Genomic DNA, 72,089 nt, shown 5'->3' on the forward strand with positions numbered 1-72,089 from the left:
TACCCAGAATTTGCATTGACTTTTTCTGTAGTCTTTTCTTCAAGAACGTGCAGTCAGGGGAGGCAGTGCATCCCCTGTGATTAATTATTAAAGTAATACAAAGAAGATAATTATGACACATATTCTGTGCATAAGTAGAGATGAGCGGGTTCGGTTCGTCGAGATTTGAACCCCCCCAAACTTCACGTGGTTTATATGGGTCGGAGGCAGCCTCGGTTCTTCCCGCCTAAGAAACAAAACCCGAACGGGGAAAACGTCATCATCCCGCTGTCGGATTCTCGCGAGATTCGGGTTCCATATAAAGAGCCGCGCGTTGTCGCCATTTTCACTCATGCATTGTCGATTGAATGGAGAGGACGTGGTTACGTTCTCTGCCTGAAAAGCTCAATATCTGTGCTCAGTGTGCTGCATTGTGGGGACCAGTATATAGTAGTATAGTGCTGCATTGTGATGACCACTGTTAGGTGCCGCGGTCCGCGGCGCCGCTCAGTCTGCTTCCGAGCGACGCTCACGGCCGCCGCACCTCTCTCCCTGCCCGCCCGGCACCTAGCAACGCCAGGACGCCGTGCATACTGTAGCCACCGGGTCCCTGGCAACGCTAGGACGCCGGGGGTCCACAGCCGCTGGGTCCATAGCAACGGGGACGCCATTGGCGGACCGCGTTCCCCGTTGCTAGATAAAGATTGATTAGTTGCTCGTGCAGCAGGGCAGCTGCACGGCAACTAGTAATTAGGGTCTGGGGGCTGGTCTTGCTGGCCCTCCTGTCATTGGCCAGCAGGGCCTTTTTATGGGAGCCAGCACACTACAGCCTCGCCGGTGATAGCTTCCTGTATGCTGTTCCTGCCTTGCAACGTCTGTTCCTGGTCAGCTGTATCTGGTCGATCCTGCTCCCTGCGCTCCTGAGTCCTGGAGTTCTGAAGCCGGTCCTTGGAATCCTTCCTGTCCAAGTGAACCTGTTGCAGTCATCTGGGGGTTCTCGCTTGTTGGGGTTCTCTCCTGGTTTCGTGAGTAGCGGCTTCTGCCGCGGGTTGCGGCCTAGGCTGCTTAAGTCCTTGTGTTAATTTTGTATTGGTGGTTTTTACGGAGGTTTCCGCTTTTCACTGTCCTCCCCGGTACACGGCGGTGACATGTGGGGGTGTGGACAGTGGTGTCTTTTGTTGTTGTTTTCCTTTGGCGGCGTGCCACACATATATTTAGTTTTAGGGCAGTGTTAGGGTCTCCTGCTCTGTGCTGCCACGTCGTCATGGCAACCGGGAGACAAGTGCTAGCGGAGTAACCTGAGCGTAGCTGATACTCCGGTTCGGGTCTTTTGCTGTGCAATGGTTACAGGCTCTGTGCACGGCAGGGGATCCGGTGCTGGTTTTTGTGCTCACAGTCTGTGAGGTCTGAGTTGGGCGTGGACAGCACCTGCTATATAAACCCTCTTCTCAGGTTAGGCAGATGCTGCTGAATCTTTGTTGGTTAGTCAGTTCCTGAAAGCTAGCTAGTACTGTGTAAACTTTGTATTTGTTTGTTGCTTACTGCAAATAGGCCTTGGGATTTGGTATTACACTCTGCCAATCCAGACCTAGCAGTAAGACTGGAGTCAGTCGTTTAACCTGCTGGGGTTCTTTTGCTACTCTGTGAACCTAGCAAGTTTGCGACTGTATTCTCAGACTTGCCTGCCAAAATCCTTTCTCACTGTGCAAGGTGTTCAGGTGTCAGTTTAGTGGCAGTAAGCTGAACCAGTGCACTGCAAGTGAGGACTAGGATTGTGGAGACTCTCCTTGTGTCTATTATTCCATCTCTGACCAAGGAGTTTACTGCCACACCCGTTGGTAGCCCTTTAGGGTTTTGCTGTTGCCTTTAGCAACAGCATTTCGGGTTCTCTACGTATTAAAACACAACATCTTGCTTTTCCCATCTGAGCAGTTCTAATACAAGGGAGATACCCAGTTCCTTAGCCTCTGGGCTTCTCTGTTCACCTTGTGTGTATTTTGTTACCCTATCACCTTCTGTGTACGTTATGTCATATTCCCCAGTCTGTCTGTGAGTCCATTTGTTTTGCATAACAGTTCTGACACCAGTACTTTCCTGCAGGCACTGGTGTGCATAACATATTCAGCAGCCTAATACTCCTGTTGAAATTTTGTGGGAATATGGAGCATACCCCTCAAAATACGTTGCAACAGGTGGTCGATCAGGTGCAGGTCCTGACTCGACAATTTAATGATTTGTCTATTAAAATGCACACCTCGCAGGCCGCTGGCGGAGCTCCCGCAGCAGCAGTACCTTCAGGGGTTAAGGAGCCGAAAGTAAATCTCCCGGATCGTTTTTCTGGAGATCGCTCGCAGTTCTTTTGTTTCAAGGAGAGCTGCAAGCTATATTTCCAGCTTAGGCCTCAGTCTTCTGGGTCGGAGATTCAGCGGGTGGGCATAGTGATTTCCTTGCTACAAGGAGACCCACAGGTCTGGGCATTTGGGTTGCAGCCTGACTGTCCGTCGCTTAAAAGTGTTGATGTTTTTTTTACGGCACTGGGCATGTTGTATGATGACCCTGACAAGACGGCCTCAGCCGAGGCTCAGATTTCGATCCTTAAGCAAGGGCGAAGGCCAGTTGAGGTTTATTGTACGGAGTTTCGGAGGTTGGCCCATGATACCCAGTGGAATGACCCAGCCCTGAGACACCAGTACCGAAGAGGTCTTTCTAACCAGTTAAAAGACCAACTGGTACAATATCCCTTGCCTGATAGCTTGGATCAGCTCATGCAGTTATCCATTCGGGTGGATAGACGGCTGAGAGAGCGCAGGCTTGAAAGGGAGACCGAGGTTTCCTTCTTTCCCAAGGGAACCTCAGACTCTGAGGAATTTTCCGAGGAGCCTATGCAGATTGGGGCTACCCGCCTCTCCTCGCGTGAGAAGACACGGAGGAGACAGCAGGGGTTATGTTTGTACTGTGGGAATAAAGGTCATGTGGTAGTATCATGCCCAGAAAGAAAACTTCAGGGCCTGAGGGTGATGGGAAATATCCTGTCAGGCCAGAAGTCAGAATTTCCCAAGAAGACTTTTATCATTCCGGTGACCTTGAAGATCCTCGGTCAAACTGTCAAGACTGAGGCCTTTGTGGACAGTGGGGCCGACGGGGTTTTTATGGACCGCCAATTCGCCCTGAAACACTCTGTTCCCTTAGTACCCTTGGCATCGGAAATTGAGATTTGTGGGTTAAACGGGGAACCATTATCCCAGGGTAAAATTACCTCTTGCACTAGCCAGATTTCTTTGTTTATTGGAGCCACACACTCTGAAAAATTGTCCTTTTATGTGACTGTCTGTACTTTTGCCCCATTGGTGTTGGGGTTACCATGGTTAAGGGCTCACAATCCTCAATTTGACTGGGTCTCTGGGGAGATTCTTAGTTGGGGTACTGATTGTTTCCGGAGTTGCTTGAGCCTTCCAGTCAGGCTTTCGCAGCTAAGTTTGCCAGGATTGCCAGGATGTTATGCAGATTTTGCGGACGTGTTCTCCAAAAGAGTTGCAGAGGTACTACCTCCCCATCGCCCCTATGACTGTGCCATTAATTTGTTGCCGAATGCTAAGCTTCCCAAGAGCAGGTTGTACTCCCTGTCACGTCCTGAGACTCAGGCTATGGCAGAGTACATTCAGGAGAACTTGGCTAAGGGATTTATCAGACCTTCACAGTCTCCTGTTGGGTCGGGGTTCTTCTTCGTGGGTAAAAAGGACGGTTCGTTGCGACCCTGCATCGACTTCAGGGAATTGAACCGTATCACGATTAAAAACTCATACCCACTGCCTCTCATTTCGGTCTTGTTTGACCAGCTTCGTACTGCCACCATTTTTTCTAAGATTGACCTACGCGGTGCGTACAATCTAATCCGAATAAGAGAGGGGGATGAATGGAAGACTGCCTTTAATACCCACTCAGGGCATTATGAATATTTGGTGATGCCTTTTGGGCTCTGTAATGCCCCGGCAGTCTTCCAGGACTTCATGAACGATGTGCTCAGGGAATATTTGGATAGATTCTTAGTTGTATACTTAGATGACATCCTAATCTTCTCCCATTCCCTGGAGGAACATCGGAAGCATGTACGCTTAGTCCTCCAGAAACTCAGAGACCACCGGCTTGGAGCGAAGCTGGAGAAGTGCGAATTTGAAGTTCAGAAAATCGCATTTCTAGGATATATTATCTCCCCAGAAGGGTTCCAAATGGAGGGTTCCAAGGTACAGGCAGTCCTGGATTGGGTGCAGCCCACTAGTTTGAAGGCGCTTTAGCGTTTTCTGGGATTTGCGAATTTTTATAGACGATTTATCGCTGGATTTTCGTCTATAGTGGCGCCCTTGGTGGCACTCACTAAGAAAGGGGCGGATGTTGCTCACTGGTCTTGTGAGGCCAAAGCGGCTTTTGCCCGTCTCAAAAGGGCATTTGTCTCGGCCAAGGTGCTGTGACACCCAGATCCAGAGCGTCCTTTTATGGTGGAGGTGGATACCTCTGAGATGGGTATTGGGGTAGTGCTCTCTCAGATGGGGGTGTCTGATAATCGCCTTCATCCCTGTGCTTACTTTTCCCGTAAATTTTCGCCTGCCGAGATGAATTATGACGTGGGTAACCGGGAATTGTTGGCTATTAAGGATGCGCTCGAGGAGTGGAGACACTGGCTTGAGGGGGCTAAGTTTGTGGTCTCAATTCTCACCGACCATAAGAATTTGGCATATTTAGAGTCAGCGAAGCGCCTCAATGCCAGGCAGGCACGATGGGCTTTGTTTTTTGCTCGCTTTAATTTTTTGATAACATATCGCCCTGGGTCAAAAAACATCAAGGCTGATGCGCTCTCGCTGAGTTTTGCTCCAATCCAGGAGACCACCGAGGAGCCATTGCCCATTGTGTCCCCATCATGTATTAAAGTGGGCATTACCCAGGACCTCTTGTCATTAGTCCTTAGAGCACAGGAGCAGGCTCCTCCAGACCTTCCGGTAGGTCTTTTGTTTGTGCCTCCTAGGTTAAGACAGCGAGTGTTCCTGGAATTCCATACCAAGAAGTCGGCAGGTCACCCGGGTATTGCCAGAACTCGGGAGTTGCTATCTAGGGCGGTGTGGTGGCCCTCGGTGGCTAGGGATGTGGATCAGTGGGTTCGGGCATGTGACATCTGTGCCCGAAATAAGACTCCTAGAGGGGTTCCTGTTGGCCCATTACATCCACTCTCTATTCCATCTAAGCCATGGACCCACATTTCAATGGATTTTGTGGTGTACTTGCCCAAATCCTCGGGGATGACAGCCATCTGGGTTGTCGTTGACAGGTTTTCGAAGATGGCGCACTTCGTTCCATTGGTTGGGCTGCCATCGGCCAGACGCCTGTCTAAATTATTTATGCTGCATGTTGTGCGCCTCCACAGGTTGCCACTTGATGTGGTCTCTGACCGCGAATCCCAGTTTGTGGCCAAATTCTGGAGGGCATTTTGTTCCGATCTCCAGATTTCTGTCAGCTTGTCGTCAGGCTACCATCCGCAGTCTAATGGGCAGACTGAAAGGGTGAACCAGTCCTTGGAGCAGTTCCTCAGGTGTTATGTCTCCAAGTGTCAGACTGACTGGGTTGCTCATCTGTCCATGGCAGAGTTTGCCTATAACAACGCGGCTCACTCTGCTACAGGGATCTCTCCCTTCCTTTGTGTGTATGGGCATCATCCTAAGGCCAATTCTTTTGACCCCCTGGACTCCACGCCTGGTGGTTCCTCTGTGGTTTCGGTCCTTAGAGGTATTTGGAGGAAAGTGAAGAAAGCCTTTGTGTCTGTGTCATTAGTGACCAAAAGGGTTTTTGATAAGCGGAAACGACCCTGCAGCTTCAAATTAGGAGACTTCGTCTGGTTGTCTACCAAGAATTTGAAGTTGAGACAGCCATCTCATAAGTTAGGCCCCCGGTTCATCGGTCCTTATAAGATCACTAGGGTTATCAATCCGGTGGCATTTCAGTTAGATCTACCCCGTTCTTTGGGTATCAATAAAACATTTCGTTGTTCCCTTTTAAAACGGGCGATTAGTAATCCTTCTTCCAGTGGAAGACCTTCCCCTCTTCTGATACGTGGCCAGAGGGAGTTTGTTGTTGAAAGGATTCTTGACTCCAAGATGGTTCGGGGTCGGCTGTCATTTTTGGTGCACTGGAAGGGGTATGGCCCGGAGGAGCGGTCGTGGGTGCGCAGTTGTGATCTTCATGCCCCCAGACTGCTCTTTCTTCTCGCAGTTCCCTGATAAACCCGGTGGTAGGGGTTCTTTGACCCCTCGTCAGAGGGTGGGTACTGTTAGGGTCTCCTGCTATGTGCTGCCACGTCGTCATGGCAACCGGGAGACAAGTGCTAGCGGAGTAACCTGAGCGTGGCTGATACTCCGGTTCGGGTCTTTTGCTGTGCAGTGGTTACAGGCTCTGTGCACGGCAGGGGATCCGGTGCTGGTTTTTGTGCTCACAGTCTGTGAGGTCTGAGTGGGGCGTGGACAGCACCTGCTATATAAACCCTCTTCTCAGGTTAGGCAGATGCTGCTGAATCTTTGTTGGTTAGTCAGTTCCTGAAAGCTAGCTAGTACTGTGTATACTTTGTATTTGTTTGTTGCTTACTGCAAATAGGCCTTGGGATTTGGTATTACACTCTGCCAATCCAGACCTAGCAGTAAGACTGGAGTCAGTCGTTTAACCTGCTGGGGTTCTTTTGCTACTCTGTGAACCTAGCAAGTTTGCGGCTGTATACTAAGACTTGCCTGCCAAAATCCTTTCTCACTGTGCAAGGTGTTCAGGTGTCAGTTTAGTGGCAGTAAGCTGAACCAGTGCACTGCAAGTGAGGACTAGGATTGTGGAGACTCTCCTTGTGTCTATTATTCCATCTCTGACCAAGGAGTTTACTGCCACACCCGTTGGTAACCCTTTAGGGTTTTGCTGTTGCCCTTAGCAACAGCATTTCGGGTTCTCTACTTATTAAATCACAACATCTCGCTACTTTCCATCTGAGCATTCCTAATACTAGGGAGACACCCAGTTTCTTAGCCTTTGAGCTTCTCTGTTCACTTTGTGTTTATTTTGTTACCCTATCACCTTCTGTGTATGTAATGTCATATTCCCCAGTCTGTCTGTGAGTTCATTTGTTTTGCATCCCTCTCCGTTCAGACACCAGTACATTCCTGCTGGCACTGGTGTGCATAACACTATGTCATAGGTGGATGTATAGGCTTTAATGGCCTTTTGCTGCTCCTCTCTCCTCTGAAGCATATAGAGGGATGAATTCCACCTCATTACCACCTCTTACTTCAGGTGATGGCAGGACAGGTTCAAGAGTGTTTGCTGGCGCTCCTGTCTTCGGCAAGCATTCGCTGAATGTCAAAAGTGGCCTGCAATTTTTCAGGCCACCGACTGCATCTCCTGCATGCCCCTGTAATTTTTCAAAATCTTCTGCACCATCAAATGAATTGTGTGATCAAAACATGGGACGTACTGGAATTTGCCCAGATGTAATGCTTGCACAATATTGGTGGCGGTGTCCGATATCACAAATCCCCAGGAGAGTCTAAGTGGGGTAAGCCATTGTCCGATGATGTCCCTCAGATTCTGTAACATGTTCTCAGCGGTGTGCCTCTTACAGAAACAGGTAATACACAGCGTAGCCTGCCTAGGAACGAGATGCTGCTGCTGGTGCCACTGCTGTTGTTGCTGCGGAAGGCAATATATCTACCTAGTGGGCTTTTACAGTCATGTAGTCCTTAGTTTGCCCTGCTCCACTGGTCCACATGTCTGTGGTTAAGTGGGCAGTGGATACAACTGCATTTTTGAGGACACTGAGGGCACTTTTCTTAATGTCCGGGAATTGCTTGCCTAGTGAAGTGGAATCTCATGGTATTTGATACCGGGACACAGTAAGTCCATCAACTGATTAAATCCCACTGCACTAATGGCAGATACCGGATGCACATCTAACACCAGCAGAATTGTTATGGCCTCAGTAATCTGCTTTGCAATAGCGTGACTGCTGTCATATTTCATCTTCCTCGCAAAGGACTGTTGGACAGTCAATTGCTTAGTTAAAGTAGTACAAGGGATCGTCCAACTTCCTCTCTGCAGCTACGGCAGCAGTAGGAATACCACTCAAAGGTCCTCTGGAGGAATCCCGGATAGGAGAGGAGTCGTCTGTCATGCCACTGACATGGCTTGCAGGACTGCTTCCGATCCTGACTAAGGAGGAAATTGACGATGAGGGAGTTAGTGGTGTGGATTGCAGGAGCTTGGATACAGCAGGAAAAAGGGATTTAGGTGTCAGAGGACTGCTTATGCTCTTACCCAAAATTTCTGAACTTGACAATGACTTATGATGAATGCGCTGCAGGTGACCTATAAGGGAGTGTGTTCCTAGGTGGTTAATGTACTTACCCCTACCTATTATGGATTGAAAAAGGCAATTTATGGCTTGACACCTCGAAGAGGTGTTTATTTTTAGTATTTTGCCCAGGCATGACAATGGGCTTTTTCATCTCATGGACAACAACTGTCTCCACTGGTGCCTTATTCAAACAAACCAAATTACCATCAGAATCCTCATCATCAACTTCCTTCTCAGTGCCAGCTGCGCCAATATCCTCCTCATCCTGGTGTACTTCTACGGTGACATCCTCAATCTCAATATCAGGAACTGGACCGGCGATGCTCCTCCCAGCACTTGCAGAGTGCATGCAAATGGTGGAAGGAGCCTCCGCTTCCCATATAGACTTGAGAAGGTCAGGCCTAGGCATCGCAACTGCGGACACTCTTGGACTCTCCTTGGGTATTTGTGATATGAACGCACAGTTGTTTGTTCCTGTTCTTTAACATGCTTTATTTTTATTTATTTTTTTGAGAGGGAAGAGGGCTTCCATCTTCATGAGAGACTGAACCACCAGTCATGAATAAAGGCCAAGGCCTTGGCCTTTCCTTGTCACTTCATGTTATGAATGGCATATTGCCAATTTTATGTTTCTCATCATAAAATTTCTTTTTTTTGTGTTATTAATTTTTGCTTCTTGGATTTTACATGCCCTCTATGACATTGGGCATCGGCCTTAGCAGACAATGTTGATGGAATTGCATTGTCAATGTCATGACTGGTGGCAGCAGCAGCTTCAGCACTAGTACTGGTACAAGGAACGGTAAGTGGTTCCTGATCTTTCACTATTTTTACTCCAAATTTTTGTTCTTCATTTCACTGGACAGCACCTCTTTATTATTACAGCACACAGAACAGTACCCCTTTATATTTACAGCTCCCCTGTATTTTTACAGCATACAGGACAGGGCCAAAGTGCTCCTTTATTTTTACAACACCCGACAGGGCCACAGCGTTCCTTTATTTTTATAGCACCCCTGTATTTTTACAGCACCCCTGTATTTTTACAGCATACAGGATAGGGCCACAGCAGCTGAGTATTTTTACAGCATACAGGACAGGGCCACAGTGTTCCTTTAATTTTACAGCACTCAACAGTGCCACAGTACCCCTTTATTTTTACAGCACACAGAACAGTGCCCCTGTACAGCATAGGACTGTAGCACTCCTGCACAGCACCCCAAACAGCACAGGACACCACAGAACAGCAACCCTGTACAGCAAAGGACAGCAGCAACCCTAACAGCCAAGTCCACCAGCAACCCTAACAGCCAAGTCCACCGGCACAGGACACCAGCCCAGAAGAGCACAGGACAGCAGCACCCCTAACAGCACAGGACACCACCCCAGAATGACACAGGACAGCAGCACCCCTAACAGCACAGTACACCAGCACAGGACACCACCCCAGAATAGCACAGGACAGCAGCACCCCTGTACGCCACCACCCACAGACAGACAGAGTTCTGTCTCCCTCGCTCTCCAAGTCCGGAGTAAAAATGGTGACAACACACGGCTCCTTATATAGAATCCAAAACATGCAAGATCCGACAGCAAGATGATGATGTTTTTCCTCGTTCTGGGTTCCGAGTCTGGCGGGAAAGTTCCGAGCCGGAATCGGATCCGAGCCTGGATCATGAAGTCCGGGTGGGGGGGTGGGGTTCAGAACTCTGAGATCCAAACCTGCTCATCCCTACTACAAACACAAGGTAATGTTACATACAGTATGTTACTAATGTCCTAAATTGTAAAGCATGAACAGTTTGAATGATGCACTTACAACATAAGCTAAACAAAGGAATAAATCTGAAATTCAAAATGCATAAGGGTCAAAAACCTGCAGCTAAAATGGTGAGGCAGCACAAAAGCTGTGTGTGATTTTACTAAATAATATCAGCTTTGAGCGAATACCTGTATTTGCTAATTGGACAGCAACTTCATCAACCATCAATGTTACTGCTGCCAAAACAGTGACCTGCAGAGTGTACGTAGCTCTATACCTACCCAGAATTTGCATTGACTTTTTCTGTAGTCTTTTCTTCAAGAACGTGCAGTCAGGGGAGGCAGTGCATCCCCTGTGATTAATTATTAAAGTAATACAAAGAAGATAATTATGACACATATTCTGTGCATAAGTAGAGATGAGCGGGTTCGGTTCGTCGAGATTTGAACCCCCCCAAACTTCACGTGGTTTATATGGGTCGGAGGCAGCCTCGGTTCTTCCCGCCTAAGAAACAAAACCCGAACGGGGAAAACGTCATCATCCCGCTGTCGGATTCTCGCGAGATTCGGTTTCCATATAAAGAGCCGCGCGTTGCCGCCATTTTCACTCATGCATTGTCGATTGAATGGAGAGGACGTGGTTACGTTCTCTGCCTGAAAAGCTCAATATCTGTGCTCAGTGTGCTGCATTGTGGGGACCAGTATATAGTAGTATAGTGCTGCATTGTGGTGACCACTGTTAGGTGCCGCGGTCCGCGGCGCCGCTCAGTCTGCTTCCGAGCGACGCTCACGGCCGCCGCACCTCTCTCCCTGCCCGCCCGGCACCTAGCAACGCCAGGACGCCGTGCATACTGTAGCCACCGGGTCCCTGGCAACGCTAGGACGCCGGGGGTCCACAGCCGCTGGGTCCATAGCAACGGGGACGCCATTGGCGGACCGCGTTCCCCGTTGCTAGATAAAGATTGATTAGTTGCTCGTGCAGCAGGGCAGCTGCACGGCAACTAGTAATTAGGGTCTGGGGGCTGGTCTTGCTGGCCCTCCTGTCATTGGCCAGCAGGGCCTTTTTATGGGAGCCAGCACACTACAGCCTCGCCGGTGATAGCTTCCTGTATGCTGTTCCTGCCTTGCAACGTCTGTTCCTGGTCAGCTGTATCTGGTCGATCCTGCTCCCTGCGCTCCTGAGTCCTGGAGTTCTGAAGCCGGTCCTTGGAATCCTTCCTGTCCAAGTAAACCTGTTGCAGTCATCTGGGGGTTCTCGCTTGTTGGGGTTCTCTCCTGGTTTCGTGAGTAGCGGCTTCTGCCGCGGGTTGCGGCCTAGGCTGCTTAAGTCCTTGTGTTAATTTTGTATTGGTGGTTTTTGCGGAGGTTTCCGCTTTTCACTGTCCTCCCCGGTACACGGCGGTGACATGTGGGGGTGTGGACAGTGGTGTCTTTTGTTGTTGTTTTCCTTTGGCGGCGTGCCACACATATATTTAGTTTTAGGGCAGTGTTAGGGTCTCCTGCTCTGTGCTGCCACGTCGTCATGGCAACCGGGAGACAAGTGCTAGCGGAGTAACCTGAGCGTAGCTGATACTCCGGTTCGGGTCTTTTGCTGTGCAATGGTTACAGGCTCTGTGCACGGCAGGGGATCCGGTGCTGGTTTTTGTGCTCACAGTCTGTGAGGTCTGAGTTGGGCGTGGACAGCACCTGCTATATAAACCCTCTTCTCAGGTTAGGCAGATGCTGCTGAATCTTTGTTGGTTAGTCAGTTCCTGAAAGCTAGCTAGTACTGTGTAAACTTTGTATTTGTTTGTTGCTTACTGCAAATAGGCCTTGGGATTTGGTATTACACTCTGCCAATCCAGACCTAGCAGTAAGACTGGAGTCAGTCGTTTAACCTGCTGGGGTTCTTTTGCTACTCTGTGAACCTAGCAAGTTTGCGGCTGTATTCTCAGACTTGCCTGCCAAAATCCTTTCTCACTGTGCAAGGTGTTCAGGTGTCAGTTTAGTGGCAGTAAGCTGAACCAGTGCACTGCAAGTGAGGACTAGGATTGTGGAGACTCTCCTTGTGTCTATTATTCCATCTCTGACCAAGGAGTTTACTGCCACACCCGTTGGTAGCCCTTTAGGGTTTTGCTGTTGCCTTTAGCAACAGCATTTCGGGTTCTCTACGTATTAAAACACAACATCTTGCTTTTACCATCTGAGCAGTTCTAATACAAGGGAGATACCCAGTTCCTTAGCCTCTGGGCTTCTCTGTTCACCTTGTGTGTATTTTGTTACCCTATCACCTTCTGTGTACGTTATGTCATATTCCCCAGTCTGTCTGTGAGTCCATTTGTTTTGCATAACAGTTCTGACACCAGTACTTTCCTGCAGGCACTGGTGTGCATAACATATTCAGCAGCCTAATACTCCTGTTGAAATTTTGTGGGAATATGGAGCATACCCCTCAAAATACGTTGCAACAGGTGGTCGATCAGGTGCAGGTCCTGACTCGACAATTTAATGATTTGTCTATTAAAATGCACACCTCGCAGGCCGCTGGCGGAGCTCCCGCAGCAGCAGTACCTTCAGGGGTTAAGGAGCCGAAAGTAAATCTCCCGGATCGTTTTTCTGGAGATCGCTCGCAGTTCTTTTGTTTCAAGGAGAGCTGCAAGCTATATTTCCAGCTTAGGCCTCAGTCTTCTGGGTCGGAGATTCAGCGGGTGGGCATAGTGATTTCCTTGCTACAAGGAGACCCACAGGTCTGGGCATATGGGTTGCAGCCTGACTGTCCGTCGCTTAAAAGTGTTGATGTTTTTTTTACGGCACTGGGCATGTTGTATGATGACCCTGACAAGACGGCCTCAGCCGAGGCTCAGATTTCGATCCTTAAGCAAGGGCGAAGGCCAGTTGAGGTTTATTGTACGGAGTTTCGGAGGTTGGCCCATGATACCCAGTGGAATGACCCAGCCCTGAGACACCAGTACCGAAGAGGTCTTTCTAACCAGTTAAAAGACCAACTGGTACAATATCCCTTGCCTGATAGCTTGGATCAGCTCATGCAGTTATCCATTCGGGTGGATAGACGGCTGAGAGAGCGCAGGCTTGAAAGGGAGACCGAGGTTTCCTTCTTTCCCAAGGGAACCTCAGACTCTGAGGAATTTTCCGAGGAGCCTATGCAGATTGGGGCTACCCGCCTCTCCTCGCGTGAGAAGACACGGAGGAGACAGCAGGGGTTATGTTTGTACTGTGGGAATAAAGGTCATGTGGTAGTATCATGCCCAGAAAAGCCGGAAAACTTCAGGGCCTGAGGGTGATGGGAAATATCCTGTCAGGCCAGAAGTCAGAATTTCCCAAGAAGACTTTTATCATTCTGGTGACCTTGAAGATCCTCGGTCAAACTGTCAAGACTGAGGCCTTTGTGGACAGTGGGGCCGACGGGGTTTTTATGGACCGCCAATTCGCCCTGAAACACTCTGTTCCCTTAGTACCCTTGGCATCGGAAATTGAGATTTGTGGGTTAAACGGGGAACCATTATCCCAGGGTAAAATTACCTCTTGCACTAGCCAGATTTCTTTGTTTATTGGAGCCACACACTCTGAAAAATTGTCCTTTTATGTGACTGTCTGTACTTTTGCCCCATTGGTGTTGGGGTTACCATGGTTAAGGGCCCACAATCCTCAATTTGACTGGGTCTCTGGGGAGATTCTTAGTTGGGGTACTGATTGTTTCAGGAGTTGCTTGAGCCTTCCAGTCAGGCTTTCGCAGCTAAGTTTGCCAGGATTGCCAGGATGTTATGCAGATTTTGCGGACGTGTTCTCCAAAAGAGTTGCAGAGGTACTACCTCCCCATCGCCCCTATGACTGTGCCATTAATTTGTTGCCGAATGCTAAGCTTCCCAAGAGCAGGTTGTACTCCCTGTCACGTCCTGAGACTCAGGCTATGGCAGAGTACATTCAGGAGAACTTGGCTAAGGGATTTATCAGACCTTCACAGTCTCCAGTTGGGTCGGGGTTCTTCTTCGTGGGTAAAAAGGACGGTTCGTTGCGACCCTGCATCGACTTCAGGGAATTGAACCGTATCACGATTAAAAACTCATACCCACTGCCTCTCATTTCGGTCTTGTTTGACCAGCTTCGTACTGCCACCATTTTTTCTAAGATTGACCTACGCGGTGCGTACAATCTAATCCGAATAAGAGAGGGGGATGAATGGAAGACTGCCTTTAATACCCACTCAGGGCATTATGAATATTTGGTGATGCCTTTTGGGCTCTGTAATGCCCCGGCAGTCTTCCAGGACTTCATGAACGATGTGCTCAGGGAATATTTGGATAGATTCTTAGTTGTATACTTAGATGACATCCTAATCTTCTCCCATTCCCTGGAGGAACATCGGAAGCATGTAATCTTAGTCCTCCAGAAACTCAGAGACCACCGGCTTGGAGCGAAGCTGGAGAAGTGCGAATTTGAAGTTCAGAAAATCGCATTTCTAGGATATATTATCTCCCCAGAAGGGTTCCAAATGGAGGGTTCCAAGGTACAGGCAGTCCTGGATTGGGTGCAGCCCACTAGTTTGAAGGCGCTTCAGCGTTTTCTGGGATTTGCGAATTTTTATAGACGATTTATCGCTGGATTTTCGTCTATAGTGGCGCCCTTGGTGGCACTCACTAAGAAAGGGGCGGATGTTGCTCACTGGTCTTGTGAGGCCAAAGCGGCTTTTGCCCGTCTCAAAAGGGCATTTGTCTCGGCCAAGGTGCTGTGACACCCAGATCCAGAGCGTCCTTTTATGGTGGAGGTGGATGCCTCTGAGATGGGTATTGGGGTAGTGCTCTCTCAGATGGGGGTGTCTGATAATCGCCTTCATCCCTGTGCTTACTTTTCCCGTAAATTTTCGCCTGCCGAGATGAATTATGACATGGGTAACCGGGAATTGTTGGCTATTAAGGATGCGCTCGAGGAGTGGAGACACTGGCTTGAGGGGGCTAAGTTTGTGGTCTCAATTCTCACCGACCATAAGAATTTGGCATATTTAGAGTCAGCGAAGCGCCTCAATGCCAGGCAGGCACGATGGGCTTTGTTTTTTGCTCGCTTAAATTTTTTGATAACATATCGCCCTGGGTCAAAAAACATCAAGGCTGATGCGCTCTCGCTGAGTTTTGCTCCAATCCAGGAGACCACCGAGGAGCCATTGCCCATTGTGTCCCCATCATGTATTAAAGTGGGCATTACCCAGGACCTCTTGTCATTAGTCCTTAGAGCACAGGAGCAGGCTCCTCCAGACCTTCCGGTAGGTCTTTTGTTTGTGCCTCCTAGGTTAAGACAGCGAGTGTTCCTGGAATTCCATACCAAGAAGTCGGCAGGTCACCCGGGTATTGCCAGAACTCGGGAGTTGCTATCTAGGGCGGTGTGGTGGCCCTCGGTGGCTAGGGATGTGGATCAGTGGGTTCGGGCATGTGACATCTGTGCCCGAAATAAGACTCCTAGAGGGGTTCCTGTTGGCCCATTACATCCACTCTCTATTCCATCTAAGCCATGGACCCACATTTCAATGGATTTTGTGGTGTACTTGCCCAAATCCTCGGTGATGACAGCCATCTGGGTTGTCGTTGACAGGTTTTCGAAGATGGCGCACTTCGTTCCATTGGTTGGGCTGCCATCGGCCAGACGCCTGTCTAAATTATTTATGCTGCATGTTGTGCGCCTCCACAGGTTGCCACTTGATGTGGTCTCTGACCGCGAATCCCAGTTTGTGGCCAAATTCTGGAGGGCATTTTGTTCCGATCTCCAGATTTCTGTCAGCTTGTCGTCAGGCTACCATCCGCAGTCTAATGGGCAGACTGAAAGGGTGAACCAGTCCTTGGAGCAGTTCCTCAGGTGTTATGTCTCCAAGTGTCAGACTGACTGGGTTGCTCATCTGTCCATGGCGGAGTTTGCCTATAACAACGCGGCTCACTCTGCTACAGGGATCTCTCCCTTCCTTTGTGTGTATGGGCATCATCCTAAGGCCAATTCTTTTGACCCCCTGGACTCCACGCCTGGTGGTTCCTCTGTGGTTTCGGTCCTTAGAGGTATTTGGAGGAAAGTGAAGAAAGCCTTTGTGTCTGTGTCATTAGTGACCAAAAGGGTTTTTGATAAGCGGAAAAGACCCTGCAGCTTCAAATTAGGAGACTTCGTCTGGTTGTCTACCAAGAATTTGAAGTTGAGACAGCCATCTCATAAGTTAGGCCCCCGGTTCATCGGTCCTTATAAGATCACTAGGGTTATCAATCCGGTGGCATTTCAGTTAGATCTACCCCGTTCTTTGGGTATCAATAAAACATTTCGTTGTTCCCTTTTAAAACGGGCGATTAGTAATCCTTCTTCCAGTGGAAGACCTTCCCCTCTTCTGATACGTGGCCAGAGGGAGTTTGTTGTTGAAAGGATTCTTGACTCCAAGATGGTTCGGGGTCGGCTGTCATTTTTGGTGCACTGGAAGGGGTATGGCCCGGAGGAGCGGTCGTGGGTGCGCAGTTGTGATCTTCATGCCCCCAGACTGTTACGCTCTTTCTTCTCGCAGTTCCCTGATAAACCCGGTGGTAGGGGTTCTTTGACCCCTCGTCAGAGGGTGGGTACTGTTAGGGTCTCCTGCTCTGTGCTGCCACGTCGTCATGGCAACCGGGAGACAAGTGCTAGCGGAATAACCTGAGCGTAGCTGATACTCCGGTTCGGGTCTTTTGCTGTGCAGTGGTTACAGGCTCTGTGCACGGCAGGGGATCCGGTGCTGGTTTTTGTGCTCACAGTCTGTGAGGTCTGAGTGGGGCGTGGACAGCACCTGCTATATAAACCCTCTTCTCAGGTTAGGCAGATGCTGCTGAATCTTTGTTGGTTAGTCAGTTCCTGAAAGCTAGCTAGTACTGTGTAAACTTTGTATTTGTTTGTTGCTTACTGCAAATAGGCCTTGGGATTTGGTATTACACTCTGCCAATCCAGACCTAGCAGTAAGACTGGAGTCAGTCGTTTAACCTGCTGGGGTTCTTTTGCTACTCTGTGAACCTAGCAAGTTTGCGGCTGTATACTAAGACTTGCCTGCCAAAATCCTTTCTCACTGTGCAAGGTGTTCAGGTGTCAGTTTAGTGGCAGTAAGCTGAACCAGTGCACTGCAAGTGAGGACTAGGATTGTGGAGACTCTCCTTGTGTCTATTATTCCATCTCTGACCAAGGAGTTTACTGCCACACCCGTTGGTAACCCTTTAGGGTTTTGCTGTTGCCCTTAGCAACAGCATTTCGGGTTCTCTACTTATTAAATCACAACATCTCGCTACTTTCCATCTGAGCATTCCTAATACTAGGGAGACACCCAGTTTCTTAGCCTTTGAGCTTCTCTGTTCACTTTGTGTTTATTTTGTTACCCTATCACCTTCTGTGTATGTAATGTCATATTCCCCAGTCTGTCTGTGAGTTCATTTGTTTTGCATCCCTCTCCGTTCAGACACCAGTACATTCCTGCTGGCACTGGTGTGCATAACACTATGTCATAGGTGGATGTATAGGCTTTAATGGCCTTTTGCTGCTCCTCTCTCCTCTGAAGCATATAGAGGGATGAATTCCACCTCATTACCACCTCTTACTTCAGGTGATGGCAGGACAGGTTCAAGAGTGTTTGCTGGCGCTCCTGTCTTCGGCAAGCATTCGCTGAATGTCAAAAGTGGCCTGCAATTTTTCAGGCCACCGACTGCATCTCCTGCATGCCCCTGTAATTTTTCAAAATCTTCTGCACCATCAAATGAATTGTGTGATCAAAACATGGGACGTACTGGAATTTGCCCAGATGTAATGCTTGCACAATATTGGTGGCGGTGTCCGATATCACAAATCCCCAGGAGAGTCTAAGTGGGGTAAGCCATTGTCCGATGATGTCCCTCAGATTCTGTAACATGTTCTCAGCGGTGTGCCTCTTACAGAAACAGGTAATACACAGCGTAGCCTGCCTAGGAACGAGATGCTGCTGCTGGTGCCACTGCTGTTGTTGCTGCGGAAGGCAATATATCTACCTAGTGGGCTTTTACAGTCATGTAGTCCTTAGTTTGCCCTGCTCCACTGGTCCACATGTCTGTGGTTAAGTGGGCAGTGGATACAACTGCATTTTTGAGGACACTGAGGGCACTTTTCTTAATGTCCGGGAATTGCTTGCCTAGTGAAGTGGAATCTCATGGTATTTGATACCGGGACACAGTAAGTCCATCAACTGATTAAATCCCACTGCACTAATGGCAGATACCGGATGCACATCTAACACCAGCAGAATTGTTATGGCCTCAGTAATCTGCTTTGCAATAGCGTGACTGCTGTCATATTTCATCTTCCTCGCAAAGGACTGTTGGACAGTCAATTGCTTAGTTAAAGTAGTACAAGGGATCGTCCAACTTCCTCTCTGCAGCTACGGCAGCAGTAGGAATACCACTCAAAGGTCCTCTGGAGGAATCCCGGATAGGAGAGGAGTCGTCTGTCATGCCACTGACATGGCTTGCAGGACTGCTTCCGATCCTGACTAAGGAGGAAATTGACGATGAGGGAGTTAGTGGTGTGGATTGCAGGAGCTTGGATACAGCAGGAAAAAGGGATTTAGGTGTCAGAGGACTGCTTATGCTCTTACCCAAAATTTCTGAACTTGACAATGACTTATGATGAATGCGCTGCAGGTGACCTATAAGGGAGTGTGTTCCTAGGTGGTTAATGTACTTACCCCTACCTATTATGGATTGAAAAAGGCAATTTATGGCTTGACACCTCGAAGAGGTGTTTATTTTTAGTATTTTGCCCAGGCATGACAATGGGCTTTTTCATCTCATGGACAACAACTGTCTCCACTGGTGCCTTATTCAAACAAACCAAATTACCATCAGAATCCTCATCATCAACTTCCTTCTCAGTGCCAGCTGCGCCAATATCCTCCTCATCCTGGTGTACTTCTACGGTGACATCCTCAATCTCAATATCAGGAACTGGACCGGCGATGCTCCTCCCAGCACTTGCAGAGTGCATGCAAATGGTGGAAGGAGCCTCCGCTTCCCATATAGACTTGAGAAGGTCAGGCCTAGGCATCGCAACTGCGGACACTCTTGGACTCTCCTTGGGTATTTGTGATATGAACGCACAGTTGTTTGTTCCTGTTCTTTAACATGCTTTATTTTTATTTATTTTTTTGAGAGGGAAGAGGGCTTCCATCTTCATGAGAGACTGAACCACCAGTCATGAATAAAGGCCAAGGCCTTGGCCTTTCCTTGTCACTTCATGTTATGAATGGCATATTGCCAATTTTATGTTTCTCATCATAAAATTTCTTTTTTTTGTGTTATTAATTTTTGCTTCTTGGATTTTACATGCCCTCTATGACATTGGGCATCGGCCTTAGCAGACAATGTTGATGGAATTGCATTGTCAATGTCATGACTGGTGGCAGCAGCAGCTTCAGCACTAGTACTGGTACAAGGAACGGTAAGTGGTTCCTGATCTTTCACTATTTTTACTCCAAATTTTTGTTCTTCATTTCACTGGACAGCACCTCTTTATTATTACAGCACACAGAACAGTACCCCTTTATATTTACAGCTCCCCTGTATTTTTACAGCATACAGGACAGGGCCAAAGTGCTCCTTTATTTTTACAGCACCCGACAGGGCCACAGCGTTCCTTTATTTTTATAGCACCCCTGTATTTTTACAGCACCCCTGTATTTTTACAGCATACAGGATAGGGCCACAGCAGCTGAGTATTTTTACAGCATACAGGACAGGGCCACAGTGTTCCTTTAATTTTACAGCACTCAACAGTGCCACAGTACCCCTTTATTTTTACAGCACACAGAACAGTGCCCCTGTACAGCATAGGACTGTAGCACTCCTGCACAGCACCCCAAACAGCACAGGACACCACAGAACAGCAACCCTGTACAGCAAAGGACAGCAGCAACCCTAACAGCCAAGTCCACCAGCAACCCTAACAGCCAAGTCCACCGGCACAGGACACCAGCCCAGAAGAGCACAGGACAGCAGCACCCCTAACAGCACAGGACACCACCCCAGAATGACACAGGACAGCAGCACCCCTAACAGCACAGTACACCAGCACAGGACACCACCCCAGAATAGCACAGGACAGCAGCACCCCTGTACGCCACCACCCACAGACAGACAGAGTTCTGTCTCCCTCGCTCTCCAAGTCCGGAGTAAAAATGGTGACAACACACGGCTCCTTATATAGAATCCAAAACATGCAAGATCCGACAGCAAGATGATGATGTTTTTCCTCGTTCTGGGTTCCGAGTCTGGCGGGAAAGTTCCGAGCAGGAATCGGATCCGAGCCTGGATCATGAAGTCCGGGTGGGGGGGTGGGGTTCAGAACTCTGAGATCCAAACCTGCTCATCCCTACTACAAACACAAGGTAATGTTACATACAGTATGTTACTAATGTCCTAAATTGTAAAGCATGAACAGTTTGAATGATGCACTTACAACATAAGCTAAACAAAGGAATAAATCTGAAATTCAAAATGCATAAGGGTCAAAAACCTGCAGCTAAAATGGTGAGGCAGCACAAAAGCTGTGTGTGATTTTACTAAATAATATCAGCTTTGAGCGAATACCTGTATTTGCTAATTGGACAGCAACTTCATCAACCATCAATGTTACTGCTGCCAAAACAGTGACCTGCAGAGTGTACGTAGCTCTATACCTACCCAGAATTTGCATTGACTTTTTCTGTAGTCTTTTCTTCAAGAACGTGCAGTCAGGGGAGGCAGTGCATCCCCTGTGATTAATTATTAAAGTAATACAAAGAAGATAATTATGACACATATTCTGTGCATAAGTAGAGATGAGCGGGTTCGGTTCGTCGAGATTTGAACCCCCCCAAACTTCACGTGGTTTATATGGGTCGGAGGCAGCCTCGGTTCTTCCCGCCTAAGAAACAAAACCCGAACGGAGAAAACGTCATCATCCCGCTGTCGGATTCTCGCGAGATTCGGGTTCCATATAAAGAGCCGCGCGTTGCCGCCATTTTCACTCATGCATTGTGGATTGAATGGAGAGGACGTGGTTACGTTCTCTGCCTGAAAAGCTCAATATCTGTGCTCAGTGTGCTGCATTGTGGGGACCAGTATATAGTAGTATAGTGCTGCATTGTGGTGACCACTGTTAGGTGCCGCGGTCCGCGGCGCCGCTCAGTCTGCTTCCGAGCGACGCTCACGGCCGCCGCACCTCTCTCCCTGCCCGCCCGGCACCTAGCAACGCCAGGACGCCGTGCATACTGTAGCCACCGGGTCCCTGGCAACGCTAGGACGCCGGGGGTCCACAGCCGCTGGGTCCATAGCAACGGGGACGCCATTGGCGGACCGCGTTCCCCGTTGCTAGATAAAGATTGATTAGTTGCTCGTGCAGCAGGGCAGCTGCACGGCAACTAGTAATTAGGGTCTGGGGGCTGGTCTTGCTGGCCCTCCTGTCATTGGCCAGCAGGGCCTTTTTATGGGAGCCAGCACACTACAGCCTCGCCGGTGATAGCTTCCTGTATGCTGTTCCTGCCTTGCAACGTCTGTTCCTGGTCAGCTGTATCTGGTCGATCCTGCTCCCTGCGCTCCTGAGTCCTGGAGTTCTGAAGCCGGTCCTTGGAATCCTTCCTGTCCAAGTGAACCTGTTGCAGTCATCTGGGGGTTCTCGCTTGTTGGGGTTCTCTCCTGGTTTCGTGAGTAGCGGCGTCTGCCGCGGGTTGCGGCCTAGGCTGCTTAAGTCCTTGTGTTAATTTTGTATTGGTGGTTTTTGCGGAGGTTTCCGCTTTTCACTGTCCTCCCCGGTACACGGCGGTGACATGTGGGGGTGTGGACAGTGGTGTCTTTTGTTGTTGTTTTCCTTTGGCGGCGTGCCACACATATATTTAGTTTTAGGGCAGTGTTAGGGTCTCCTGCTCTGTGCTGCCACGTCGTCATGGCAACCGGGAGACAAGTGCTAGCGGAGTAACCTGAGCGTAGCTGATACTCCGGTTCGGGTCTTTTGCTGTGCAATGGTTACAGGCTCTGTGCACGGCAGGGGATCCGGTGCTGGTTTTTGTGCTCACAGTCTGTGAGGTCTGAGTTGGGCGTGGACAGCACCTGCTATATAAACCCTCTTCTCAGGTTAGGCAGATGCTGCTGAATCTTTGTTGGTTAGTCAGTTCCTGAAAGCTAGCTAGTACTGTGTAAACTTTGTATTTGTTTGTTGCTTACTGCAAATAGGCCTTGGGATTTGGTATTACACTCTGCCAATCCAGACCTAGCAGTAAGACTGGAGTCAGTCGTTTAACCTGCTGGGGTTCTTTTGCTACTCTGTGAACCTAGCAAGTTTGCGGCTGTATTCTCAGACTTGCCTGCCAAAATCCTTTCTCACTGTGCAAGGTGTTCAGGTGTCAGTTTAGTGGCAGTAAGCTGAACCAGTGCACTGCAAGTGAGGACTAGGATTGTGGAGACTCTCCTTGTGTCTATTATTCCATCTCTGACCAAGGAGTTTACTGCCACACCCGTTGGTAGCCCTTTAGGGTTTTGCTGTTGCCCTTAGCAACAGCATTTCGGGTTCTCTACGTATTAAATCACTACATCTCGCTTATTTCCATCTGAGCATTCCTAATACTAGGAAGACACCCTGTTTCTTAGCCTTTGGGCTTCTCTGTTCACTTTGTGTTAATTTTGTTACCCTATCACCTTCTGTGTATGTAATGTCATATTCCCCAGTCTGTCTGTGAGTTCATTTGTTTTGCATCCCTCACCGTTCAGACACCAGTACATTCCTGCTGGCACTGGTGTGCATAACATATTCAGCAGCCCAATACTCCTGTTGAAATTTTGTAGGAATATGGAGCATACCCCTCAAAATACTTTGCAACAGGTGGTCGATCAGGTGCAGGTCCTGACACGACAATTTAATGATTTGTCCATTAAAATGCACACCTCGCAGGCCGCTGGCGGAGCTCCCGCAGCAGCAGTACCTTCAGGGGTTAAGGAGCCGAAAGTAAATCTCCCGGATCGTTTTTCTGGAGATCGCTCGCAGTTCTTTTGTTTCAAAGAGAGCTGCAAGCTATATTTCTCTAACGTCCTAAGTGGATGCTGGGGACTCCGTAAGGACCATGGGGAATAGCGGCTCCGCAGGAGACTGAGCACATCTAAAGAAAGCTTTAGGACTATCTGGTGTGCACTGGCTCCTCCCCCTATGACCCTCCTCCAAGCCTCAGTTAGATCTCTGTTCCCGAACGAGAAGGGTGCACACTAGGGGCTCTCCTGAGCTTCTTAGTGAAAGTTTTAGTTTAGGTTTTTTATTTTCAGTGAGACCTGCTGGCAACAGGCTCACTGCATCGAGGGACTAAGGGGAGAAGAAGCGAACTCACCTGCGTGCAGAGTGGATTGGGCTTCTTAGGCTACTGGACATTAGCTCCAGAGGGACGATCACAGGCCCAGCCTGGATGGGTCCCAGAGCCGCGCCGCCGGCCCCCTTACAGAGCCAGAAGGCAGAAGAGGTCCGGAAAATCGGCGGCAGAAGACGTCCTGTCTTCAACAAGGTAGCGCACAGCACTGCAGCTGTGCGCCATTGCTCTCAGCACACTTCACACTCTGGTCACTGAGGGTGCAGGGCGCTGGGGGGGAGCGCCCTGAGACGCAATAATAAACACCTTGGATGGCAAAAAAATGCATCACATATAGCTCCTGGGCTATATGGATGCATTTAACCCCTACCAAAATACATAGAAAAACGGGAGATAAGGCCGCCGATAAGGGGGCGGAGCCTATCTCCTCAGCACACTGGCGCCATTTTCCCTCACAGCTCCGTTGGAGGGAAGCTCCCTGTCTCTCCCCTGCAGTCACTACACTACAGAAAGGGTTAAAAAAGAGAGGGGGGGGCACTAATTACGCGCAGTATTAAATATACAGCAGCTATAAGGGGAAAAACACTTATATAAGGTTATCCCTGTATATATATAGCGCTCTGGTGTGTGCTGGCAAACTCTCCCTCTGTCTCCCCAAAGGGCTAGTGGGTCCTGTCCTCTATCAGAGCATTCCCTGTGTGTGTGCTGTATGTCGGTACGTTTGTGTCGACATGTATGAGGAGAAAAATGATGTGGAGACGGAGCAGATTGCCTGTAATAGTGATGTCACCCCCTAGGGGGTCGACACCTGAGTGGATGAACTGTTGGAAGGAATTACGTGACAGTGTCAGCTCTGTATAAAAGACAGTGGTTGACATGAGACAGCCGGCTACTCAGCTTGTGCCTGTCCAGACGTCTCATAGGCCGTCAGGGGTTCTAAAGCGCCCGTTACATCAGATGGCAGATATAGACGCCGACACGGATACTGACTCCAGTGTCGACGGTGAAGAGACAAATGTGACTTCCAGTAGGGCCACACGTTACATGATTGAGGCAAAGAAAAATACGAGTACCACCAAAAAGGGGTATTATGTTCGGTGAGGAAAAACTACCTGTAGTTTTCCTGAATCTGAGAAATTAAATGAGGTGTGTAATGATGTGTGGTTTTCCCCCGATAACAACTGATAATTTCTAAAATGTTATTGGCATTATATCCTTTCCCGCCAGAGGTTAGGGTGCGTTGGGAAACACCCCCTAGGGGGGATAAAGCGCTCACACGCTTGTAAGGGCTCTACCCTCTCCTGAGATGGCCGCCCTTAAGGATCCTGCTGATAGAAAGCAGGAGGGTATCCTAAAATGTATTTACACACATACTGGTGTTATACTGCGACCAGCAATCGCCTCAGCCTGGATGTGCAGTGCTGGGTTGGCATGGTCGGATTCCCTGACTGAAAATATTGATACCCTAGATAGGGACAGTATATTTTTGCCTATAGAGCATTTAAAAGATGCATTTCTATATATGCGTGATGCACAGCGGAATATTTGCCGACTGGCATCAAGTCTAAGTGCGTTGTCCATTTCTACCAGTAGAGGGTTATGGACACGTCAGTGGTCAGGTGATGCGTATTCTAAACGGCATTTGGAAGTATTGCCTTATTAAGGGGAGGAGTTATTTGGGGTCGGTCTTTCAGACCTGGTGGCCACGGCAACAGCTGGGAAATCCACGTTTGTACCCCAGGTCGCCTCTCAACATGAGAAGACGCTGTATTATCAGGCGCAGTCTTTTCGTGGACAAGCGGGCAAAAGGTTCCTCATTTCTGCCCCGTGACAGAGGGAGAGGAAAAAGGCTGCAGAAATCAGCCAGTTCCCAGGAACAGAAACCCTCTCCCGCCTCTGCCAAGCCCTCAGTATGACGCTGGGGCTTTACAAGCAGAATCAGGCACGGTGGGGGGCCCGTCTCAATGAATTTCAGCGCGCAGTGGGCTCACTCGCAAGTAGACCCCTGGATCCTTCAGGTGATATCTCAGGGGTACAAATTAGAATTCGAGACGTCTCCCCCTCGCCGTTTCCTAAAGTCGGCTTTACCGATGTCTCCTTCTGACACGGAGACAGTTTTGGAAGCCATTCACAAGCTGTATTCCCAGCAGGTGAAAATCAAGGTACCCCTCCTGCAACAGGGAACGGGGTATTATTCCACACTGTTGTGGTACCGAAGCCAGACGGCTCGGTGAGACCGATTCTAAATCTAAAATCTTTGAACACTTACATACAGAGGTTCAAATTCAAGATTGAGTCACTCAGAGCAGTGATTGCGAACCTGGAAGAAGGGGACTACATGATGTCTCGGGACATCAAGGATGCTTACCTTCATGTCAAAATTTACCCTTCTCACCAAGGGTACCGCAGGTTTATGGTACAGAACTGTCACTATCAGTTCAGACGCTGCCGTATGGATGGTCCACGGCACCCCGGGTCTTTACCAAGGTAATCGCCGAAATGATGATATTCCTTCGAAGGAAGGGAAGTTTAGTTATCCCTTACTTGGACGATTCCCTGATAAGGGTAAGATCCATGGAACAGTTGGAGGTCGGTGTAGCACTATCTCAGGTAGTGTTGCGGCAGCACGATTGGATTCTCAATATTCCAAAATCGCAGCTGGTTCCGATGACTTGTCTTCTGTTCCTAGGGATGATCCTGGACACAGTCCAGAAAAAGGTGTTTCTCCCGGAGGAGAAAGCCAGGGAGTTATCCGAGCTAGTCAGGAACCTCCTAAAACCGAGCCAAGTCTCAGTGCATCAATGCACAAGGGTTCTGGGTAAAATGGTGGCTTCCTACGAAGCAATCCCATTCGGCAGATTCCACGCAATAACTTTCCAGTGGGACCTGCTGGACAAATGGTCCGGGTCGCATCTTCAGATGCATCAGCGGATAACCCTGTCACCAAGGACAAGGGTGTCCCTCCTGTGGTGGTTGCAGAGTGCTCATCTTCTAGAGGGCCGCAGATTCGGCATTCAGGACTGGGTCCTGGTGACCACGGATGCCAGCCTGCGAGGCTGGGGAGCAGTCACACAGGGAAGGAATATCCAGGGCTTATGGTCAAGCCTGGAGACAACACTTCACTTAAATATCCTGAAGCTAAGGGCCATTTACAATGCTCTAAGCTTAGCAAGACCTCTGCTTCAAGGTCAGCCGGTGTTGATCCAGTCGGACAACATCACGGCAGTCACCCATGTAAACAGACAGGGTGGCACAAGAAGCAGGAGGGCAATGGCAGAAGCTGCAAGGATTCTTCGCTGGGCGGAAAATCATGTGATAGCACTGTCAGCAGTATTCATTCCGGGAGTGGACAACTGGGAAGCAGACTTCCTCAGCACGACCTCCACCCGGGAGAGTGGGGACTTCACCCAGAAGTCTTCCACATGATTATAAACCGTTGGGAAAAACTCGACAGGTATTGCGCCAGGTCAAGGGACCCTCAGGCAATAGCTGTAGACGCTCTGGTAACACTGTGGGTGTACCAGTCAGTGTATGTGTTCCCTCCTCTGCCTCTCATACCCAAGGTACTGAGATTGATAAGATGGAGAGGAGTAAGCACTATATTCGTGGCTCCGGATTGATCAAGAAGGACTTGGTAACCGGAACTTCAAGAGATGCTCACGGAGGATCCGTGGCCTCTACCTCTAAGAAGGGACCTGCTCCAGCAAGGACCCTGTCTGTTCCAAGACTTACCGCGGCTGCGTTTGACGGCATGGCGGTTGAACGCCGGATCCTGAAGGAAAAAAGGCATTCCGGATGAAGTCATCCCTATCCTGATCAAAGCCAGGAAGTATGTAACCGCAAAACATTATCACCGCATTTGGCGAAAATATGTTGCGTGGTGCGAGGCCAGTAAGGCCCGACGGAGGAAATTCAACTGGGTCGATTCCTACATTTCCTGCAAACAGGAGTGTCTATGGGCCTGAAATTGGGGTCCATTAAGGTTCAAATTTCGGCCCTGTCAATTTTCTTCCAAAAAGAACTAGCTTCAGTTCCTGAAGTTCAGACGTTTGTAAAAGGGGTACTGCATATACAGCCTCCTTTTGTGCCTCCAGTGGCACTTTGGGATCTCAATGTAGTTTTCGGGTTCCAAAAGTCACATTGGTTGAACCACTTAAATCTGTGGAGTTAAAATATCTCACATGGAAAGTGGTCATGCTGTTGGCCCTGGCATGGGCCAGGCGCGTGTCAGAATTGGCGGCTTTATCCTGTAAAAGCCCTTATCTGATTTTCCATTCGCAAGGGCGGAATTGAGGACTCGTCCTCAGTTTCTCCCTTAGGTGGTTTCAGCGTTTCACCTGAACCAACCTATTGTGGTGCCTGCGGCTACTAGGGACTTGGAGGACTCCAAGTTGCTAGACGTGTCAGGGCCCTGAAAATATATGTTTCCAGGACGGCTGGAGTCAGGAAATCTGACTCGCTGTTTATCCTGTATGCACCCAACAAGCTGGGTGCTCCTGCTTCTAAGCAGACTATTGCTCGTTGGATTTGTAGTACAATTCAGCTTGCACATTCTGTGGCAGGCCTGCCACAGCCAAAAATCTGTAAATGCCCACTCCACAAGGAAGGAGGCTCATCTTGGGCGGCTGCCCGAGGGGTCTCGGCTTTACAACTTTGCCGAGCAGCTACTTGGTCAGGAGCAAATACGTTTGTAAAATTCTACAAAATTGATACCCTGGCTGAGGAGGACCTGGAGTTCTCTCATTGGTGCTGCAGAGTCATCCGCACTCTCCCGCCCGTTTGGGAGCTTTGGTATAATCCCCATGGTCCTTACGGAGTCCCCAGCATCCACTTAGGACGTTAGAGAAAATAAGAATTTACTTACCGATAATTCTATTTCTCGTAGTCCGTAGTGGATGCTGGGCGCCCATCCCAAGTGCGGATAGTCTGCAATACTGGTACATAGTTATTGTTACCAAAAAATCGGGTTATTGCTGTAGTGAGCCATCTTTTCTAGAGGCTCCTCTGTTATCATGCTGTTAACTGGGTTCAGATCACAAGTTGTACAGTGTGATTGGTGTGGCTGGTATGAGTCTTACCCGGGATTCAAAATCCTTCCTTATTGTGTACGCTCGTCCGGGCACAGTATCCTAACTGAGGCTTGGAGGAGGGTCATAGGGGGAGGAGCCAGTGCACACCAGATAGTCCTAAAGCTTTCTTTAGATGTGCCCAGTCTCCTGCGGAGCCGCTATTCCCCATGGTCCTTACGGAGTCCCCAGCATCCACTACGGACTACGAGAAATAGAATTATCGGTAAGTAAATTCTTATTTTCCAGCTTAGACCTCAGTCTTCTGGGTCAGAGATTCAGCGGGTGGGCATAGTGATTTCCTTGCTACAAGGAGACCCACAGGTCTGGGCATATGGGTTGCAGCCTGACTGTCCGTCGCTTAAAAGTGTTGATGCTTTTTTTACGGCACTGGGCATGTTGTATGATGACCCTGACAAGACGGCCTCAGCCGAGGCTCAGATTTCGATCCTTAAGCAAGGGCGAAGGCCAGTTGAGGTTTATTGTACGGAGTTTCGGAGGTTGGCCCATGATACCCAGTGGAATGACCCAGCCCTGAGACACCAGTACCGAAGAGGTCTTTCTAACCAGTTAAAAGACCAACTGGTACAATATCCCTTGCCTGATAGCTTGGATCAGCTCATGCAGTTATCCATTCGGGTGGATAGACGGCTGAGAGAGCGCAGGCTTGAAAGGGAGACCGAGGTTTCCTTCTTTCCCAAGGGAACCTCAGACTCTGAGGAATTTTCCGAGGAGCCTATGCAGATTGGGGCTACCCGCCTCTCCTCGCGTGAGAAGACGCGGAGGAGACAGCAGGGGTTATGTTTGTACTGTGGGAATAAAGGTCATGTGGTAGTATCATGCCCAGAAAAGCCGGAAAACTTCAGGGCCTGAGGGTGATGGGAAATATCCTGTCAGGTCAGAAGTCGGAATTTCCCAAGAAGACTTTTATCATTCCGGTGACCTTGAAGATCCTCGGTCAAACTGTCAAGACTGAGGCCTTTGTGGACAGTGGGGCCGACGGGGTTTTTATGGACCGCCAATTCGCCCTGAGACACTCTGTTCCCTTAGTATCCTTGGCATCGGAAATTGAGATTTGTGGGATAAACGGGGAACCATTATCCCAGGGTAAAATTACCTCTTGCACTAGCCAGATTTCTTTGTTTATTGGAGCCACACACTCTGAAAAATTGTCCTTTTATGTGACTGTCTGTACTTTTGCCCCATTGGTGTTGGGGTTACCATGGTTAAGGGCCCACAATCCTCAATTTGACTGGGTCTCTGGGGAGATTCTTAGTTGGGGTACTGATTGTTTCAGGAGTTGCTTGAGCCTTCCAGTCAGGCTTTCGCAGCTAAGTTTGCCAGGATTGCCAGGATGTTATGCAGATTTTGCGGACGTGTTCTCCAAAAGAGTTGCAGAGGTACTACCTCCCCATCGCCCCTATGACTGTGCCATTGATTTGTTGCCGAATGCTAAGCTTCCCAAGAGCAGGTTGTACTCCCTGTCATGTCCTGAGACTCAGGCTATGGCAGAGTACATTCAGGAGAACTTGGCTAAGGGATTTATCAGACCTTCACAGTCTCCAGTTGGGTCGGGGTTCTTCTTCGCGGGTAAAAAGGACGGTTCGTTGCGACCCTGCATCGACTTCAGGGAATTGAACCGTATCACGATTAAAAACTCATACCCACTGCCTCTCATTTCGGTCTTGTTTGACCAGCTTCGTACTGCCACCATTTTTTCTAAGATTGACCTACGCGGTGCGTACAATCTAATCCGAATAAGAGAGGGGGATGAATGGAAGACTGCCTTTAATACCCACTCAGGGCATTATGAATATTTGGTGATGCCTTTTGGGCTCTGTAATGCCCCGGCAGTCTTCCAGGACTTCATGAACGATGTGCTCAGGGAATATTGGATAGATTCTTAGTTGTATACTTAGATGACATCCTAATCTTCTCCCATTCCCTGGAGGAACATCGGAAGCATGTACGCTTAGTCCTCCAGAAACTCAGAGACCACCGGCTTGGGGCGAAGCTGGAGAAGTGCATTTCTAGGATATATTATCTCCCCAGAAGGTTTCCAAATGGAGGGTTCCAAGGTACAGGCAGTCCTGGATTGGGTGCAGCCCACTAGTTTGAAGGCGCTTCAGCGTTTTCTGGGCTTTGCGAATTTTTATAGACGATTTATCGCTGGATTTTGTGAGGCCAAAGCGGCTTTTGCCCGTCTCAAAAGGGCATTTGTCTCGGCCAAGGTGCTGCGACACCCAGATCCAGAGCGTCTTTTTGTGGTGGAGGTGGATGCCTCTGAGATGGGTATTGGGGCAGTGCTCTCTCAGATGGGGGTGTCTGATAATCGCCTTCATCCCTGTGCTTACTTTTCCCGTAAATTTTCGCCTGCCGAGATGAATTATGACGTGGGTAACCGGGAATTGTTGGCTATTAAGGATGCACTCGAGGAGTGGAGACACTGGCTTGAGGGGTCTAAGTTTGTGGTCTCAATTCTCACCGACCATAAGAATTTGGCATATTTAGAGTCAGCGAAGCGCCTCAATGCCAGGCAGGCACGATGGGCTTTGTTTTTTGCTCGCTTTAATTTTTTGATAACATATCGCCCTGGGTCAAAAAACATCAAGGCTGATGCGCTCTCGCTGAGTTTTGCTCCAATCCAGGAGACCACCGAGGAGCCATTGCCCATTGTGTCCCCATCATGTATTAAAGTGGGCATTACCCAGGACCTCTTGTCATTAGTCCTTAGAGCACAGGAGCAGGCTCCTCCAGACCTTCCGGTAGGTCTTTTGTTTGTGCCTCCTAGGTTAAGACAGCGAGTGTTCCTGGAATTCCATGCCAAGAAGTCGGCAGGTCACCCGGGTATTGCCAGAACTCGGAAGTTGCTATCTAGGGCGGTGTGGTGGCCCTCGGTGGCTAGGGATGTGGATCAGTGGGTAAGGGCATGTGACATCTGTGCCCGAAATAAGACTCCTAGAGGGGTTCCTGTTGGCCCATTACATCCACTCTCTACTCCATCTAAGCCATGGACCCACATTTCAATGGATTTTGTGGTGGACTTGCCCAAATCCTCGGGGATGACAGCCATCTGGGTTGTCGTTGACAGGTTTTCGAAGATGGCGCACTTCGTTCCATTGGTTGGGCTGCCATCGGCCAGACGCCTGTCTGAATTATTTATGCTGCATGTTGTGCGCCTCCACGGGTTGCCACTTGATGTTGTTATGATTCCAGCACTCCTGACCAGAGGAGATCTTATGACAATGACCAGAGCGCTGGAATGGAATGCTGGTAACGGGAGCAGGAAAGACTAGTTGCCCCTGGCGCCCTAACTCTATTGTCTCACCCGTGCTATCGGAAATCCCTTGCGAGACTATGGTTTCTTGAGCCCTTGGCAGCCACGTTTGAAGGGCGGATTATGTCTGCCCAACTCCGATGCCCCCCGGTCTTAATGAGAGACAAAGGGAAATCCGAGGCAGGATGATAACAAGAGGACCTCTGACTGACAACAGGCCAGGGGCAACAAGCTAACTAGCAAAGACCTGAAGTATGTGCGGAAAAACCGCCAGGGAAAAGGACAACCAAAAATCCACTTGTCCAATACTCCTACCCAGCACCGCCGGATACCAGAGTGGACCTGTGGAAGCGGAACCCTCCGCAAAATGCTCCAAAACACAAATAATAAATGGTAAAGCGGCCAAGCCGCAACACACGGCAAAGCCGCGACTCACGAACACCACTGGATGTTAAACGGTGATCAGTCAGGACTCCAGGAACAAGATGACAACTTCCGAGTACAGGACTACTGGAGACTGGAACGACCGGATACAGCAAGACTGGAAACAGACTCTCAGCAAACAAGGACAGCATGCAGGAAGCTATTACCGGCGTCTGTGAGAAGCCCTGAGAGTGCATATAAACAGGAGTCCTCCAATCAGCTGCTGACAGGGCTGATTACACAAATGCCGTGCAGCTGCCTTGCTGCACGGCCAGGAAACAGGTGCACAATCATCTTAACTGGACCCAGCAACGGGGAATGCGGTCCGCCAGTGGCGTCCCCGTTGCTAGGGTCCGTGCGGCTCAGTGCGCCCGGCGTCTAGCGTTGCCAGGGAGCCGGCGGCTGTACGCGTACGGCGTCCCTGGTTGCTAGGCGCCGGGCCACACCGACGAGCGGACCCCGGCGCCTAACAGTACCCCCCCCCCTTGAGGAGAGGTCAAGGAACCCCTAAAGCCAGGCTTCCGAGGAAATTCCCGAAAAAATCCCCTCTTGAGCTTTGGGGCATGAAGATCCTTATCCAGGACCCAAGACCTTTCCTCTGGACCATAGCCTCTCCAGTGAACCAGAAAATAAAGCCTGCCCCGGGACAATTTGGAATCGAGAACCTTCTCCACCAGGAACTCCTGTTGTCCCTGTACATCCACTGGAGATCTTCCCTGAGAGATCTTCCGAGGAAATCTACTGGAAGAAACGTATGGTTTCAACAGGGAGCAATGAAACGTATTTCCAATCCGGAGAGATCTTGGTAAACGTAACCGGAAAGCAACTGGGTTGACTTTTTTAATAATATGAAATGGTCCAATAAATTTGGGTCCCAATCTAGCCGAGGATTGTCGAAGTCTAATGTTACGAGTCGACAACCATACCCATCTCCCACCTTAAAAGTGCAAGGACGTCGGAGCCTGTCAGAATTTTTTTTCTCTTGAAAGGCCGCTTTTCTGAGAGCAAGGTGCACTTTTTTCCAAATGGCTCTGAGATGGGAGGTTAAGGTTAGCGAGGAAACTGAGGAATGTTGAAAAAAAGAATTAGCTCTGGGGTGAAAACCAAAAACTGAAAAGAATGGAGACACATTAGTGGAGGAATGACAAGAATTATTGTAAGCAAACTCCGCCAATGGAAGAAACTCGGACCAATCATTCTGGAGTTTGGCTGAGTACAAACGCAAATACTGTTTCAATGATTGGTTAACTCGCTCGGTTTGCCCGTTGGATTGGGGGTGGTAACCGGATGTTAATGAGAATTTCATCTTTAATGAAGCACAAAAACTCTTCCAGAATTGTGCAATGAATTGTGGACCCCGATCAGAAACAATATCAGTGGGCAACCCATGAAGTCTGAAAACATGGCGGAGAAACAAAACTGCCAATCCTTGGGCAGATGGCAGTCGGGGAAGAGCAATGAAATGAGCCATCTTGCTAAAACGGTCCACTACCACCCATATGACTCGGCATCCGGCTGAAAGGGGAAGGTCTACCACAAAATCAATGGAAATATGAGACCATGGCCTGAGGGGGACATTTAAGGGCATAAGTTGCCCGATAGGCAAGGAACGGGGAACCTTATGCTGTGCACAAACCTGACATGAAAAAACAAACTCCTTAACGTCTTTAGAAAGACCAGGCCACCATACTGAGCGGGAGACTAACTCCAAAGTCTTAGAGATCCCCGGATGCCCGGAAACTTTGTTATCATGGAACTCAGTCAAAACAGTAGCTCTCAAAAACTCAGGGACGTAAAGACGACCAGCAGGAGTATTTCCAGGAGCTTGGTGTTGAAGCTGTTTTAACTGGGTAAATAAATCTTGTGTGAGGCCTGCCCAAATGACTGAAGATGGAAGTATGGGAGTAACAGGACTGTTATTGTGAACCGGAAGAAAACTGCGTGACAGGGCATCCACCTTGGTATTCTTGGAACCTGGCCTGAAAGTGATAATAAATTTGAAACGAGTAAAGAATAAAGCCCAACGAGCCTGCCGGGCATTCAGCCGCTTAGCTGATTCGATGTATTGCAGGTTTTTATGGTCAGTCAATACTGAAATAGTATGTGTTGCTCCCTCCAGCCAATGCCTCCACTCCTCGAAAGCCCATTTTATTGCCAGTAACTCCCGGTTACCAACGTCATAGTTGGATTCAGCGGAGGAGAATTTCCTGGACATAAAGGCACAAGGATGTAGTTCCAGAGACTCCGGATCCTTTTGAGATAGGATAGCCCCCACTCCAACCTCCGAGGCATCAACCTCCACAACGAAGGGTAATTCTGGATTGGGATGTCTGAGGACTGGAGCAGAGACAAAAGCTTGTTTCAGGGCCTGAAAGGACAACTCAGCTTTACGCGACCAGTTGGTAGGATCCGCTCCTTTCTTTGTCAGAGCCACAATGGGAGCAACCAGGTCGGAAAAAGAATGAATGAACCTCCTATAATAATTTGCAAACCCTAAAAAGCGCTGAATTGCTTTTAAATTGGTGGGTTGCGCCCAACTAAGGATGGCCTGGAGCTTCTTAGGTTCCATGAAAAATCCCCGAGGGGAAATAATGTACCCTAAAAAAGATACCTCCGTGACATGAAACTCACATTTCTCCAGCTTGGCATATAGATGATTCTCACGTAACTTTTGAAGAACCTGACGCACCTGGGTAACATGTTGTTCAATTGAGTCAGAATAAATCATGATGTCGTCTAAGTAAACGACCACGAATTTCCCTAGGAAGTCACGGAGCACATCGTTAATGAGGTCCTGGAAAACTGCAGGAGCGTTAGACAAGCCGAACGGCATCACCAGGTACTCGTAGTGACCCGACTGAGTACTGAAGGCCGTCTTCCACTCATCTCCAGACTTGATTCGGATGAGGTTATACGCTCCTCTTAGGCCAATTTTAGAAAAAATCACAGCCGAACGCAGCTGATCAAAGAGGACAGAAATCAGTGGCAGAGGATAAGTATTTTTTACTGAGACTTTATTCAGGGCTCTAAAGTCAATGCAAGGTCTAAGCGAGCCATCCTTTTTCTCCACAAAGAAGAAGCCTGCACTTAAAGGAGATTTTGATGGCCTAATAAATCCTTTCCCTAGGCTCTCCTTAACATAATCATTCATGGCCGCAGTTTCTGGCCCGGATAAAGCATATAACCTTCCCTTTGGCAATGCGGCACCAGGAATTAGCTCAATAGCACAATCATAAGGCCGATGTGGAGGCAGAATGTCTGCATTGCCCTTGGAGAACACATCAGCAAACTCTTGGTATTCCAGGGGAATGAGTTCAGGAATGGCAGCTGCTATTCTGACTGGAAACGTAATACATTCCTTATCACAGAAGGTACCCCATTGTGAAATCTCCCCCGACCGCCAATCACTGGTGGGATTATGAAAGGCCAGCCAAGGGTGACCCAGAACCACTGGAACTGCTGGGCAATGGGTAAGGAAGAACTCGATTTTTTCAGAATGAAGAGCTCCTACCGTAAGTAGTACAGGGGGTGTACAGAGGGAAATAACCCCATTGGACAGTGGACTCCCATCTAAGCCATGCATGGTGACACACCTACCCAAAGATAACTGAGGAATGCCTAAGGCCTTAGCCCAAGTTAAATCCATAAAGTTTCCTGCAGCTCCACTGTCAACAAAAGCCGACACCGAAGAACTGAGGCTGCCAAAGGAAACTTTAGCTGGGACTAAAAGGGAGTTATTCGAGGAGATAAGCTGCAGACCTAGGTGAACCCCCTCACAATTCACCTGGTCGAGGCGTTTCCCGACTTGTTCGGACAATTACGAGCAAAATGTCCCTTACCCCCACAGTACAAACAAAGACCAGAGTTTTGCCTTCTGGCTCTTTCTTCAGGAGACAGCCGGGAGAGACCCATCTGCATGGGCTCCTCTACGTCCTCAGGAATGGAATATACACATGGAGTTGACCTGACAGGTGCTCCTTTTTCAGCCCTCCGCTCTCTGAGACGACGATCAATCTTAATAGAAAGCTCCATGAGTTTATCGAGAGTCTCAGGAGCGGGATACTGAAGGAGACTGTCTTTTATAGACTCTGATAAGCCGAGGCGAAACTGACTGCGCAGGGCTGGGTCATTCCAGCCACAGTCGTTCGACCAACGGCGAAACTCCGTACAATAAACCTCTGCAGGATTCCTACCCTGTCTGAGAGCGCGCAACTGACCTTCAGCGGATGCCTCTCTATCAGGGTCATCATACAATAGCCCTAAAGACCCAAAAAAGGCGTCTACTGACAACAAGGCCGGATCCTCTGCTTTTAAACCAAATGCCCAGGTCTGAGGATCCACCTGGAGCAAAGAAATAATAATCCCAACCCGCTGAGATTCAGTACCCGAGGAGATCGGTCTTAAACGAAAATAAAGTTTTCAGGATTCTTTAAAATTAAAAAACTCTTTCCTATCACCAGAAAAACGGTCAGGCAAATGCATCTTTGGTTCAGGGACTACCCTCGGGGAAGTTCGCAAAATATCTTCCTGCGACTTCACCCGAAGGGAAAGATCCTGAACCATCTGAGTAAGTTCTTGAATCTGGCTGACTAAGAGCTGACCAGGATTTGGCCCTAAACCTGTTGGATTCATGAGGCCGATAAACTCTTACAAAACTGAATGAGAAAAAAATTAAACCCCGTTTAATTTTAAGTTTTGGTGTGGCCGGTAATAATGTTATGATTCCAGCACTCCTGACCAGAGGAGATCTTATGACAATGACCAGAGCGCTGGAATGGAATGCTGGTAACGGGAGCAGGAAAGACTAGTTGCCCCTGGCGCCCTAACTCTATTGTCTCACCCGTGCTATCGGAAATCCCTTGCGAGACTATGGTTTCTTGAGCCCTTGGCAGCCACGTTTGAAGGGCGGATTATGTCTGCCCAACTCCGGTGCCCCCCGGTCTTAATGAGAGACAAAGGGAAATCCGAGGCAGGATGATAACAAGAGGACCTCTGACTGACAACAGGCCAGGGGCAACAAGCTAACTAGCAAAGACCTGAAGTATGTGCGGAAAAACCGCCAGGGAAAAGGACAACCAAAAATCCACTTGTCCAATACTCCTACCCAGCACCGCCGGATACCAGAGTGGACCTGTGGAAGCGGAACCCTCCGCAAAATGCTCCAAAACACAAATAATAGATGGTAAAGCGCCCAAGCCGCAACACACGGCAAAGCCGCGACTCACGAACACCACTGGATGTTAAACGGTGATCAGTCAGGACTCCAGGAACAAGATGACAACTTCCGAGTACAGGACTACTGGAGACTGGAACGACCGGATACAGCAAGACTGGAAACAGACTCTCAGCAAACAAGGACAGCATGCAGGAAGCTATTACCGGCGTCTGTGAGAAGCCCTGAGAGTGCATATAAACAGGAGTCCTCCAATCAGCTGCTGACAGGGCTGATTACACAAATGCCGTGCAGCTGCCTTGCTGCACGGCCAGGAAACAGGTGCACAATCATCTTAACTGGACCCAGCAACGGGGAACGCGGTCCGCCAGTGGCGTCCCTGTTGCTAGGGTCCGTGCGGCTCAGTGCGCCCGGCGTCTAGCGTTGCCAGGGAGCCGGCGGCTGTACGCGTACGGCGTCCCTGGTTGCTAGGCGCTGGGCCGCACCGACGAGCGGACCCCGGCGCCTAACAGATGTGGTCTCTGACCGCGGATCCCAGTTTGTGGCCAAATTCTGGAGGGCATTTTGTTCCGATCTCCAGATTTCTGTCAGCTTGTCGTCAGGCTACCATCCGCAGTCTAATGGGCAGACTGAAAGGGTGAACCAGTCCTTGGAGCAGTTCCTCAGGTGTTATGTCTCCAAGTGTCAGACTGAATGGGTGGCTCATCTGTCCATGGCGGAGTTTGCCTATAACAACGCGGCTCACTCTGCTACAGGGATCTCTCCCTTCCTTTGTGTGTATGGGCATCATCCTAAGGCCAATTCTTTTGACCCCCTGGACTCCACGCCTGGTGGTTCCTCTGTGGTTTCGGTCCTTAGAGGTGTTTGGAGGAAAGTGAAGAAAGCCCTTGTGTCTGTGTCATTAGTGACCAAAAGGGTTTTTGATAAGTGGAAAAGACCCTGCAGCTTCAAATTAGGAGACTTCGTCTGGTTGTCTACCAAGAATTTGAAGTTGAGACAGCCATATCATAAGTTAGGCCCCCGGTTCATCGGTCCTTATAAGATCACTAGGGTTATCAATCCGGTGGCATTTCAGTTAGATCTACCCCATTCTTTGGGTATCAATAAAACATTTCATTGTTCCCTTTTAAAACGGGCGATTAGTAATCCTTCTTCCAGTGGAAGACCTTCCCCTCTTCTGATACGTGGCCAGAGGGAGTTTGTTGTTGAAAGGATTCTTGACTCCAAGATGGTTCGGGGTCGGCTGTCATTTTTGGTGCACTGGAAGGGGTATGGCCCGGAGGAGCGGTCGTGGGTGCGCAGTTGTGATCTTCATGCCCCCAGACTGTTACGCTCTTTCTTCTCGCAGTTCCCCGATAAACCCGGTGGTAGGGGTTCTTTGACCTCTCGTCAGAGGGGGGGTACTGTTAGGGTCTCCTGCTCTGTGCTGCCACATCGTCATGGCAACCGGGAGACAAGTGCTAGCGGAGTAACCTGAGCGTAGCTGATACTCCGGTTCGGGTCTTTTGCTGTGCAATGGTTAGAGGCTCGGTGCACGGCAGGGGATCCGGTGCTGGTTTTTGTGCTCACAGTCTGTGAGGTCTGAGTGGGGCGTGGACAGCATCTGCTATATAAACCCTCTTCTCAGGTTAGGCAGATGCTGCTGAATCTTTGTTGGTTAGTCAGTTCCTGAAAGCTAGCTAGTACTGTGTAAACTTTGTATTTGTTTGTTGCTTACTGCAAATAGGCCTTGGGATTTGGTATTACACTCTGCCAATCCAGACCTAGCAGTAAGACTGGAGTCAGTCGTTTAACCTGCTGCGGTTCTTTTGCTACTCTGTGAACCTAGCAAGTTTGCGGCTGTATTCTCAGACTTGCCTGCCAAAATCCTTTCTCACTGTGCAAGGTGTTCAGGTGTCAGTTTAGTGGCAGTAAGCTGAACCAGTGCACTGCAAGTGAGGACTAGGCTTGTGGAGACTCTCCTTGTGTCTATTATTCCATCTCTGACCAAGGAGTTTACTGCCAAACCCGTTGGTAACCCTTTAGGGTTTTGCTGTTGCCCTTAGCAACAGCATTTCGGGTTCTCTACGTATTTAATCACTACTTCTCGCTTCTTTCCATCTGAGCATTCCTAATACTAGGAAGACACCCGGTTTCTTAGCCTTTGGGCTTCTCTGTTCACTTTGTGTTTATTTTGTTACCCTATCACCTTCTGTGTATGTAATGTCATATTCCCCAGTCTGTCTGTGAGTTCATTTGTTTTGCATCCCTCACCGTTCAGACACCAGTACATTCCTGCTGGCACTGGTGTGCATAACAGGCAGCTAGTAGCCCCTAGCTTTCTGTTTGCTTTAGTTAGAGGTCCCCTTTTTATTATCCTGTCTTGGCTCAAGCCTTGTCTCACTCTAAGACCTGGGGGCATCGGAGTTGGGCAGACCTAATCCGCCCTTCAAACGCGGCTGCCGTGGGCCCAAGAAACCATAGTCACTCAGGCGTGAACTGACCACACGGGTAAAACAATGGAGGTAGGGTGCTAGGGGCTATTCCCGTACCATCCCTTATTTCAGCGTCACGTCCTGGTGCTCTGGACTTACTACGCAACATCTCTCTAGTTCTGAGCATCAGGAACGTAACATTACCACTGGCCCAAAAAACAAAAAGAAAAAATATAAAGAGTTATTTATTTTTGGTGGGCCTTGAAATTCGGCCTCATGAATCCGGCAGTATTAGGACCGAATCCCAGCCAGCTTTTGGCCAACCAGATTCAGGAACTAACTCAGATGGTTCAGGATCTTACTCTTCGGGTGAGATCTCTGGAAGATCTTTTGCGAGCCTCCCCGAGTATGATTCCAGAACCAAAGATGCAACTTCCTGACCGTTTTTCAGGTAACCGAAAGGATTTTTTTAATTTCAAGGAAGCTTGTAAGCTTTATTTTCGTTTAAGGCCCCCGATCCTCTGGTACTGAGTCTCAACAGGTCGGGATTGTGATGTCATTACTACAAGGCGATCCGCAAACCTGGGCTTTTGGGCTAAAAGCCGATGATGTTGCCTTGCTTTCTGCAGATACTTTTTTTAAGTCCCTAGGCCTTTTGTACAATGACCCTGATAGGGAAGCGTCGGCTGAGAGCCACCTGCGTGCACTTAAGCAAGGAAAAAATCCAGCAGAGGCGTATTGTACCGAGTTTCGCCGTTGGTCGAACGACTGTGGCTGGAATGACCCGGCCCTGCGCAGTCAGTTTCACCTCGGTTTGTCTGAAGTTATTAAAGACAGTCTCCTTCAGTACCCCGCTCCAGAGACTTTAGACAAACTCATGGAGCTTGCTATTAAAATTGATCGTCGTCTCCGGGAGCGGAGGGCTGAAAGAGGAGCTAGTTTCAGGCCTAGTCCATGTGTGTATACTTTCCCTGAGGACGTCGAGGAGCCCATGCAAATGGGTCTCTCCCGGCTGTCCCCAGAGGAAAGAACCAGAAGGCTAAATTCTGGTCTTTGCTTGTATTGTGGTGGCAAGGGACATATCGCGCGTAATTGCCCGAATAAGCAGGGAAACGCTCTGACCAAGTGAATTGTGAGGGGGTTCACTTGGGTCTGCAACTGATCTCCTCTAATGATTCCTTATTAGTTCCTGTAAAAATTTCCTTTGGTAGTCTCAGTTCGTTGGTGTCGGCCTTTGTTGACAGTGGAGCTGCGGGAAATTTCATGGATCTTGGTTGGGCTAAGGCTTTGGGCGTTCCACAGATACCTTTGGATAAAAGTATCACCGTGCACGGTTTGGATGGTGGTCCGCTTTCTAATGGGGTAATCACTCACCGCACACCTCCAGTACAACTGACAGTGGGGGCCCTACATTCGGAGAAAATCAAATTTTACCTTACCCATTGTCCGGCTATCCCCGTAGTGTTGGTTCACCCCTGGCTTGCCTTTCATAATCCCACCATAGATTGGCGGTCTGGGGAGATTTCCCGATGGGGTCCCTTTTGTGTTAAGGAATGTATTTCCCGTCCAGTCAAGGTTGCGGCAGTCACCTCAAAACTTATTCCTTTGGAATATCAGGACTTTGCCGATGTTTTCTCCAAGGGTAATGCAGATATTCTGCCCCCTCATCGGTCCTATGACTGCGCTATTGACTTAGTTCCTGGTGCCTCTTTGCCTAAAGGGAGACTATATGCCCTGTCTGGGCCGGAAACTACGGCAATGAATGATTATGTACAGGAGAGCCTGAAAAAAGGCTTCATTAGGCCCTCGAAATCTCCCTTGAGTGCAGGGTTCTTTTTTGTTGAGAAAAAAGATGGGTCGCTCAGACCATGTATTGAATATCGGGCTCTGAATAAAATTTCTGTTAAAAACACCTACCCCTTGCCACTGATTTCAGTACTATTTGATCAGCTCCGGACTGCCGTTATCTTTTCCAAGATCAATCTTAGAGGGGCTTACAATCTCATCCGAATAAAATCTGGGGATGAGTGGAAGACGGCTTTCAGCACACAGTCGGGACATTATGAATACCTGGTGATGCCGTTTGAGCTGTCTAATGCTCCTGCTTTATTTCAAGATCTCATTAACGACGTCCTGCGCGACTTTCTAGGAAAGTTTGTAGTCGTTTATTTAGACGACATTTTTATTTACTCTGAGTCTTTGGAACAACATATTACCCATGTGCGACTGGTCCTTCAGAAGTTACGGGAAAATCATTTGTACGCCAAACTGGAGAAATGTGATTTCCACATCACAGAAGTATCCTTCCTGGGGTATATTATTTCTCCTAAGGGGTTTTTCATGGAACCAAAAAAACTCCAGGCCATCCTAAATTGGGCACAACCCACAAACTTAAAAGCAATTCAGCGCTTTTTAGGGTTTGCAAATTACTATAGGCCTTTTATTCATACCTTCTCAGATTTGGTTGCTCCTATTGTGGCATTGACTAAAAAAGGAGCGGACCCTTCCAATTGGTCGCCTGAAGCCAAGTCTGCCTTCCTGGCCTTAAAGCAGGCCTTTGTCTCAGCTCCAGTACTCAGACACCCTAACCCATATCTCCCCTTTATTGTCGAGGTAGATGCCTCAGAGGTTGTAGTGGGGGCAATCCTTTCTCAGGAAGACCCGGAGTCTCAGGAATTACACCCATCTGCCTTCATGTCCAGAAAATTCTCCTCCGCAGAATCCAACTATGATGTTGGTAATCGAGAATTGTTGGCAGTTAAATGGGCTTTCGAGGAGTGGAGGCACTGGTTGGAAGGAGCAAGGCATACCATTACGGTGTTTACTGACCACAAGAACCTGCAGTATATTGAGTCAGCTAAACGACTTAATGCTCGACAGGCACGTTGGGCGCTGTTTTTTACTCTTTTCAGGTTTATAATCACCTTCCAAGAATACAAAAGCCGATGCCCTGTCACGTTGTTTTCTTCCGGTTCACAATAACCACCCGGCTACTACCCCCATAGTCCCATCGTCTGTCATCCGGGCTGGCCTCACACAGGATTTATTTACACAGCTAGTCCAGCTTCAGCAGCAGGCTCCCAAAGTCACTCCTGCAGATCGTCTCTTCGTCCCTGAATTTCTGAGGGGCACTGTTCTAGCTGAGTTTCATGATAATAAGATTTCTGATCATCCGGGTATCACTAAGACCTTGGAGTTAATCTCTCGCTCAGTGTGGTGGCCTAATCTTTCTAAAGATGTAAGGGAATTTGTCCGTTCCTGTCAGGTTTGTGCTCAGTACAAGGTATCTCGATCGTTGCCGGTCGGGCAACTCATGCCTCTAGCTGTTCCTCTCAGGCCATGGTCACATATATCCATGGATTTCGTGGTGGACCTTCCTCTTTCAGCTGGGTTTCGAGTCATTTGGGTGGTAGTAGACCGTTTTAGTAAGATGGCCCACTCCATTGCTCTCCCCCGATTACCCTCTGCTCAAGGGTTGGCAGTTATGTTTCTCCGCCATGTGTTCAGGCTCCATGATTTACCCAGGGATATTGTCTCTGATCGGGGACCCCAATTCATCGCCCGTTTCTGGAAACGTTTTTGTGCCTCATTAAATATGAAACTCTCTTTAACATCTGGGTACCATCCACAGTCTAACGGACAAACTGAATGTGTTAATCAGTCGTTAAAACAGTATTTACGGCTATATTCAGCCAAACTTCAGAATGATTGGTCTGAATTTCTTCCTTTGGCCGAATTTGCCTATAATAACTCTTGTCATTCTTCCACCAAGGAGTCCCCATTCTTTTCGGTCTTGGGCTTCCATCCTAGAGCCAATTCTTTTTACCCTCATTCTCCCGTCTCCTCGTTGACCTTAACTTCCCGTCTCAGAATGATTTGGAAAAAAGGTGCACCTTGCCATTAAGAAGGCTGCCTTCCGAGAAAAAAAAAATTCTGATAGGTTTCGACGCCCATGCACTTTTAAGGTGGGAGATAAGGGGTGGTTGTCAACCCCCAACATCAAGCTCCGACAACCCTCGGCTAGATTGGGACCCAAATTTATTGGACCGTTCCTTATCGTTAAGAAGGTCAACCCAGTTGCTTTCCGGCTACGCTTGCCTAAATCACTCAAAATTGGCAATACTTTTCACTATTCCCTTCTGAAGCAGTATATTTCTTCCAGGAGATTCCCTCGGAAGACTTCCCAGGGTAGACCTCCGGTGGATGTTCAGGGGCAACAAGAGTTCTTGGTGGAGAAAGTTTTATATTCCAAAGTTTCTCGGGGCCGGCTTTATTTTTTGGTTCACTGGAAAGGCTATGGCCCGGAAGAAATGTCTTGGGTCCTGGATAATAATTTACATGCCCCTAAAGTTAAGAGATTATTCTTTCAGGAATTTCCTCAGAAACCTGGCTTTAGGGGTTCTTTAACCCCTCCTCAAGGGGGGGTTCTGTTAGGTGCCGCGGTCCGCGGCGCCGCTCGGTCTGCTTCCGAGCGACGCTCACGGCCGCCGCACCTCTCTCCCTGCCCGCCCGGCGCCTAGCAACGCCAGGACGCCGTGCGTACTGTAGACGCCGGTCCCTGGCAACGCTAGGACGCCAGGCGTCCACAGCCGCTGGGTCCATAGCAACGGGGACGCCATTGGCGGACCGCGTTCCCCGTTGCCAGATAAAGATTGATTAGTTGCTCGTGCAGCAGGGCAGCTGCACGGCAACTAGTAATTAGGGTCTGGGGGCTGGTCTTGCTGGCCCTACTGTCATTGGCCAGCAGGGCCTTTTTATGGGAGCCAGCACACTACAGCCTCGCCGGTGATAGCTTCCTGTATGCTGTTCCTGCCTTGCAACGTCTGTTCCTGGTCAGCTGTATCTGGTCGATCCTGCTCCCTGCGCTCCTGAGTCCTGGAGTTCTGAAGCCGGTCCTTGGAATCCTTCCTGTCCAAGTGAACCTGTTGCAGTCATCTGGGGGTTCTCGCTTGTTGGGGTTCTCTCCCGGTTTCGTGAGTAGCGGCTTCTGCCGCGGGTTGCGGCCTAGGCCGCTTAAGTCTTTGTGTTAATTTTGTATTGGAGTTTTTGCGGAGGTTTCCGCTTTTCACTGTCCTCCCGGTGCGGTGCCGTGGGGGGGTGTGGACAGTGGTGTCTTTTGTTGTTCTTTTCCTTTGGCGGCGTGCCGCACATATATTTAGTTTTAGGGCAGCTAGTAGCCCCTAGCTTTCTGTTTGCTTTAGTTAGAGGTCCCCTTGTTATTATCCTGTCTCGGCTCACGCCTTGTCTCACTCTAAGACCTGGGGGCATCGGAGTTGGGCAGACCTAATCTGCCCTTCAAACGCGGCTGCCGTGGGTCCAAGAAACCATAGTCACTCAGGCATGAACTGATCACACGGGTAAAACAATGGAGGTAGGGTGCTAGGGGCTATTCCCGTACCATCCCTTATTTCAGCGTCACGTCCTGGTGCTCTGGACTTACTACGCAACATCTCTCTAGTTCTGAGCATCAGGAACGTAACAACCACCAGTATATAGTAGTACAGTACAGTAGGCCATAGCGTTATCTTGCAGCTCCGTGTCAGACTCAGTTCTATTCTCCGGATCAGTGCTCAATATCTGTGCTGCATTGTGGGGACCAGTATATAGTAGTACAGTGCTGCATTGTGGTGACCACCAGTATATAGTAGTACAGTACAGTAGGCCATAGCGTTATCTTGCAGCTCCGTGTCAGACTCAGTTCTATTCTCCGGATCAGTGCTCAATATCTGTGCTGCATTGTGGGGACCAGTATATAGTAGTACAGTGCTGCAATGTGACCACCAGTATATAGTAGTACAGTACAGTTGTCCATTGCTGTATCTTGCAGCTCCGTGTCAGACTCAGTTCTATTCTCCAGATCAGTGCTCAATATCTGTGCTACATTGTGGGGACCAGTATATATAGTAGTACAGTGGTGCATTGTGGTGACCCCAGTATATAGTAGTACAGTACAGTAGGCCATAGCGTTATCTTGCAGCTCCGTGTCAGACTCAGTTCTATTCTCTAGATCAGTACTCAATATCTTTGCTTCATTGTGGGGACCAGTATAGAGTAGTGCAGTGCTGCATTGTGACCACCAGTATATAGTAGTACAGTACAGTTGTCCATTGCTGTATCTTGCAGCTCTGTGTCAGACTCAGTTCAATTCTCCGGATCAGTGCTCAATATCTGTGCTGCATTGTGGGGACCAGTATATATAGTAGTACAGTGCTGCACTGTGGTGACCAGCAGTATATAGAAGCACAGTACAGTAGGCTATAGCATTATCTTGCAGCTCCGTGTCAGACTCAGTTCTATTCTCCAGATCAGTGCTCAATATCTATGCTGCATTGTGGGGACCAGTATATAGTAGTACAGTGCTGCATTGTGGTGACCACCAGTATATAGTAGTACAGTACAGTTGTCCATTTCTGTATCTTGCAGCTCCGTGTCAGACTTAGTTCTATTCTCTAGATCAGTGCTAAATATCTTTGCTGCATTGTGTGGACCAGTGTATAGTAGTACAGTGCTGCATTGTGGTGACCACCAGTATATAGTAGTACAGTACAGTTGTCCATTGCTGTATCTTGCAGCTCCGTGTCATACTCAGTTCTATTCTCCAGATCAGTGCTCAATATCTTTACAGCATTGTGGTGACCAGTATACTACAGTACAATAGTCCAGTGCTGTTCTCGCTGCTCAGTGTCAGTTCTCCGTAGTATCATCAGTGATCAGTATAATCAGTTCTCAGTAAATCAGTGCGCTGTTAGACGTGCACCCATTTTCTGCCATTAGTGCATTGGGATTTAGACAATTGATGAAGTTATTGTGTCCCCGGTACAAAATCCCATCTAGATTCCACTTCACTAGGCAGGCGATAGAGAGATTTTACCAATTAATATCAGTGATTTATAATTATTAATTACAGTGATCTTGCCAAATAATTCCAGTGATTTTGTCATTTTCTTCCAGTTATTTGGACCAATAATACCATTGATTAGAACGAATAGTTCCTGTGATTTTGTCATTTTCTTCCAGTGATTTGGACCAATAATACCACAGATCAGAACTAATAATTCCTGTGATATTGAGTAGTGATGAGCGGGTTCGGTTCCTCGGAATCCGAACCCGCCCGAACTTCAGGTTTTTTTTACACGGGGCCGAGCGACTCGGATCTTCCCGCCTTGCTCGGTTAACCCGAGCGCGCCCGAACGTCATCATCCCGCTGTCGGATTCTCGCGAGGCTCGGATTCTATCGCGAGACTCGGATTCTATATAAGGAGCCGCGCGTCACCGCCATTTTCACACGTGCATTGAGATTGATAGGGAGAGGACGTGGCTGGCGTCCTCTCCGTTTAGACTAGAGTACTAGAGAGAGACACAAATTTTGGGGAGCATATTATTAGGAGAAGTACTACTTGCTGCTGATAGTGTGACCAGTGACCACCAGTTTAATTAATCCGTTCTCTGCCTGAAAAAAAATGATACACAGTGTGACACAGTCACATACCATATCTGTGCTCAGCCCAGTGTGCTGCATCATATGTAATACTGTATATCATTATCTGACTGTGCTGAGTGCTCACTGCTCACACAGCTTAATTGTGGGGGAGACTGGGGAGCAGTTATAGCAGGAGTACATATTTTAAGTACAGTGCACACTTTTGCTGCCAGAGTGCCACTGCCAGTGTGACTGACCAGTGACCACTGACCACCAGTATTGTGATTGTCTGCTGACCACCAGTATATTGTGATTGTCTGCCTGAAAAAGTTAAACACTCGTCGTGTGGTGTTTTTATAAACGCATTCTGCAGACAGTGTCCAGCAGGTCCGTCATTACATAATATATACCTGTCCGGCTGCAGTACTAGTGTGATATATATATATTTTAATTTTATCTCATTATCATCCAGTCTATATTAGCAGCAGACACAGTACGGTAGTCCACGGCTGTAGCTACCTCTGTGTCGGCAGTCGCTCGTCCATCCATAATTGTATACCACCTACCCGTGGTTTTTTTTTCTTTTCTATCTTCTTGATACTAGTAGCTTACTTTAGGAGTCTGCAGTGCTGACAGACAGTGTCCAGCAGGTCCGTCATTACATAATATATACCTGTCCGGCTGCAGTACTAGTGTGATATATATATATATTTTAATTTTATCTCATTATCATTAAGTCTATATTAGCAGCAGACACAGTACGGTAGTCCACGGCTGTAGCTACCTCTGTGTCGGCAGTCGCTCGTCATCCATAAGTATACTAGTATCCATCCATCTCCATTGTTTACCTGAGGTGCCTTTTATTTGTGCCTATTAAAATATGGAGAACAAAAATGTTGAGGTTCCAAAAATAGGGAAAGATCAAGATCGACTTCCACCTCGTGCTGAAGCTGCTGCCACTAGTCATGGCCGAGACGATGAAATGCCATCAACGTCGTCTGCCAAGGCCGATGCCCAATGTCATAGTACAGAGCATGTAAAATCCAAAACACCAAATATCAGTAAAAAAAGGACTCAAAAATCTAAAATAAAATTGTCGGAGGAGAAGCGTAAACTTGCCAATATGCCATTTACCACACGGAGTGGCAAGGAACGGCTGAGGCCCTGGCCTATGTTCATGGCTAGTGGTTCAGCTTCACATGAGGATGGAAGCACTCAGCCTCTCGCTAGAAAAATGAAAAGACTCAAGCTGGCAAAAGCACAGCAAAGAACTGTGCGTTCTTCGAAATCCCAAATCCACAAGGAGAGTCCAATTGTGTCGGTTGCGATGCCTGACCTTCCCAACACTGGACGTGAAGAGCATGCGCCTTCCACCATTTGCACGCCCCCTGCAAGTGCTGGAAGGAGCACCCGCAGTCCAGTTCCTGATAGTCAGATTGAAGATGTCAGTGTTGAAGTACACCAGGATGAGGAGGATATGGGTGTTGCTGGCGCTGGGGAGGAAATTGACAAGGAGGATTCTGATGGTGAGGTGGTTTGTTTAAGTCAGGCACCCGGGGAGACACCTGTTGTCCGTGGGAGGAATATGGCCATTGACATGCCTGGTGAAAATACCAAAAAAATCAGCTCTTCGGTGTGGAAGTATTTCAACAGAAATGCAGACAACATTTGTCAAGCCGTGTGTTGCCTTTGTCAAGCTGTAATAAGTAGGGGTAAGGATGTTAAACACCTCGGAACATCCTCCCTTATACGTCACCTGCAGCGCATTCATAATAAGTCAGTGACAAGTTCAAAAACTTTGGGCGACAGCGGAAGCAGTCCACTGACCAGTAAATCCCTTCCTCTTGTAACCAAGCTCACGCAAACCACCCCACCAACTCCCTCAGTGTCAATTTCCTCCTTCCCCAGGAATGCCAATAGTCCTGCAGGCCATGTCACTGGCAATTCTGACGAGTCCTCTCCTGCCTGGGATTCCTCCGATGCATCCTTGCGTGTAACGCCTACTGCTGCTGGCGCTGCTGTTGTTGCTGCTGGGAGTCGATGGTCATCCCAGAGGGGAAGTCGTAAGACCACTTTTACTACTTCCACCAAGCAATTGACTGTCCAACAGTCCTTTGCGAGGAAGATGAAATATCACAGCAGTCATCCTGCTGCAAAGCGGATAACTGAGGCCTTGGCATCCTGGGTGGTGAGAAACGTGGTTCCGGTATCCATCATTACTGCAGAGCCAACTAGAGACTTGTTGGAGGTACTGTGTCCCCGGTACCAAATACCATATAGGTTCCATTTCTCTAGGCAGGCGATACCGAAAATGTACACAGACCTCAGAAAAAGAGTCACCAGTGTCCTAAAAAATGCAGCTGTACCCAATGTCCACTTAACCACGGACATGTGGACAAGTGGAGCAGGGCAGGGTCAGGACTATATGACTGTGACAGCCCACTGGGTAGATGTATGGACTCCCGCCGCAAGAACAGCAGCAGCGGCACCAGTAGCAGCATCTCGCAAATGCCAACTCTTTCCTAGGCAGGCTACGCTTTGTATCACCGGTTTCCAGAATACGCACACAGCTGAAAACCTCTTACGGCAACTGAGGAAGATCATCGCGGAATGGCTTACCCCAATTGGACTCTCCTGTGGATTTGTGGCATCGGACAACGCCAGCAATATTGTGTGTGCATTAAATATGGGCAAATTCCAGCACGTCCCATGTTTTGCACATACCTTGAATGTGGTGGTGCAGAATTATTTAAAAAACGAGAGGGGCGTGCAAGAGATGCTGTCGGTGGCCAGAAGAATTGCGGGACACTTTCGGCGTACAGGCACCACGTACAGAAGACTGGAGCACCACCAAAAATGCCTGAACCTGCCCTGCCATCATCTGAAGCAAGAAGTGGTAACGAGGTGGAATTCAACCCTATATATGCTTCAGAGGTTGGAGGAGCAGCAAAAGGCCATTCAAGCCTATACAATTGAGCACGATATAGGAGGTGGAATGCACCTGTCTCAAGCGCAGTGGAGAATGATTTCAACGTTGTGCAAGGTTCTGCTACCCTTTGAACTTGCCACACGTGAAGTCAGTTCAGACACTGCCAGCCTGAGTCAGGTCATTCCCCTCATCAGGCTTTTGCAGAAGAAGCTGGAGACATTGAAGGAGGAGCTAACACAGAGCGATTCCGCTAGGCATGTGGGACTTGTGGATGGAGCCCTTAATTCGCTTAACAAGGATTCACGGGTGGTCAATCTGTTGAAATCAGAGCACTACATTTTGGCCACCGTGCTCGATCCTAGATTTAAAACCTACCTTGGATCTCTCTTTCCGGCACACACAAGTCTGCTGGGGTTCAAAGACCTGCTGGTGAGAAAATTGTCAAGTCAAGCGGAACGCGACCTGTCAACATCTCCTCCTTCACATTCTCCCGCAACTGGGGGTGCGAGGAAAAGGCTCAGAATTCCGAGCCCACCCGCTGGCGGTGATGCAGGGCAGTCTGGAGCGACTGCTGATGCTGACATCTGGTCCGGACTGAAGGACCTGCCAACGATTACGGCCATGTCGTCTACTGGCACTGCATATGATTCTCTCCCCATTGAAAGAATGGTGGAGGATTATATGAGTGACCGCATCCAAGTAGGCACGTCAGACAGTCCGTACGTATACTGGCAGGAAAAAGAGGCAATTTGGAGGCCCTTGCACAAACTGGCTTTATTCTACCTAAGTTGCCCTCCCACAAGTGTGTACTCCGAAAGAGTGTTTAGTGCCGCCGCTCACCTTGTCAGCAATCGGCGTACGAGGTTACTTCCAGAAAATGTGGAGAAGATGATGTTCATTAAAATGAATTATAATCAATTCCTCCGTGGAGACATTGACCAGCAGCAATTGCCTCCACAAAGTACACAGGCAGCCCGAGATGGTGGATTCCAGTGGGGACGAATTGATAATCTGTGAGGAGCGGGATGTACACGGTGATATATCGGAGGATGATGATGAGGTGGACATCTTGCCTCTGTAGAACCAGTTTGTGCAAGGAGAGATTAATTGCTTCTTTTTCGGTGGGGGTCCAAACCAACCCGTCATTTCAGTCACAGTCGTGTGGCAGACCCTGTCACTGAAATGATGGGTTGGTTAAAGTGTGCATGTCCTGTTTATACAACATAAGGGTGGGTGGGAGGGCCCAAGGACAATTCCATCTTGCACCTCTTTTTTCTTTCATTTTTCTTTGCGTCATGTGCTGTTTGGGGAGTGTTTTTTGGAAGGGCCATCCTGCGTGACACTGCAGTGCCACTCCTAGATGGGCCAGGTGTTTGTGTCGGCCACTAGGGTCGCTTAGCTTACTCACACAGCTACCTCATTGCGCCTCTTTTTTTCTTTGCGTCATGTGCTGTTTGGGGAGTGTTTTTTGGAAGGGCCATCCTGCGTGACACTGCAGTGCCACTCCTAGATGGGCCAGGTGTTTGTGTCGGCCACTAGGGTCGCTTAGCTTAGTCATCCAGCGACCTCGGTGCAAATTTTAGGACTAAAAATAATATTGTGAGGTGTGAGGTGTTCAGAATAGACTGAAAATGAGTGGAAATTATGGTTTTTGAGGTTAATAATACTTTGGGATCAAAATGACCCCCAAATTCTATGATTTAAGCTGTTTTTTAGGGTTTTTTGAAAAAAACACCCGAATCCAAAACACACCCGAATCCGACAAAAAAAATTCGGTGAGGTTTTGCCAAAACGCGGTCGAACCCAAAACACGGCCGCGGAACCGAACCCAAAACCAAAACACAAAACCCGAAAAATTTCAAGTGCACATCTCTAATATTGAGACGTATGTGTCGCTTAGCTTAGCCATCCAGCGACCTCAGTGCACCTTTTTTTTTCTTTTCTTTGCATCATGTGCTGTTTGGGGCCAATTTTTTTAAGTGCCATCCTGTCTGACACTGCAGTGCCACTCCTAGATGGGCCAGGTGTTTGTGCCGGCCACTTGGGTCGCTTAGCTTAGTCATCCAGGGACCTCTGTGCAAATTTTAGGACTAAAAATAATCTTGTGAGGTGTGAAGTGTTCAGAATAGACTGGAAATGAGTGGAAATTATGGTTATTGAGGTTAATAATACTATGGGATCAAAATTACCCCCAAATTCTATGATTTAGGCTGTTTTTGAGGGTTTTTTGAAAAAAAAAACACCCGAATCCAAAACACACCCGAATTCGACAAAAAATTTTAAGGGAGGTTTTGCCAAAACGTGGCTGTGTTTTGGATTCCAAAACCATAACACAAAACCCGAAAAAATTCCGGTGCACATCACTAGACTCGTAACTATCTTCTTTATATAATTCTAATATTTTTTTTTCCTTAAATTACTTTGGGAGGCACTGATAGGGTTCACTACGATATGCCGGCGGTCGGGCTCCCGGCGACCAGCATACCGGCGCCGGGAGCCCGACCGCCGGCTTACCGACAGTGTGGCGAGCGCAAATGAGCCCCTTGCGGGCTCGCTGCGCTCGCCACACTACGCGCGCCACACTATTTTATTCTCCCTCCAGGGGGGTCGTGGACCCCCACGAGGGAGAATAAGTGTCGGTATGCCGGCTGTCGGGATCCCGGCGCCGGTATACTGTGCGCCGGGATCCCGTCAGTCGGCATACAGAAGACCACCCGATAGCAGTGCCTCCCACAGATAATGCAAACAGAGAGAGAGAGCGGGGGGCGGGGCCAAGCACTGGGCTGTAAAAGCCCATTGAAAAAGATAGGGAAAGCAGCACTGAAAAAAGTGCCTCGCTGACAGGAACACCACCCCTATGTCAGCGAGGCACCTGTGATTGGACAGTAGATCCAGTGCTGGATCCGCTGTCCAATCACCCACACGTGGCGCTGGAGGCGGAAGTGGCGGCTGGTTCTGGCGGTGACTGCCTTTGCAACTAGCCGGGAGGCCGGGTACAGCAGCTGTGGCCCTGGCAGGAGTGAGTGCGGCTCCGGTGGCCCTGGCAACAGTGAGTGCGGCTCTCCCCTCTCCTTCCTCTTCCGCCGGCTCCATCCTCCCGTAGCAGCATAATAACCAGGTTGGTGACACACACACTCTCTCTCTCTCCTTTTACCCCTGCTGTGGATTACTTCAGGAACAAAGTTTGTAAGTCTAATTTTCATTTTTACAGGTACACCTATTGGATTCTACTTGGACAAGTGGACATGATCGGCATGGGATGTAGGTAAGTAATCTCTCTCTCATTTTTACAGGTACCCCTATTGGATTCTACATGGACAACTGGACGTGATCAGTGTGGTATGTAGGTAAGTATGTGTGAGTGAGTGTGTAAATGTGTTTTAATACATTTTTACTTTCAAGGTGTGTGTGTTGTGTTTTTATTTGGCTTTTTTTTGTTTTAGAACTACAGGCACCAGTGGGCCCGTTATTTCCTGCATGCTGGTACTTGAGGTTCTCCAAGTCTTGCTGGGCCTTGTAGTTCCACAACAACAACAAAATATTCATTTTTTATACACTTATGGCTATCAGCCCGGCACGCACCGCCCAGTGGTGCTGGGGACAGCCTCAGGCTTCACCCCTGGCCATTGGGTGCCTGGAGGGGGGGACCCCTTGATTTAAGGGGTCCCCACTCCTCCAGGGAACCCTGGCCAAGGGTGACTAGTTGGGGGGGGTAATGCCACGGCCACAGGGACCTACATAAGTGTGTTCCCTGGCTGTGGCGTTATGTCCCTGGCTAGTGGAGCATGGTGATTGTTTTAAATATAAGGGGGACTCCTACATCTTTTGTTCCCCATATTTTTGGAACCAGGACTGGACTAATAGTCCGGTGCTGGTTGTCTAAATATGTGGAAACCCTGTCCAATTTTCCCCCCAGTATTTAAACAACCAGGGCGTGCTCAAAGAGCCCAAGGCTGGTTATACTTAAGAGGGGGGACCTCACGCATTTTTTTATTTATTTTTTAACCCATTCAGACCCTTCTCCATTAAGTTAATGGAAGCTCTGGACAACAAAATTGCATTCATGTCCTCCTCCCACTCCCTTTCCAGTCCCAAACACTATTTTTTTTTTCTATAAAAATGTACAATATTTCACAAGTATGATGAGCAGGCAGGCAGCGGGCATTGTCGGCATCAGACTGATATGCAAATTAGTGGTGGAGGGCTGGGTCAGTTGATGGTGGGCGAGTTTGTAAGCCATTGGCGGTGGCAGCAGGCATCGGCTCAAAGGCAGTAGCGGGCATTGGCTCGGCGGCGGTAGGGGTCATCGGCAGAATTCAGCGGACATTATGGCTGTAGTGCCTCACCAGCCACTGACCTCACCTTACACCACTGTTTTTCTTGTCTGTCTGCTGATATGCCTATGCACCGCCCTTGACCTAGGTACATACTCCCACGTCTACACACCCCTGTTTCACGCCCAGATTTGTAAACTTGTGAAGACTGCCCACAGACACTTCTCTGCCATGCCATTTTAACATTGTTTAGTGGAGGGTTTGTTTTTCTTTGAAAGTTTGCTGAAAAATTTAGTAGAGGTGATTTTTCCTCTATCCTGAACGCAAATATAGCTGCAGACATACGCTGTGTGAATTTTGTGCTTGCGCAGTGTATCGATTATTGGCAACTACAAATGCGTTTGCAAATATAGTGGAGGATGCATAATTAATTATTGGGACTCCCAATATATATACAGAGAGGTCTTGACGCGGTTTGGGGCTTACACATACATTTGCGCAGATATATGTAACCGAGATCTCTGAATTCAAATATATTGTATGGGATTTAAATATGGTTACTGCTATCATTCAGGGTGCTGGGGAAAACAAAATGTGTTTTATTTTCTTGCTCAGAAATACCCCTCCCTTTCAAGCAACTGAATGATATCACTAACCTAATTGAGCATCCACCACTATATTTGCTTGTTGTGAGAGGCAAGAGGAGCTTGCATTAGGAGAAGATGCAGGTCCTGACATGCCAGATGGAGCATTATGGGGTTGCTCCAAGGTGGGTAGCTCATAGCAGTGGTGTCACAAGGGGGTGCGGCCCACAACCGGGTGTCACCCTCCGAGGGGTGACACCAAAATGCCGGCTCCTGCTCAGTGACAGGAGCCAAGTGCTGCACTGTTACATTATGTGCAGCACTAGGCTCCTGTCACTGAGTAGGAGCCAGCACTGCACAAAAAGCACTCTGCGGGAGGCAGCACACACCTCCCTAACCCCCCAAGTGACGAAAAAAGGAGGTCGGAAAGCGAAGACCCACCCCCTCTCACGAAGCAATGCCCCTCCCGTGAATCCACGCCCCTTTTCCAGGTGGTGCCGCACCGGGTGCACAAGGCGTAAGCGACACCTCTGGCTCTTAGCTTTGATATATTGTAGCAGGGAGCCATTATTATGTGGCTCCTTGCTGGCTAAACATAGACCCCGATTGGGGTTGTGGAGGTGTGGTATGTGGTGCCCCTGAATTGGCGGAGCTGGATGGCTTTAGTGTGGCATACCCTTACATTAACACTTATCACATACTAATTTCTTTAGCACTATTTCTTATTTTAATTACATCTGATTTTTGTATCACTTTCTCTACAGCTTCAGTTTCTTAAACACTAATCTATTAACATTTTAGTTTCTTCACAGGTATGTTGCCCTTGGCTGTCTGGCTTATGCTGATTTTTTTTGTGGGATGCCACGCCCTGCACCTATATATAGTGCTAAGGACCCCCAATATATATACTGAGAGTCCTTGATGCGGCTTGGGTTCTTACACATACATTTGCGCTGATATATGTAACCGAGATCTCTGAATTCTAAGATATTGTATGGGATTTAAATCTTGTTACTGCTATCATTCAGGGTGCTTTTCTTGCTTATAAATGCGTTTGCATTTGCGTTCATCCTTGAATTAGGCCCATAGGAAAATCTAACAATGAAATAATGAATAAAAAAACTTTCTGTGAATGAAATTGGAAATACAGGTTGAGTATCCCATATCCAAATATTCCAAAACACAGAATATTCCGAAATACGGAATTTTTTGAGTGAGAGTGAGATAGTGCAACCTTTGTTTTCTGATGGCTCAATGTACACAAACTTTGTTTAATACATAAAGTTATTCAAAATATTGTATTAAATGACCTTCAGGCTGTGTGTATAAGGTGTATATGAAACATAAATGATTTGTGTGAATGTACACGCACTTTGTTCAGTGCACAAAATTATTAAAAATATTGATTAAAATGACCTTCAGTCTGTGTGTATAAGGTGTATATGTAACATAAATGAATTCTGTGCTTAGACTTGGGTCCCATCACCATGATATCTCATTATGGCATGCAATTATTCCAAAATACGGAAAAATCCGATATCCAAAATTCTTCTGGTCCCAAGCATTTTGGATAAGGGATACTCAACCTGTATGTGTAAAGAAATGTCCTTCATTCTGTCTCTACTTGAATATAAGGTTTGTTATCTTTTAGTACATAAGATGCATGCTAAAGTAAACCCAGATTGTAAATACAATAAGTCCATGTTGGCTTTATAAATCTTTCCTGGTAAAAGCATCTGCATTTGCAGCTAATGGATACATTGACTCACAAAGTACATATTTCAGACACATCTCGTCCGCCTCCCTTTGTGGATGCTTTTTAAAATGTCAGTATTTCAGTATGTAATATTGATAAAGAAATGGTGATTCCAAGAAAGTGAACATCAAAGAAAATTGTAAATCATCAAAGCTCTAATTTGTAACAAATAACATAGAAAGAAACCTGAATATAATTGAGAATACATTCACAATGCACTATATTTCAAAATAGAAGCAAATTAAAAGAAAAAAAATATTTTTAAAAAACATCTTTAGGAACTTTTTTTTGTAAAGAGTTATTTTTCATTCTACTTTCACAGAGTTAAAAGAAAACTCTTACTGAATGTTTATAATGTAATATTTACTGTAGCTGGAAGCATCATTAAATAGACATTATATATCTTATGGTTCCCACAGATGCTCATGTGGTTTAACAACTGATTTAACCAAGCTCAAGCAATCACCATTTTTAAGGCATAAGTTTACTGTACAGATGTGTTCTCATACACCTAGCCACTATAGACCATATGGTGTGAGACACCTGTGAGGCTGAGATGCTCCAAAAGAAGTAGCGTACCATAGTTTAGTTCAAATTCTGCATTTTATTCCCATTGGGGATGCAGAAAAACATCACTCAAAGGGCCGGATTCAATTTAGAAATAAAGCAAAAAACAAGCAATTGGGCAAAACCATGTTGCACGACAGGTGGGGAAGATGTAACGTGCAGAGATTTAGATTTGGGTGGGCTTGAATGTGGTATCCCAGAATTTGTGGAACTACAGGTCACCGTATGTCTGCTTGAGAATTGCTGGGGCGGACTGTACATAACCCAGCACAGACTTTTCCCTAGGAAAAACTGCAGGGATAGCATGGGTTAATGTTGCTAAGAGTGTTATACTGCTGAACAGGCACACGTTTCCTTACTTGCACCAGATTGGCTCCTCCAAGAGCGGGAACCCTGGATGTTGAATGTTGGCCCAGACAGAGGGAGGGGATGTATGCCCTTGCTCATGCTTGCAGACAGAAAGAGGACCCATGTGGAATGCTGAAGGGATCACAGAAGCCAGAACGGACGCAGCCTCAGACATTGTGTGAATACAGAGCCTCAGACAGTGGCCCTCATTCCGAGTTGTTCACTCGCTAGATACTTTCAGCAGCCGTGCAAATGCATAGTCACCACCCACAGGGGAGTGTATTTTCGCTTTGCAAGTGTGCGATCGCATGTGCAGCAGTACAAAAACATTTTGTGCAAAACAAGACCAGCCCTGTAGTTACTTATCCTGTGCGATGATTCTAGCGTCGGAGGTCCCGGAATTGACGTCAAGTACCCGCCCTGCAAACGCTTGGTCATGCCTGCTTTTTCCCTACCACTCCCAGAAAATGGTCGACACCCATAAATGCCCTCTTCCTATCAATCTCCTTGCGATTGGCTGTGCGAATGGATTCGTCGCTAGAAGCATTGCACAGCAACGATGCTGTTTGTACCCATATGATGTGCGTGCGCATTGCGGTGCATACGCATGAGCAGTTTTGCCATTCTTTTACCTGATTGCTGCGCTGCGAAAATCAGCAGCGAGCGATCAACTCGGAATGACCTCCAGTGTGTGATTACAGAGCCTCATACAGAGTGTCATTACAGCGCCTCAGAGTGTCTTTACAGCGCCTCAGACAGAGTGGGATTACAGAGCAAGGTCCCACGTCCTAAATGTACAGCAGCGTGACTCAGAGAGAGGTGATAGAGCACGGAGTGTCAGCGGTAACCAGTGGTGTAACGGAGGGGACAGCATGCCAGGAGAAGGGTGACGGCGGCTGGAGTACTCCATACTCCGCGGTCCTTGCTAGCAGCAGTGTCAACGCAACCATCACAGAGCAGCCCCAGAGGTACAGAGCAGAAAACCAGGGAAACCCCTGTATCAGCGTGCAGCTGTTGCAGAGTGGGAAGCCCTGTACACAGAGAGAGGTCCCGCAGATAGATGCAGCAGTGTGTGGGAGACATGAGTGAACAGTACATACATAGAGACTGAGGGGTATATTTACTAAGCTCCCGATTTTGACCGAGATGCCGTTTTTTCTTCAAAGTGTCATGTCGGGAATTTACTAAGCAAAAATCTCGGCAGTGATGAGGGCATTCGTAATATTTTGGAAGTCCTAGGAAAAAAATCACGAATCAATACACCATCGGTCAAATACGCCTGCAATTGGGTAGAAATCGGGAATTTACTAAAAAGTGCAAATCACAAACACTGCCGACAATAGCCAAACACTGCCGTGCTGAAATACAATTCGTGAAAAAGTGCTAAAAAAAAACAGACCTGCTTTTTTTTACCGTGTTTGGATAGGCATGCAGGGATCCATGAGAACCGTGCATGTTTATCAGTGGGAAGGGGATGGGAAAGTGTTATTTTTAGGGGGAAAAAATGCGTGGGGTCCTCCCTCCTAAGCAAAACCAGCCTCGGGCTCTTTGAGCCGGCCCTGGTTGCAAAAATATGGGGGGGAAAATGATAGAGGTTCCCCCATATTTAAACAACCAGCACCGGGCTCTGCGCCTGGTCCTGGTTCCAAAAATACGGGGGACAAAAAGCGTAGGGGTCCCCCGTATTTCTGAAACCAGCACCGGGCTCCACTAGCCAGATACATAATGCCACAGCCGGGGGACACTTTTATATAGCTCCAGGCGGCCCTGGCATTACATAATCAACTAGTCACCCCTGGCCGGGGTACCCTGGAGGAGTGGGGACCCCTTCAATCAAGGGGTCCCCCCCCCTCCAGCCACCCAAGGACTAGGGGTGAAGCCCGAGGCTGTCCCCCCCATCCAAGGGCTGCGGATGGGAGGCTGATAGCCATTGTGTAAAAAAATGAATATTGTTTTTAGTAGCAGTACTACAAGTCCCAGCAAGCCTCCCCCGCAAGCTGGTACTTGGAGAACCACAAGTACCAGCATGCGGAGGAAAACCGGGCCCGCTGGTACCTGTAGTACTACTACTAAAAAAATACCCCAATAAAAACATAAGACACACACCTTGTAAGTAAAACTTTAATACATACATACACACCTCCATATACCCATACTTACCTTATGTTCACACGAGGGTCGGTCCTCTTCTACATGTAGAATCCATGGTGTACCTGTGGAAAAAATTATACTCACATACTCCAGTGTAGAAGCCTCTTCTTCTTGTAATCCATTTGTAATCCAGGTACTTGTCAAAATAAAAAAACGGACACCCGACCTCGCACTGAAAGGGGCCTCATGTTTTCACATGGGACCCCTTTCCCCGAATGCCAGAAACCCCCTCTGACTTAAGTCTAAGAGGGTTTCTTCAGCCAATCAGGGAGCGCCACGTTGTGGTACCCTCCTGATTGGCTGTGTGCTCCTGTACTGTATGACAGGCGGCACACGGCAGTGTTACAATGTAGCGCCTATGCGCTCCATTGTAACCAATGGTGGGAACTTTGTGGTTAGCGATGAGGTTACTTTCGGTCAACCGCTGACCACAAAGTTCCCACCATTGGTTATAATGGAGCGCATAGGTGCTACATTGTAACACTGCCGTGTGCCGCCTGTCATACAGTACAGGAGCACACAGCCGATCAGTAGGATGCCACAACGTGGCGTTCCCTGATTGGCTGATGGAACCCACTTAGACATAAGTCAGAGGGGGTTCCTGACATTCGGGGAAAGTGGTCCCATGTGAAAACATGGGGCCCCTTTCAGTGCGAGGTCGGGTGTCCGTTTTTTTATTTTGACAAGTACCTGGATTACAACTGAATTAAAAGAAGAAGAGGCTTCTACACTGGATTTTGTGAGTATAATTTTTTCCACAGGTACACCATGGATTCTACATGGAGAAGAGGACCGACTCTCGTGTGAACATAAGGTAAGTATGTGTATATGGAGGTGCGTATGTATGTATTAAAGTTATACTTTCAAGGTGTGTGTCTTATGTTTTTATTGGGGTATTTTTTTAGTAGTAGTACTACAGGTACCAGCGGGCCCGGTTTTCCTCTGCATGCTGGTACTTGTGGTTCTCCAAGTACCAGCTTGCGGGGGAGGCTTGCTGGGACTTGTAGTACTGCTACTAAAAACAATATTCATTTTTTTACACAACGGCTATCAGCCTCCCATCCGCAGCCCATGGATGGGGGGACAGCCTCGGGCTTCACCCCTGGTCCTTGGGTGGCTGGATGGGGGGACCCCTTGATTGAAGGGGTCCCCACTCCTCCAGGGTACCCCGGCCAGGGGTGACTAGTTGGTTATGTAATGCCAGGGCCGCCGGGAACTATATAAAAGTGTCCCCCGGCTGTGGCATTATGTATCTGGCTAGTGGAGCCCGGTGCTGGTTTCAGAAATACGGGGGACCCCTACGCTTTTTGTCCCCCGTTTTTTTGGAACCAGGCGCAGAGCCCAGTGCTGGTTGTTGAAATATGGGGGAACCTCTATCATTTTCCCCCCCATATTATTGCAACCAGGACCGGCTCGAAGAGCCCGAGGCTGGTTTTGCTTAGGAGGGGGGACCCCACGCATTTTTTTTTTATTTAACACTGATTTTTATTTTTAAAAAAGTGCACAATGAAGCCCAGCACGGATCTCTCAGATCCGGCCGAGATTCATTGTATTAAAGTCGGCAGTGTTTTACAAGTCACTCACGTAAAACACTGCCTAAAAAAACGAATGACATCGACATCGGTAAAACCGAAAATGCAGAATACGGCAGCTTAGTAAATTAGTCGTACTAAATTCAAAAAGTTGCATATTTACACTTTCGCTGTCATTCGTGATTGAACTTTGACCTCAAACGGAAAATTACGAATCTTAGTAAATTTACCCCCATGTGAGTACCTGCCTACACGATATAGTATAAGCCTGGGGCCCTGGTCAAACCATTCACAGGGAGTGTTAGTGACAGTTATGGGACAATCAGTCTGTTTCTAAGTTAAAGGAGACTTACATTAATTTATGGAGAAGCACTTACCGGTTTGGGAAATAAAGTGTATTATTACCGCCTGAGACCATGCCTGTCACTGTGTTCATTTTCATAATTAACTCTACACTTTATGGTTTTATATATATATACGTATATAGCCCTATTTTAACCACTTTGACATATATTGGGAAACTGGTATTCTACCCTGAGCTCAGGTAAATTGGAACTATGGGGTAAATTTACTAAGGTCCCGATTTTGACCGAGATGCCGTTTTTTCATCAAAGTGTCATCTCGGTAATTTACTAAACTCAAATCACGGCAGTGATGAGGGCATTCGTAATATTTGGAAGTCCTAGGAAAAAAATCACGAATGAATACACCATCGGTCAAAACGCGGCTGTTTAAGTATGAATCTCGGTCATTTACTAAGAAGTGCAAAGCAAAAAAAAACAAAACACTGCCGTGAAAAATTACAACTCGTAAAAAAGTGCTTAAAAAAAACAGACCTGCTTTTTTTATTCGTGATTGGATAGGCATGCACGGATCCATGAGATCCGTGCATGTATATCAGTGGGAAGGGGTGGGAAAGTGATGATTTTTTAAAAAAAAATTGCGTGGGGTCCGCCTCCTAAGCATAACCAGCCTCGGGCTCTTTGAGCCGATCCTGGTTGCAGAAATATGGGGGGAAAAATTGACAGGGGTTCCCCCATATTTAAGCAACCAGCATCGGGCTCTGCGCCTGGTCCTGGTTCCAAAAATACGGGGGACAAAAAGAGTAGGGGTCCCCCGTATTTTTAAAACCAGCACCGGGCTCCACTAGCTGGACAGATAATGCCACAGCCGGGGGTCACTTTTATATAGTGCCCTGCGGCCGTGGCATCAAAAATCCAACTAGTCACCCCTGGCCGGGGTACCCTGGGGGAGTGGGGACCCCTTCAATCAAGGGGTCCCCCCCCCAGCCACCCAAGGCCAGGGGTGAAGCCCGAGGCTGTCCCCCCCCATCCAATGGGCTGCGGATGGGGGGGCTGATAGCCTTTGTTGTAAATGAAAAGATATTGTTTTTAGTAGCAGTACTACAAGGCCCAGCAAGCCTCCCCCGCATGCTGGTACTTGGAGAACCACAAGTACCAGCATGCGGCGGAAAAACGGGCCCGCTGGTACCTGTAGTACTATTACTAAAAAAATACCCAAATAAACACAAGACACACACACCTTGAAAGTAAAGATTTATTACATACATGCACACAAACATACATACATACTTACCTTATGTTCACACGCAGGTCGGTCCTCTTCTCCAGTAGAATCCATGGGGTACCTGTAGAAAAAATTATACTCACAAAATCCAGTGTAGATCGGTCCTCTTCAAATACATTTGTAATCCAGGTACTTGATTAAAATAAAAAAACGGAAAGCCGAGCCACGAACTGAAAGGGGCCCCATGTTTTCACATGGGACTCCTTTCCCCGAATGCCAGAAACCCACTCTGACTTCTGTCTAAGTGGGTTTCCTCAGCCAATCAGGGAGCGCCACGTTGTAGCACTCTCCTGATCGGCTGTGTGCTCCTGTACTGAGTGACAGGTGGCACACGGCAGTGTTACAATGTAGTGCCTATGCGCTCCATTGTAACCAATGGTGGGAACTTTCTGCCCTGCGGTTGACCTAAAGTGACGTCACCGCTGAGCAGAAAGTTCCCACCATTGGTTAAAATGGAGCGCATAGGCGCTACATTGTAACACTGCCGCGTGCCGCCTGTCAGACAGTACAGGAGCACACAGCCGATCAGGAGGGTGCTACAACGTAGCGCTCCCTGATTGGCTGAAGAAACCCACTTAGACAGAAGTCAGAGTGGGTTTCTGGCATTCGGGGAAAGGAGTCCCATGTGAAAACATGGGGCCCCTTTCAGTTCGTGGCTCGGCTTTCCGTTTTCTTATTTTATGCAAGTACCTGGATTACAAATGGTTGCCCCGAGGACCCTGGGACCCGGGATCTGGTAAGTAGAATTTATTCAACAGGTACCCCTTGGATTCTACTGGAGAAGAGGACAGACCCTCGTGTGAACATAAGGTAAGTATGTATGTATGTTTGTGTGCATGTATGTAATAAATCTTTACTTTCACGGTGTGTGTGTCTTGTGTTTTTTTGGGTATTTTTTTAGTAATAGTACTACAGGTACCAGCGGGCCCGTTTTTCCGCCGCATGCTGGTACTTGTGGTTCTCCAAGTACCAGCATGCGGGGGAGGCTTGCTGGGCCTTGTAGTACTGCTACTAAAAACAATATCTTTTCATTATCACAAAAGGCTATCAGCCCCCCCATCCGCAGCCCATTGGATGGGGGGGACAGCCTCGGGCTTCACCCCTGGCCCTTGGGTGGCTGGGGGGGGGACCCCTTGATTGAAGGGGTCCCCACTCCCCCAGGGTACCCCGGCCAGGGGTGACTAGTTGGATATTTGATGCCACGGCCGCAGGGCACTATATAAAAGTGACCCCCGGCTGTGGCATTATCTGTCCAGCTAGTGGAGCCCGGTGCTGGTTTTAAAAATACGGGGGACCCCTACTCTTTTTGTCCCCCGTATTTTTGGAACCAGGACCAGGCGCAGAGCCCGATGCTGGTTGCTTAAATATGGGGGAACCCCTGTCATTTTTTCCCCCATATTTCTGCAACCAGGATCGGCTCAAAGAGCCCGAGGCTGGTTATGCTTAGGAGAGGGGACCCCACGCAATTTTTTGGGGGGATTTTACAGTGTTTAATTTAAAAAATAAAAATAAATGAACCCCAGCACGGATCACACAGATCCGGCCGAGATTCATTGTAAAAAAGTCGGCAGTGTTTTGCTAATCACTGCCGTAAAAATTTAAAAAAAAACACGAATGACATCGACATCTGAACAAAAGAAAAACCCGAATACGACAGCTTAGTAAATCCATCGTAACAAATTCAAAAAGTTGCAGTTTTACACTTTCGATGTCATTCGTGATTGAACTTTGACCTGAAACGGGAAAACACGAATCTTAGTAAATTTACCCCTATGTCCCAGGAACATTGATACAGAGAACTACTGCAGTGTTATACTAAAACACACTTATAAACTGTATGGTTAAAGTACTATTAGGTTGGGAAAATACCCATTACTATAAAGTGGAGTATTTACATTGTGATATGAGCTATTTTATGTGATGTTTTCAGAGTGACATGTGTTATTGACTACCAGTAGTTCAAAGTGATATATCTGTCGTAATTGTCAGAATTACAGAGTTACAGACATTATTTGCTGAATTGTTAGGTAGAATTATTGCTGCACTCAGATCTTCTGCTTAAACGTGTTACAGTACATTTGATTGTTGTGGACCCGACACATGGGTAGTGTTCCCTCACCTAACCTACCTCTTTCCTATTCAAATAAACTGGCTTCAGTGAGGCCAGAAGTAGCATCGCACAGCTTTGGTCTTAATACCCCCCCCCCCCATTACTATCTAGTCAACCTGAAGCAAGGACATCTTCCAGGTGACTCAGCAGAAGTGCCAGGAAGATCAAGAAAGGTCAGTGAGTAATCCATATACCGTGAACCATTCTTACCAGTGTACCATATTTGGCGTCCAAACGAACAGGATTGGGATAAAGAAAAATGTTGACAGAACAATTCATCCTAGCAGAGAAAAGACAGGAGGACGGACCCAGAACAAGCGGAACAGGAGATGCACCACCTACAGGTGGGACAGGTAATGCACCACCTACACCTGCACCACCCGCGGCAGTGGAGACTAACCAACTTATGATGCCGTACTATGCTGGAGCCCCATGGCTCCCTACTTATAGTGGCGATTCGTACGGTCAAGACAGAAACACCTTCATGGATTTCAAAAATAGGATGAAATCAATGTTTACTGTGTATATGTTGAACGACCAACAATAGGTTTAAATTCTTGTGGAACAATTGAAGGATCCAGCTCATAGGGCAGTTATCTCATGGCCACCAGATGAAAAGAAAACTATTGACCAAGTGATGAAATGATTAACCACCACTTTCGAGACGCGAACCCTATCTGAACTATAGATGAAATTCTATGGGTGTAACCAATGCCCTGGAGAAACTTTGCTTGACTATGCACTAAACTTACAAGAGGCCCTACGCGCAGTGATGGCTATTGATGCGCAAGAGATCAAGAATACAGATGAGGCCCTAATTGCTAAGCTGGCTGAAGGGTCGCTGGGAGAAAACACTCGGGCCCAATTACGTCTCCTAAGAAAACAGATGCCAAAATGTTCATTCTTGGATTTTAAGGAAGCCGCAGTTGAAATGATGGGCCCAGGCGCTAACTGGAATTGGAGTTTGCAGAGATGCCTGAGTTTTAGGAGCTGTTAAACCCTCTGGGATCGGTGCAAGGATCTAAAAAGAGCAGGGAAATGGCAGTTCAAGGAGCTCAAACCCTGACCCCGGATCCCCTACAGGCAGTTAAGAAACAATTGGAAGAGCTGACTATGGGAATGGCTGAAATGAAGAGGGAAATGCTAGCTCGGCAAAGACCATGGCATTCTGGGCCAACTGAGCCAGAATGGAGATTGAGATGGAAGGTGCCACAACCCGACTGGTGGGAAACACCTCGAGGGAGAAAAAGGAGACAAGCTGACCAATTCGACTTTCAAGATTAACCAGTCTGCAGAAGGTGTCGGCAAGCTGGGCACATCAAATGGGAATGCTGCTATATGGAGCCTTTAAACTCCAATGCCCCGAAGACAGAGACCAAGCTTTGGGGGAAACAACAAGAATAAGACCAACCTTTGAAGAAGAATGGCCCCAATATGGCCGCCAATGCCATATCAATGCGGATGAGTTAACCGACATATTGAATACTGACACTCTAGTCCGCACAAGGAAAGTTTCAGGAAAGGTCGTCTGGTTTCATGTGCGGCGTGGGTATGGAATCGTAAACACACCAAGAAAGATATATTCAATCATTATACAGCCATACAGAACAACAACCCCAGAAAATACCATTGTAGCCTAGGAGATGGAGAGATTGTGTAATTTGACGTCATCAGTGGATAGAAAGTTCTAAGGGCAGTCAACATCACTGGTCTGAGGGGTACTTCAGTTAAGGGCAGCAAGTATGCAGCAGATCGCAGATGTTATTGGCGCCATCCACACTGTGAAGATTCTCCACGCCACTACTAATACCATGATGAGGGAGCAGATCCCATAGAGACAACGTGTGCAGTAGCAGGTACAAATCAGAGACCATCTGTATGCAATCAACAGGATCCTAATGCCGAATCGCTGAGTGCATTATTGAGAAGAACAGCTGACTTAGAGGAACCAAATGGATGTACATAACGGAACCTACAAGAAACTGTTCTGCCATTTCGGTGTGGACCTACAATGATAGATGACACTAATTCCAATATGGCCTACCTCAATATGGCTCATGCTAACGACACTGATCAGGACCGAAATACAGAAGTAGTAACCCACAAGGCCGCAGAGGGAGACTGGGGATCCTCTAAACCTAATTCATCAGATCCAGGTGTACTCATCCTTGAACCTCACAATCTTGCAGAAGCCCATGGGGAAACTAAAGAGGCTGTGAAACGGCTCTTCCCAGAGTGGCATCGCCCTGACCAAGAGTACACCTCCATGAGTGGAAAATTATTAATCTCCCTGTTGCAGCAGGTGTCAAAAGACCAGGGAAGAGGCTCGCAGGAATTTCTGCCATTAGTGATAGACCCTTCTCATGTCTGATTTGTAATGACTATACTAATGAAAGTGCCTTGACCTGATAAATCTGTTACTGCAGTTTAGGGAAATGTAATTTTCAAACCTGTTTCTCCACTGTTACTAAATGTGTTGGAATGTAGGTGATAAAGACTTTACTCAAGGAATCTCCATGCGCGGGGACGTGCATAATTCAAAGCAGGCATGAATGTGGTACCCAAGAATTTGTGGAACTACAGGTCACAGCATGTCTGCTTAAGAATTGCTGGTGCAGGCTGTACATAACCCAGCACAGCTTTTTCCCTAGGAGAAACTGCAGGGATAGCATGGGTTAATGCAGCTAAGAGTGTTATACTGCTTGACAGGCACATGTCTCCTTTCTTGCACCAGATTGGCTCCTCCAAGAGCGGGAACCCTGGATGTGGAATGTTGGCACGGACAGAGGGAGGTGATATATGCCCTTGCTCGTGCTTGCAGACAGAGAGAGGACCCATGTGGAATGCTGAAGGGATCACAGAAGCCAGAACAGAGGTTCTCAAACCTGACGCTGCTCAAACCCCGTGCTGTGTCGTCCAGCGGCCGAGTCTGCTGAGCGGCAGAGTCCGTCCCTGCTGTTGCCACTGCTGTGCTGCTGGTAGGCTGCCACTACTCACATGTCCCCGCTCCCCCGTCTCATCTCCCTGGTTCCGACAATGTCAATCTAACTTTAAAAAAAGTCGAATTGACATTGGGCCTACTTCAGACCCGATTGCTGCTGTGCATCTTTGCACAGCTGCCGATCAGGTCTGAACTGCGCATGCGCCAGCGTCATAGTGCACCGGTGCATGCCGGACAGCCAACGGCTGTCTCAGCCATGTGATCACCTCTGCCTGATTGACAAGCAGAGGCGGTTGCTGGGCGAGAGGGGGCTGGCCGGCAGTGTTTGGCCGCTTTTTAGGCGGCGCAGTCAGGGCAACGGACTGTTGTGACTGCCCAGGCTGTTGGGGGGGGAAGGGGGTGGGCCGCTGCGGCTGCATGATGTCACACGCAGCTGCTGTGACCCTCACAGCGACAACTAGCTCCCTGCCAGTGCGCAGGAGCTGCGCTGGTAGGGAGCTACTCCTAAAGTACAAAAGCATCGCCGCTGTGCGATGCTTTTGTACTTGTGCAGGAGGGGGGTCGGTCCTGACATGCGGGGTGGACTAGCCCTGTGCCGGGCGTCTCCCCGCATGTCTGTGTGACTGATCGTAGATCAGGTCTGAATTAGGTCCATTGTCGGAACAGGGGCCACAACTTGTCGGATTTGGCCGCGGAACACGTGGAACTGCAGCTAATCCATCAATCCACGTGTTTTCCGACAAGTCGGGTTGAATCAGCCGGCATTGAATAGGTCGGAACCCCTCTTTCCGACAAGACGGCAGCAAATACACCCCTTGGACTCAGTCATGCACAAATGTTGCACATCAAATTGTGTAATCTAGCAAAGTGGTCTTGTTGCTCCCAGTTGTTTTTTTTCATGCGAATAAGACACACATTTTGATGGAGAAAGACACTTGTCATGGTGAAGTCGCCCAGGACCTGGCTCTCCAAGGGACCATTTGCAGTGACTTGAGCAACAGTGAATACGCACATTACTACAGCTAAGGAATGCTGGAACTAGTGACAAGGAAATATGTTTAAGAGATATAGATTGATTCCACAAAGCAATAATATTGAATGCACATTTTAAATAAATGTTAAGAGGTATCACACCCTGCATAGGAACAGATGTAAACAGTCCTTCTAGTCACGCCAGGGGGGGATTGGCCCACCAGGACACCATGACAGATTCCGATGGGCTGGTCCCATATCCCCCTCAGCCAGGCCGATTCACACTCAGGCTGGGCTGGCTCACACTGCTTCCAGTACTTGCGGTTCATTGGAACGCAATCCAGAAGTTAGGCTAGCGGGCACTTCCAGGTGCCGCTAGCCATGTAAAGTGGTGAAGCTGTTATACCAACGAGGGACCAGGAGAAAGTTAACCAGCCCAGCAGCCCTCTCTCTGGCCCCGGGCAAAGGTCTCTTCAACAAGGCCGGCACGGGAGCAGCAACATAGCGATGGTCGGAGCCGGATTCACGACACCCGCCGCCACCCTAGCTCCCGCACTCTCACTGAACTGGCCAAAGCGGCAACTGAGCACTGAAGGGGACCCGGCAGAGAGGTTATTTTTAATTACATTATTTGCATTATCATGTTGGTATAAGGGATAGGCGTCCCCGGTCACAGTGTATGGTCTGGGGACTGGACAGGAGCAGGATGTACCTTGTTCTCAGGATGCCAGCTGATCAGGCTGCACTCACAGCCAGCCCTATGACAATCTCTAATGCAAAGTCCTCCAGCCCTATAGCTGCCCAATGTCTGTCCATGATGATGGGCCTATTTATGTAATGCGGTGGGTATATATATAATGCGGTGGCTATGTATGTAATGTGGTGCTAATTGTGTAATGAGGTGCTATACCTGTAATGTGGTGCTATACGTGTTATGTGGTGCTATTTGTGTAATGCAGTGCTATACGTGTAGTGCAGTACTATACTTGTAATGTGATGCTATTCGTGTTATGTGGTGCTATATGTGTAATGCAGTGCTATACGTGTAGTGTGGTGCTATACATGTAATGTGGTGCTATTCCTGTAATATTGTGTTGGCTATGTAAGTAAGCAGAGGCGGATTGACCACTGGGACAGATTCCGCTGCGCTGGTCCCGTGTCTATGTTTCACTACTTGTGTGTGCTTCCTCCCTGTACTGTGCTGTATGTAGTGTGTGCTCCCTCCCTGTACTGTGCTGTATGTAGTGTGTGCTCCCTCCCTGTACTGTGCTGTATGTAGTGTGTGCTCCCCCTCCCCATACTGTGCTGTAGGTAGTATGTGCTCCCTCCCTGTACTGTACTGTGCTGTATGTAGTGTGTGCTCCCCCTCCCCGTACTGTGCTGTATGTAGTATGTGCTCCCTCCCTGTACTGTGCTGTATGTAGTTTGTGCTCCCCCTCCCTGTACTGTGCTGTATGTAGTATGTGCTCCCTCCCTGTACTGTGCTGTATGTAGTGTGTGCTCCCTCCCTGTACTGTGCTGTAGGTAGTATGTGCTCCCTCTCGGTACTGTGCTGTATGTAGTGTGTGCTCCCCCTCCCTGTACTGTGCTGTATGTAGTATGTGCTCCCTCCCTGTACTGTGCTGTATGTAGTGTGTGCTCCCCCTCCCCGTACTGTGCTGTATGTAGTATGTGCTCCCTCCCTGTACTGTGCTGTATGTAGTGTGTGCTCCCCCTCCCTGTACTGTGCTGTATGTAGTATATGCTCCCTCCCTGTACTGTGCTGTATGTAGTGTGTGTTCCCTCCCTGTACTGTGCTGTAGGTAGTATGTGCTCCCTCCCTGTACTGTGCTGTATGTAGTGTGTGCTCCCCCTACCTGTACTGTGCTGTAGGTAGTATGTGCTCCCTCCCTGTACTGTGCTGTATGTAGTGTGTGCTCTCCGTCCCTGTACTGTGCTGTATGTAGTGTGTGCTCCCTCCCTGTACTGTGCTGTATGTAGTATGTGCTCCCTCCCTGTACTGTGCTGTATGTAGTGTGTGCTCCCTCCCTGTACTGTGCAGCATGTAGTGTGTGCGCCCCCTCCCTGTACTGTGCTGTATGTAGTATGTGCTCCCTCCAGAGGCGTATCTAGGGTAGGGCGAGTGGGGCACGTGCTCTGGGCGCCTTGGCAGGCACAGGAGAGGGGGGCGCCGCCGGCGTCCAGGGCATCATGCCCCACTCGCCCCTGTCAACCCTAAATGTGAGGGGAGGAGAGCGCAGCATTTCTCCCTCCCCTCACCGCCGCTGCCAGCACTAGCAGCGCTGCCAGTGTGTGCTCCCCCTCCCTGCACTGTGCTGTATGTAGTATGTGCTCCCTCCCTGTACTGTGCTGTATGTAGTGTGTGCTCCCCCTCCCCGTACTGTGCTGTATGTAGTATGTGCTCCCTCCCTGTACTGTGCTGTATGTAGTGTGTGCTCCCCCTCCCTGTACTGTGCTGTATGTAGTATGTGCTCCCTCCCTGTACTGTGCTGTATGTAGTGTGTGTTCCCTCCCTGTACTGTGCTGTAGGTAGTATGTGCTCCCTCCCTGTACTGTGCTGTATGTAGTGTGTGCTCCCCCTACCTGTACTGTGCTGTAGGTAGTATGTGCTCCCTCCCTGTACTGTGCTGTATGTAGTGTGTGCTCCCTCCCTGTATTGTGCTGTATGTAGTGTGTGCTCCCTCCCTGTACTGTGCTGTATGTAGTGTGTGCTCCCTCCCTGTACTGTGCTGTATGTAGTGTGTGCTCCCCCTCCCCATACTGTGCTGTAGGTAGTATGTGCTCCCTCCCTGTACTGTGCTGTATGTAGTGTGTGCTCCCCCTCCCCGTACTGTGCTGTATGTAGTATGTGCTCCCTCCCTGTACTGTGCTGTATGTAGTTTGTGCTCCCCCTCCCTGTACTGTGCTGTATGTAGTATGTGCTCCCTCCCTGTACTGTGCTGTTTGTAGTGTGTGCTCCCTCCCTGTACTGTGCTGTAGGTAGTATGTGCTCCCTCCCTGTACTGTGCTGTATGTAGTGTGTGCTCCCCCTCCCTGTACTGTGCTGTATGTAGTATGTGCTCTCTCCCTGTACTGTGCTGTATGTAGTGTGTGCTCCCCCTCCCCGTACTGTGCTGTATGTAGTATG

The sequence above is a fragment of the Pseudophryne corroboree genome, chromosome 5, assembly GCF_028390025.1.
Source record: "Pseudophryne corroboree isolate aPseCor3 chromosome 5, aPseCor3.hap2, whole genome shotgun sequence".
In the NCBI taxonomy this organism is placed as follows: Eukaryota; Metazoa; Chordata; class Amphibia; order Anura; family Myobatrachidae; genus Pseudophryne; species Pseudophryne corroboree.